Source organism: Pleurodeles waltl, chromosome 3_1 (assembly GCF_031143425.1).
Source record: "Pleurodeles waltl isolate 20211129_DDA chromosome 3_1, aPleWal1.hap1.20221129, whole genome shotgun sequence".
NCBI lineage: Eukaryota > Metazoa > Chordata > Amphibia > Caudata > Salamandridae > Pleurodeles > Pleurodeles waltl.
The window spans coordinates 18684626-18756714 of record NC_090440.1 but is presented as its reverse complement, the minus strand read 5'-3'; positions in this window follow the sequence as shown (position 1 = coordinate 18756714).

The following is a 72089-nucleotide window of genomic DNA, read 5'->3' as shown; positions in this document are numbered from 1 at the left end:
TCATCCATCCATCCTTTCTACTTATCCATCCACCTTTCCACTCATCCACTCATCCATTTACCCTTTAACTCATCCGTCCATCCTTTCACTCACTCACTCACTCATCCACACTTTCACTCATCTATCCATCCATTCACCCACCCTTTCACTCTTGATCCATTCTTTCACGCATCCATCCACACATTCATCCACCCTCCTTTCACACATTCATTCATCCATCCATCTACTCATCCACCTTTGACTCACCCATCCATCCACTCTTTCGCTGACTCGCCTTTGTCTGCCAAGTTGCAGACAGAAGTGGCCCATTAAGAACTCTACAACTTGCTGTAGCTGCTAAAGTTAGGGGTTCATGCCATCCATCCTTTCTTTCATCCGTCCATCCTTTCGCTCGTCCATCTATCCACCCTTTCACTCCGTTCATCCATCCACCTTTTAATCATCCAGCCATCCATCCTTTCATTCAGCCATCCATATTTTCAGTCACTCATCCAATCATACTTTCTCATCATCCATCCACCCTTTCATTTGTCCACCCTCCCTTTCATTCAATCATCCATTCTTTCAATTATCCATCCACCCATTCTTTCATCCATCCACCCTCCCTTTCACTCATCTAGCCTTACATCCATCCTTTCACTGATTTGTTTATCCATCCTACTTATCCACCCTTTCACTCACCCATCCATCCACCGTTTCACTCATACAGCCATCCATCCTTTCAGTCACTCACTCACTCAGTCACCTGCCCTCCCTTCACGTTATTTATGAGCCTTTGTCTGCTGAGCTGCGGACAGAAGATGCCCCTCAATAACTCCACCTCCGCCCGTAGCTGCTAAAGCAGGGGGCGGGGGTGTTGGTGACGCCCCTGGCCACAATGCAGCAAGTTTCAGTGCAGGTGTGAGTGCAAGAGTCAATGAACACAAAGACTGATACGGGTGCAACTATCAGTCTTGGTGTGCCAGTGCATGTGTTGTGCGTGAGGCTTCTGCTGCAAGCACTAATACAGCTATTATAAAAGGTGTGAGTGCAAGTGCCAGTGAAACTGTGAGTGCAAGTGCTACTGAAACTGTGAGTGCAAGTGCTAGGGTGGGTGCAAGCCAGTGTAGGTATGAATACATGTGCAACTGAAGTTACTGGTACTAGTGAAAAACTTGTAAACTTCGCACTTGTATAGCGCACTACTCACCCGTTAGGGTCTCATGGCGCTGTGCGCATACCGCTGTGGAACCCTTCCTGGCTTTTCCCTGTGAGGAGCCCACTCCTGGGCAACCCCCAGGGTGAAGCCAGGCATCGAAGCGCTGTCAGGGCTGTTGTGGAGATTAGGCAAGCTATTGCCCAGAGTTACAGAGTGGGACCCATTCATTAGATTGGGCACCGAGGCGAGAATTATCTGGTCCAAGGGAATTGAGCCCAAGACCCGCCGAGGCGGGAATTGAACCCTGGACCCGAGCCATATCTCTGCATCAGGGTCTGCTGCTCTAACCCTTGTGCCACACTTCTCCACTAGTGTCAGTGCATCTGTCAGCTAGGTGTGAGTGCAAGTGCCAGTGAAACTTTGAGTGCAAGTGCCAGTGAAATTGTGAGTGCAAGTGCTAGGGTGGGTGCAAGGCCAGTGGAGGTATGACTACATGTGCAACTGAAGTTACTGGTACTAGCACCAGTGCATCTGTCAGCTAGGTGTGAGTGCAAGTGCCAGTGAAACTGTGAGTGCAAGTGCCAGTGAAACTGTGAGAGCGAGTGTCAGTGAAACTGTGAATGCAAGTGCTAGGGTGGGTGCAAGGCCAGTGGAGGTATGACTACATGTGCAACTGAAGTTACTGGTACTAGCGCCAGTGCATCTGTCAGCTAGATGTGAGTGCAAGTGCCAGTGAAACTATGAGTGCAAGTGCCAGTGAAACTGTGAGTGCAAGTGCTAGGGTGGGGTGCAAGGCCAGTGGAGGTATGACTACATGTGCAACTGAAGTTACTGGTACTAGCGCCAGCGCATCTGTCAGCTAGGTGTGAGTGCAAGTGGCAGTGAAACTGTGAGTGCAAGTGCCAGTGAAACTGTGTGTGCAAGTGCCAGTGAAACAGTGAGTGCAAGTGCTAGGGTAGGTGCAAGACCAGTGGAGGTATGGGTACATGTGCAACTGAAGTTACTGGTACTAGTGCCAGTGCATGTGTTGTGCGTGAGGCTTCTGCTGCAAGCACTGATACAGGTATTTCTAAAAGGTGTGAGTGCAAGTGCCAGTGAAACTGTGAGTGCAAGTGCCAGGGTGGGTGCAAGGCCAGTGGAGGTATGAATATATGTGCAACTGAAGTTACTGGTACTAGCGCCAGTGCATCTGTCAGCTAGGTGTGAGTGCAAGTGCCAGTGAAACTGTGAGTGCAAGCGCCAGTGAAACTGTGAGTGCAAGTGCCAGTGAAACTGTGAGTGCAAGTGACAATGAAACTGTGAGTGCAAGTGCTAGTGAAACTTTGAGTGCAAGTGCCAGTGAAACTGTGAGTGCAAGTGCTAGGGTGGGTGCAAGGCCAGTGGAGGTATGACTACATGTGCAACTGAAGTTACTGGTACTAGCGCCAGTGCATCTGTCAGCTAGATGTGAGTGCAAGTGCCAATGAAACTGTGAGTGCAAGTGCTAGTGAAACTTTGAGTGCAAGTGCCAGTGAAACTGTGAGTGCAAGTGCTAGGCTGGGTGCAAGCCAGTGGAGGTATGAATACATGTGCAACTGAAGTTACTGGTACTAGTGCCCATGCATGTGTTGTGCGTGAGGCTTCCGCTGCAAGCTCTGATACAGGTATTTCTAAAAGGTGTGAGTGCAAGTGCCAATGAAACTGTGAGTGCAAGTGCCAGGGTGGGTGAAAGGCCAGTGGAGGTATGAATACACGTGCAACTGAAGTTACTGGTACTAGTGTCAGTGCATCAGTCAGCTCGATGTGAGTGCAAGTGCCAGTGAAACTATGAGTGCAAGTGCCAATGAAACTGTGAGTGCAAGTGAAACTGTGAGTGCAAGTGCCAGGGTGGGTGCAAGGCCAGTGGAGGTATGAATACATGTGCAACTGAAGTTACTGGTACTAGTGCCAGTGCATGTGTTGTGCGTGAGGCTTCTGCTGCAAGCACTGATACAGGTATTTCTAAAAAGGTGTGAGTGCAAGTGCCAGTGAAACTGTGAGTGCAAGTGCCAGGGTGGGTGCAAGGCCAGTGGAGGTATGAATATATGTGCAACTGAAGTTACTGGTACTAGCGCCAGTGCATCTGTCAGCTAGGTGTGAGTGCAAGTGCCAGTGAAACTGTGAGTGCCAGTGAAACTGTGAGTGCAAGTGCCAGTGAAACTGTGAGTGCAAGTGCTAGGGTGGGTGCAAGGCCAGTGGAGGTATGAATACATGTGCAACTGAAGTTACTGGTACTAGTGCCAGTGCATGTGTTGTGCGTGAGGCTTCTGCTGCAAGCTCTGATACAGGTATTTCTAAAAGGTGTGAGTGCAAGTGCCAGTGAAACTGTGAGTGCAAGTGCCAGGGTGGGTGCAAGGCCAGTGGAGGTATGAATATATGTGCAACTGAAGTTACTGGTACTAGCGCCAGTGCATCTGTCAGCTAGGTGTGAGTGCAAGTGCCAGTGAAACTGTGAGTGCAAGTGCCAGTGAAACTGTGAGTGCAAGTGCCAATGAAACTGTGAGTGCAAGTGCTAGTGAAACTTTGAGTGCAAGTGCCAGTGAAACTGTGAGTGCAAGTGCTAGGGTGGGTGCAAGGCCAGTGGAGGTATGACTACATGTGCAACTGAAGTTACTGGTACTAGCTCCAGTGCATCTGTCAGCTAGATGTGAGTACAAGTGCCAGTGAAACTATGAGTGCAAGTGCTAGTGAAACTGTGAGTGCAAGTGCTAGTGAAACTGTGAGTGCAAGTGCCAGTGAAACTGTGAGTGCAAGTGCTAGGCTGGGTGCAAGCCAGTGGAGTTATGAACACATGTGCAACTGAAGTTACTGGTACTAGTGCCCATGCATGTGTTGTGCGTGAGGCTTCCGCTGCAAGCTCTGATACAGGTATTTCTAAAAGGTGTGAGTGCAAGTGCCAATGAAACTGTGAGTGCAAGTGCCAGGGTGGGTGAAAGGCCAGTGGAGGTATGAATACACGTGCAACTGAAGTTACTGGTACTAGTGTCAGTGCATCAGTCAGCTCGATGTGAGTGCAAGTGCCAGTGAAACTGTGAGTGCAAGTGCCAATGAAACTGTGAGTGCAAGTGCCAGTGAAACTGTGAGTGCAAGTGCCAGGGTGGGTGCAATGCCAGTGGAGGTATGAATACATGTGCAACTGAAGTTACTGATACTAGTGTCAGTGCATCTGTCAGCTAGGTGTGAGTGCAAGTGCCAGTGAAACTGTGAGTGCAAGTACCAGTGAAACTGTGAGTGCAAGTGCTAGGGTGGGTGCAATGCCAGTGGAGGTATGAATACATGTGCAACTGAAGTTACTGGGACTAGCGCCAGTACATCTGTGAGCTAGCTGTGAGTGATGGCATTGGTGCATGGTCCAGTACATGTGTAAGTGTGCAGGGGTGAATTTGCTGATGCATGTAGCTGTGTGGGTGTGAATTAATTTACTGGTGCAAGTGCCCTTAGTGTGTGAGTGCAGGTGTAAGCGTGAGTGATTTCACTGGTGCTAGTGCTGGACGGCAAGAGCCTGTGGAAATCTGAGTTTCGTGGGTGTGAGTGCAGGGTCCAAAGCAGGTATGGTTTCTGGTGTGTGTGAGGCTACTGATGCAAAGTATTGCTGTAAATCCAAGTGAAGTTACTGGTGTACGTAGCAGCACGAGTGCAGAGATTACTGGTGCAAGTGCCACTATGAGTGCTGCTACTGAGTACTTGTGGGTGGGTTCACTGGTGCTACTCCAGGTGTGAGTTAGGTGAGCAAGGTTACTGGTGCAAGTTTTTATATGCAGTAGTGCACTCACCAGCGTAGGTGTGAGTGCAGGTGCAGTTTGAAGACTGGATTTGCTGCTGGTTAGGTTCAGTGCTCTGCGCTGCACCTCTCCATGCCTAGAGTATATGTTGCACGTTGGGCTGTGAGCTCCTGACGTTTGAGCCACAAAATGGCGTAAAGAACAGCACCTTCAAGACTCCCATGTTACTCCTTTGGGAACTTAGAAAACATGCAGAGGGTTGAACCAGAAGTGTAAAGCACACATTCATCCAATCCAAGTAACTGGAATATATGGTGATAAAAACTAAACAATTGCACATTTAGAATGCTTCTCATCATGCTCCCCATAATCACAAGGTATTGGTGCAAACAGAAAGCTGGACAGAACCACGACTGGATTATGAAACTTCTGCTGAAGTTGACATTGCTCAGTATTTTACCATATACTGCACCCTTCTCTATTTTGTTGCACAATTTTGTGAGAGACTGTTAGCACTAGACAGTCCTGGTTTCAGCCGTCAACGTTGTGTTTCTTCTTTTGTATATGACTTTTGTTTGCTAAACAGTTAAGGAGGCATTTACATTGTCTTTGGCTAAAGATCCTGTTTGAATATTTGCTCAATAATACTGAGTATTGGATAGGGGTGTGCGGGGATCTCCGCCCCGCTGGCACATCTAACAGAGCTTTTGGAACTCCGCCTTCTGCTTGGAGCGCAGAATTCATCCAAAACGTCTGCTAACCCCACCAGTGGAGCAGAGCTCACCCAGTGCGCACTGCAGCCCAGTGATGGGCTGCACAGCGCAAGTGTAGACACAACGGGGCTGCAGTGCACACCAGAGCCGAGACTAGAGGGGGGCAGCCGCTGTGGACTCGGAGAGGACCGTCGACGAGGAGAGAGAAGCACCCCCTGAAGGACCCAGGTAAGTCCTTGTCAATGGTGCACAAACAAGGACTGAAAACAAGGACTGAAAGGGCAGCTTTCCCTGCCTATGGCCCTGTCCTAAATTCAGGCCAGGGCCATAGGCAGTGAAAGAAAGCTGCCGTTTCATGTCTCTTGTGCTCCGGCCTGCCCCATGTGCACTACCCACAGGACAGGCTGGTGCACTAGAGGCCTAAAATGGCAGCTTTCGGTGTCTACGGCCCTCTCCTTATTGTGCCCGATCTCTGAAGCACTAAGCAGGGTCGTGCACTAGAGGCCTAAAATGGCAGCTTTCGGTGTCTACGGCCCTCTCCTTATTGTGCCCGATCTCTGAAGCACTAAGCAGGGTCGGGCCTGGCTAACCAGGCCCGACCCTGCTTAGTGCTTCCGAGATGTGGTGCTTTCCGTGGAGCATGGAGTTCCAACTCAGCGGAATTCCACTGAGTTTTTATTCATCTCTGTGGAATTCTGCAAGGTTGAACTCCGCCTAGGCCTAGTATTGGACTACTTGATTGTAAATCTCACTCATCACCATTCACTTGGAGAGCTTTGCCTTCCACCCTATGACGTACATGAAGCAAGGAAGATTGGGAGTCCTAAATTACCCAGCGGTGAACTGGAGGGTAAAGCAAAGTGGGACCTTCTAGGGGCACGGGTGCTGCAGGGTATGCACAGGCTGCCTGGGCCAGTTCTGACTCAGTGACTATCAATCTTGCAAAGTGTCCTAATATAATCACTCAACAACAACAAAACTGAGGTTTTACTATTCAGTAACACAGCCTCACTTTTGGACGAATCCAGGTGGCCAGCCAAGCTGGGACCCTCTCCCGCCCCCACGAACCACACCAGAAACCTAGGAATCATCATAGACAACAAACTCAACATGAATTGCCAGGTCAACATGATCTCCTCCACCTGTTTCCTCAACCTCTGCTTGTGGGGAAAAGATCTTCAAATGGCTCCCTCACAAAACCAGCCGCACCGTCACACAAGCCCTCATAACCAACTAGACTATGGCAAACACTCTACGCCGGACTCACCATTGCACTAACAAAAAACTACAAATCATTAAGAACACAGCCGCCAGACTCATCCTAGACCACCCGAAATGAACCCACATACCCCCACCAGAGAAGCCTCCACTGGCTCTCTGTACACAAACGATGCCAATTAAAGCTCCTGAAGTTCGCGTTCAAATCCCTGCATGACTTAGTTCCAGCTATCCGCAACCACTGCATGAACTTCTACCAGCCGTCTGGACTCCTTCGCTCTCCCTTGCAATCACCCATCAAATTCACCATAGCACCTACCGTGGTCGCTCTTTCTCATACCTAGCAGCAAAGGCCCCCACCGCCTAAGAACATCACCCTCCATTCAGGAGGTCAGAAGATATCTCAAGATGTGGCTGTTCAACTGAGACAGGCAGAGCTCAACAGTGCCTGGATACCCTCACCGGTGATTAGTACGCTTTATAAATTTGATGATTGATTTATAAACAAGAAAAGAAAGTTATTTGTAGCGCCTTTATGTAATATTATACTATCAAAATTGAAATGCAGAAGTTCTCTCATGCTTCTTAGTCCTTGTGCCACTATATCCGCAGCAAGACTAATAGCAACGCCCCTGGTTGGGGTGCACTGCAGAGATTATAAACAGCTCCTCTGTCTCGGCCTATGAAAAGTCTTATGCGGCTCACTCTCCACCTGCAAGAGCTGCTGCTGTAGTCTCTGTGGCTGAGCTGAGAGTTCCGCATCATCCAACAGAAAAAGATGACTCTACACATTCCGGCCCGTCCAGGGGCAAGTAACGGGCTGCTTGTGGCAGCAAAACTACTCCTGGGAGGAGCTCACAGAGTTCGACTCCGCAGAATTCCACAGAGTTGATTAAAAACTTTGTGGAATTCTGCAGAGGTGCAGTTCCGTGCCCCGTGGAGTCCTGAATGTGCCCGATCTCGGAAGCGCTAATCAGGGTCAGTCCTGGTTAGCCATGCCCTACCCTGCTTACCGCTACCAAGATCAGGCACGTTCAGGAACGGGGAGTAAGCAGTGAAGCCGTTTCAGGCCTCTTGTGCACCAGCCTTTTCCGTGTGCACTGCACATGGGGTAGGTAGGTGCACAAGAGGCCTGAAACGGCAGCTTTCTTTTGCTGCCTTCAGCCCTGCCAGGGCCGTAGGCAGAGAAAGCTGCCAGGCCTCTTGTTCACCGGCCTGCCCCATGTGCAGTGCACACAAGACAGACCGGTGAACAAGAGGCCTGAAAATGCAGATTTAGCTGCCTATGGCCCTGGCCTGAATTCAGGCATGGCCATAGGCAGTGAAAGCTGCTGATTCAGTCCTTGTTTGTGCACCAGTGTGCACAAACAACAACAACAAAAAAGGACTTAACTGGGTCCTCGTTGACCTTCCACCAGCAGCCTGGCTCTCTCTCTGCCTCCCTCTGTCCCCTGCTCCACTGGTGGCAGAGGGAGGCCTGACCCTCCCTGGATCCGTCACCAGTGTGCACTGCACCCCAGTTATGAGCTACACAGCGCAAGCACAGGCTGTCTGCACTGTGTAGGCCATAACTGGGCTGCAGTGCGCACCAGGTGAGCTCCGCTCCGCTGGCGGGGCTAGCGGAGTTTTTGGCGAACTTGAGTGCCAAAAACTCCATTATCTCCGCCAGCGGAGTCAAGCTCCTCGCCCACCTCTTGGCAAAACTCGGTAGCAGCTCATCTACCTGGACAATGTTTATTTGGATAGGTGAGAGGAGCCCCACACTCACCTCGACTTCTCCCGCTCAGAGCATGGAGGCAGGATATCAGCGGCACCTGTCCATGGGCCCTGCCACTCCCACTTAGCCCACAAATAACCCAGCGATGCTTCAAGACTGCCAATTTAAATGCACACCCTAGTTATATTATACTAAGTGTGTTTCCATAGTCCCAAAATGCTTTCACACATCCAAATAAGAAAAAAGAAAAACAAGCAACAGAACTGATGCATTTAATTTGGGGTGAGGGGAGCAGATACATCTACTGCCTAGCTGGGCCCTGCCCCCTTGCCTCGACCTCTCTCCCTGCCCTACTGTCTTCTTCTGCAGACAGCTTCAGGTACTTTCAGTTTCAGTATAATGAGGCAGGCAGCACTGAGGACAGGGATCATGTGCAGTCTCAGAGATTAAATTAAACTCATGTTTTTTAAATAATAAAAACTCAAAGTTTGCTTTCAATTAGGGGAGCCAGACCAAATTAAGGCCCGGTTGGGCCCCAATGGGCCCCCGTGGCTATGGCCTGCAGTGTCCAAAGACACAGCCATGATTGGCCATTCAAGACACTTAGGGCCGTATTTATACTCCGTTTGCGCCGAATTTGCGTCGTTTTTTTCGACGCAAATTCGACGCTAAACTAACGCCAACTAACGCCATATTTATACTATGGCGTTAGAGGCGAATAGCGCCAAAGTTCCCGGAATGTGCGTAATTTTTTAGCGTGAACCCCTTCCTTGCGTTAATGATATGCAAGGGAGGCGTTCCCGTCTAAAAAATGACTCCCAGGCCTTTACGTGGTATTTATACTCCCGGGCAAAAGAGACGCCCGGGAGTGGGCGTGGCTAAAAACGGCGCATTTGCGCCGCTTTTTAACGCCTGGGTCAGGCATGGCGTTAAGGGACAAGTGGGCTCAAAATGAGCCCAGAGTGCCCTCCCCTGCCCCCAGGGACCCCCCTGCCACCCTTGCCCACCCCAGGAGGACACCCAAGGCTGGAGGGACCCACCCCAGGGACATTCAGGTAAGTTCAGGTAAGTATTTTTTTTATTTTTTTTAATAATTTTTTTTGGCATAGGGGGGCCTGATTTGTGCCCCCCTACATGCCACTATGCCCAATGACCATGCCCAGGGGACAGAAGTCCCCTGGGCATGGCCATTGGGCAAGGGGGCATGACTCCTATCTTTACAATGATAGGAGTCATGTTGATGGGGGATGGGCGTCGTTAAAAAATGGCGCAAGTCGGGTTAAGACGATTTTTTCGACGTAACCTGACTTGCCCCATTTTAAGACGCCCATACGCCATTTTCCCCCTACGCCGGCGCTGTTTGGTCTACGTGGTTTTTTCCCACGCAAACCAGGCAGCGCCGGTCTGATTGCGCCGTCTAACGCCATTCCATAAATACGGCGCCCGCATGGCGCTTCAGAATGGCGTTAGACGGCGCAAAACTTTTTGACGCTAAACTGCGTTAGCGCAGTTTAGCGTCAAAAAGTATAAATATGGGCCTTAGGGCCGTATTTATACTCCGTTTGCGCCGAATTTGCGTCATTTTTTTCGACGCAAATTCGACGCTAAACTAACGCCAACTAACGCCATATTTATACTATGGCGTTAGAGGCGTATAGCGCCAAAGTTCCCGGAATGTGCGTCATTTTTTAGCGTGAACCCCTTCCTTGCGTTAATGATATGCAAGGGAGGCGTTCCCGTCTAAAAAATGACTCCCAGGCCTTTACGTGGTATTTATACTCCCGGGCAAAAGAGACGCCCGGGAGTGGGCGTGGCTAAAAACGGCGCATTTGCGCCGCTTTTTAACGCCTGGGTCAGGCATGGCGTTAAGGGACAAGTGGGCTCAAAATGAGCCCAGAGTGCCCTCCCCTGCCCCCAGGGACCCCCCCTGCCACCCTTGCCCACCCCAGGAGGACACCCAAGGCTGGAGGGACCCACCCCAGGGACATTCAGGTAAGTTCAGGTAAGTATTTTGTTTTTTTTTGTAATAATTTTTTTGGGCATAGGGGGGCCTGATTTGTGCCCCCCTACATGCCACTATGCCCAATGACCATGCCCAGGGGACATAAGTCCCCTGGGCATGGCCATTGGGCAAGGGGGCATGACTCCTATCTTTACAATGATAGGAGTCATGTTGATGGGGGATGGGCGTCGAAAATAAATGGCGCAAGTCGGGTTACGATGATTTTTTCGACGTAACCTGACTTGCCCCATTTTAAGACGCCCATGCGTCATTTTCCCCCTACGCCGGCGCTGCCTGGTGTACGTGGTTTTTCTCGCGCACACCAGGCAGCGCCGGTCTGCTTGCGCCGGCTAACGCCATTCAATAAATACGGCGCCCGCATGGCGCTTCAGAATGGCGTTAGCCGGCGCAAAACTTTTTGACGCTAAACTGCGTTAGCGCAGTTTAGCGTCAAAAAGTATAAATATGGGCCTTAGGGCCGTATTTATACTCCGTTTGCGCCGAATTTGCGTCGTTTTTTTCGACGCAAATTCGACGCTAAACTAACGCCAACTAACGCCATATTTATACTATGGCGTTAGAGGCGAATAGCGCCAAAGTTCCCGGAATGTGCGTCATTTTTTAGCGTGAACCCCTTCCTTGCGTTAATGATATGCAAGGGAGGCGTTCCCGTCTAAAAAATGACTCCCAGGCCTTTACGTGGTATTTATACTCCCGGGCAAAAGAGACGCCCAGGAGTGGGCGTGGCCAAAAACGGCGCATTTGCGCCGCTTTTTAACGCCTGGGTCAGGCATGGCGTTAAGGGACAAGTGGGCTCAAAATGAGCCCAGAGTGCCCTCCCCTGCCCCCAGGGACCCCCCCTGCCACCCTTGCCCACCCCAGGAGGACACCCAAGGCTGGAGGGACCCACCCCAGGGACATTCAGGTAAGTTCAGGTAAGTATTTTTTTTAATAATTTTTTTTGGCATAGGGGGGCCTGATTTGTGCCCCCCTACATGCCACTATGCCCAATGACCATGCCCAGGGGACAGAAGTCCCCTGGGCATGGCCATTGGGCAAGGGGGCATGACTCCTATCTTTACAATGATAGGAGTCATGTTGATGGGGGATGGGCGTCGTTAAAAAATGGCGCAAGTCGGGTTAAGACGATTTTTTCGACGTAACCTGACTTGCCCCATTTTAAGACGCCCATACGCCATTTTCCCCCTACGCCGGCGCTGTCTGGTCTACGTGGTTTTTTCCCACGCAAACCAGGCAGCGCCGGTCTGATTGCGCCGTCTAACGCCATTCCATAAATACGGCGCCCGCATGGCGCTTCAGAATGGCGTTAGACGGCGCAAAACTTTTTGACGCTAAACTGCGTTAGCGCAGTTTAGCGTCAAAAAGTATAAATATGGGCCTTAGGGCCGTATTTATACTCCGTTTGCGCCGAATTTGCGTCGTTTTTTTCGACGCAAATTCGACGCTAAACTAACGCCAACTAACGCCATATTTATACTATGGCGTTAGAGGCATATAGCGCCAAAGTTCCCGGAATGTGCGTCATTTTTTAGCGTGAACCCCTTCCTTGCGTTAATGATATGCAAGGGAGGCGTTCCCGTCTAAAAAATGACTCCCAGGCCTTTACGTGGTATTTATACTCCCGGGCAAAAGAGACGCCCGGGAGTGGGCGTGGCTAAAAACGGCGCATTTGCGCCGCTTTTTAACGCCTGGGTCAGGCATGGCGTTAAGGGACAAGTGGGCTCAAAATGAGCCCAGAGTGCCCTCCCCTGCCCCCAGGGACCCCCCCTGCCACCCTTGCCCACCCCAGGAGGACACCCAAGGCTGGAGGGACCCACCCCAGGGACATTCAGGTAAGTTCAGGTAAGTATTTTGTTTTTTTTTGTAATAATTTTTTTGGGCATAGGGGGGCCTGATTTGTGCCCCCCTACATGCCACTATGCCCAATGACCATGCCCAGGGGACATAAGTCCCCTGGGCATGGCCATTGGGCAAGGGGGCATGACTCCTATCTTTACAATGATAGGAGTCATGTTGATGGGGGATGGGCGTCGAAAATAAATGGCGCAAGTCGGGTTACGATGATTTTTTCGACGTAACCTGACTTGCCCCATTTTAAGACGCCCATGCGCCATTTTCCCCCTACGCCGGCGCTGCCTGGTGTACGTGGTTTTTCTCGCGCACACCAGGCAGCGCCGGTCTGCTTGCGCCGGCTAACGCCATTCAATAAATACGGCGCCCGCATGGCGCTTCAGAATGGCGTTAGCCGGCGCAAAACTTTTTGACGCTAAACTGCGTTAGCGCAGTTTAGCGTCAAAAAGTATAAATATGGGCCTTAGGGCCGTATTTATACTCCGTTTGCGCCGAATTTGCGTCGTTTTTTTCGACGCAAATTCGACGCTAAACTAACGCCAACTAACGCCATATTTATACTATGGCGTTAGAGGCGTATAGCGCCAAAGTTCCCGGAATGTGCGTCATTTTTTAGCGTGAACCCCTTCCTTGCGTTAATGATATGCAAGGGAGGCGTTCCCGTCTAAAAAATGACTCCCAGGCCTTTACGTGGTATTTATACTCCCGGGCAAAAGAGACGCCCGGGAGTGGGCGTGGCCAAAAACGGCGCATTTGCGCCGCTTTTTAACGCCTGGGTCAGGCATGGCGTTAAGGGACAAGTGGGCTCAAAATGAGCCCAGAGTGCCCTCCCCTGCCCCCAGGGACCCCCCCTGCCACCCTTGCCCACCCCAGGAGGACACCCAAGGCTGGAGGGACCCACCCCAGGGACATTCAGGTAAGTTCAGGTAAGTATTTATTTTTTTTTTTTAATAATTTTTTTGGGCATAGGGGGGCCTGATTTGTGCCCCCCTACATGCCACTATGCCCAATGACCATGCCCAGGGGACATAGGTCCCCTGGGCATGGCCATTGGGCAAGGGGGCATGACTCCTATCTTTACAATGATAGGAGTCATGTTGATGGGGGATGGGCGTCGAAAATAAATGGCGCAAGTCGGGTTACGATGATTTTTTCGACGTAACCTGACTTGCCCCATTTTAAGACGCCCATGCGCCATTTTCCCCCTACGCCGGCGCTGCCTGGTGTACGTGGTTTTTCTCGCGCACACCAGGCAGCGCCGGTCTGCTTGCGCCGGCTAACGCCATTCAATAAATACGGCGCCCGCATGGCGCTTCAGAATGGCGTTAGCCGGCGCAAAACTTTTTGACGCTAAACTGCGTTAGCGCAGTTTAGCGTCAAAAAGTATAAATATGGGCCTTAGGGCCGTATTTATACTCCGTTTGCGCCGAATTTGCGTCGTTTTTTTCGACGCAAATTCGACGCTAAACTAACGCCAACTAACGCCATATTTATACTATGGCGTTAGAGGCGAATAGCGCCAAAGTTCCCGGAATGTGCGTCATTTTTTAGCGTGAACCCCTTCCTTGCGTTAATGATATGCAAGGGAGGCGTTCCCGTCTAAAAAATGACTCCCAGGCCTTTACGTGGTATTTATACTCCCGGGCAAAAGAGACGCCCAGGAGTGGGCGTGGCCAAAAACGGCGCATTTGCGCCGCTTTTTAACGCCTGGGTCAGGCATGGCGTTAAGGGACAAGTGGGCTCAAAATGAGCCCAGAGTGCCCTCCCCTGCCCCCAGGGACCCCCCCTGCCACCCTTGCCCACCCCAGGAGGACACCCAAGGCTGGAGGGACCCACCCCAGGGACATTCAGGTAAGTTCAGGTAAGTATTTTTATTTTTTTTTTTAATAATTTTTTTTGGCATAGGGGGGCCTGATTTGTGCCCCCCTACATGCCACTATGCCCAATGACCATGCCCAGGGGACAGAAGTCCCCTGGGCATGGCCATTGGGCAAGGGGGCATGACTCCTATCTTTACAATGATAGGAGTCATGTTGATGGGGGATGGGCGTCGTTAAAAAATGGCGCAAGTCGGGTTAAGACGATTTTTTCGACGTAACCTGACTTGCCCCATTTTAAGACGCCCATACGCCATTTTCCCCCTACGCCGGCGCTGTCTGGTCTACGTGGTTTTTTCCCACGCAAACCAGGCAGCGCCGGTCTGATTGCGCCGTCTAACGCCATTCCATAAATACGGCGCCCGCATGGCGCTTCAGAATGGCGTTAGACGGCGCAAAACTTTTTGACGCTAAACTGCGTTAGCGCAGTTTAGCGTCAAAAAGTATAAATATGGGCCTTAGGCCCTCATTACGACCCTGGCGGTCCATGATAAAGTGGCAGTAATACCGCCAACAGGCCGGCAGTAACGACCACCAAATTATGACCATGGCGGAAAGATCTCCGAAAGACAGCCGATGTACCACACCGACCGCCAGTGCGGAAACAACAGGCACCACTGCGGTAGCCGCCTACAGCCAGGCGGAACTGGCCAGCATATTATGACCAGACAATCCACCACCTTTTCCGGGGCGGTACCAATGACATCAAAAGCCTGGCAGAAACACTGCACAGAAGTTAAAGGACTCACCATTGGAGGTATAGAGAAGAACCACAACGCCATGGAACCAGAACTGCAAATATTTCCAATGATATTCTACGTCATGCTCCCCCATGAACACCAACGCCTTCGAAGACGACGACGGTGAGTACAGCCGCCTAGCACACAAGGGATGGGGGAGGAAAACGACAGTGACACACACACGCACCATACACACCCCACACACACACCATACACACAACCAGCTGCCCAAGAAAACAAGCTAATCCCCCTAAATCGGCTGAATAATGCAAGGACAACAGGAATGTACTTGTAATAAGATCAACACAGTAAAAATAATAATTTAGCCAATGCTACAGATATGTACAAATGTACAGAAAAAGGCACATTGCCCAGTCCCCAGTTCGCGTGGGCCACATGGCCACAGAGCAAAATCCAAGGCCCCACTGCATCAATACGGACAGAACACTGCAGGGGCATCAGTTGGCAAATAGTGCCTCCCCCCCCCCTCTGATGGGGGGGGAGGCACCTCAGCCGGAAGCGGAAACAAGACCACTGGTTCTGGAGGGGGCAACATGCCCCGTGCTTGGTCCTGGGGAGTGATAGGCCACAGTCTCTCAAGTGGGTGTCTTCCCCACTGGTTCTGGAGGGGGCAATATGCCCTGTGTTTGGTCCTGGGGAGTGATAGGCCACAGTTTCGTGAGTGGGCGTCTTCCCCACTGGTTCTGGAGGGGGCAACATGCCCTGTGCTTGGTCCTAGGGAGTGATAGACCACAGTCTCTCGAGTGGGTGTCTTCCCCACTGGTTCTGGAGTAGACAGGCCGCACAGCAGCCCATGGAGGCAGGATCACATTGCGTCCGCCGGCGGTGACAGCTGCACTGTGATGGTGCTGATGGTAGTGGTGGAAGGCTCCTGCACATTCCCTGCACCCTCAGATGGATGCACTGTGTGGTGCTGGTGGTGGGAGGCTCCTGCACATCCCCTGCACCCTCGGATGGATGTACTGGTGTGGTGCTGGTGGTGGTGGTAGGAGGCTCTTCCACGCCCCTGCACCATCCAATGGCTGCACTGTGGTGGTGCTGGTGGTGGTGGTGGGAGGCTCCTGCATAGCCCCTGCACCCTGCGATGGCTGCACAACCACGGTTGGTGGTGGGGGCTCCATGACAGCTGCTGGTGCAGGCTCCTTCTCCTTCTTGCCTGCTGGTACAGGCTCCTTCCCCTTCTTGCCTGCTAGTGCAGGCTCCTTCCCCTTTTGGATGGCAGGTGCAGGCTCCTTCCCCTTTCGGCTGGCTGGTGCAGGCTCCTTCCCCTTCAGTATATTCAGTATATGTGGCCTGGAATCCTTTCCACCACGAGTAGGTGCGGATAGAACTGGACTCGTGGACTGTGTGGCTGAGGTGCTTGGCTGGGTTCTTGATACCCTGGCCATACGTGCAGGATAGGGGTGGAGGGTAGGGGGGAGGTCAATGGTGGAAAGGAAAAACCTTTTAGGAACATTGGGGTGGGAAGAGGGAGAAGTAATGGGAATGGAGGATGAGGGAGTGGTTGTGGGAGTTGTCTGTCTGCTGGATTTGGGTGCAGGTGCATGGGCTGTATGCTGTTGTGAGGTGGATGGCTGTTGGGTGTCTGAGTGCTTTCATTTGTGTACTTTAGGAGGGGAGCAGACAGTGGGAGAGGACACAGGGGATGTGTGCATGGCTGTTGTGGAGGTGTCTGTCAGTGAGGGGTTTGTTCTGCTTATGGTGATGTTGCAGGTAGTGGATGATGATGTAGTGCATGCAGGTGTGAGTGTGGACGTAACTGGGTGGGAGGTGGAGGAGGAGGAAGAGGGGGAGACAGTGGAAATAGTGGATGCTGTTGGGTCTGCAACTGGATGGTGTTTGTGTGAGTGCCTATGGGATGAAGTGTGGTGCTTATGTTTGCCTGTGACACTCTTGGGTGTTGTCCTGTGTGCATGCTCGTCTGCCTGTGTGCTTGGGATGGGTTGGGGTTGAGGGGAATGGGACTGGGAAGTGGAAGTTGGAGGGGGGACAGTAGAAACAGGGACAATGGCTGCCATCAGAGAAGAGGCCAGAGCCTGGATCGATCTCTGTTGGGCCGCCAGTCCAGTGTGAATGTCCTCCAGGAATGCATTAGATTGTTGCATCTGGGCTGCCAGCACCTGGATGGCATTCACAATGGTTGACTGCCCTACAGAGATGGATCTCAGGAGGTCAATAGCCTCCTCACTCAGGGCAGCAGGGCTCACTGCGGCAGGGCCTGAGGTGCCTGGAGCAAAGGAGATGCCCACCCGCCTGGGTGAGCGGGCACGGGCAACGTGCTGAGGGGCTGCTGGGAGGGTGGTGCTGGTACAGGGTTGGCAGCTGTACCTGTAGCTGGGGTGGTCACAGAAGTGTCCGCCACCACCAGGGAGCTTCCATCGGAGGAGATATCTGAGTCTGAATTGTCCCCACCAGTCTCCGTCGTGGTGCTCGCCCTCCGTCCCACTGGTGCCCTCAGCATCGGTGGACTCTGCCTCCTGGGTCCTGTGAGATGCAGGTCCCTCCGTCGCCGGTGTCTCTGCTCCTCCGCCAGATGATGCTAATGCACATAAGGACAGAATGACAAAACAAGAAAGGGGGAGAGAGAGACAAAGGATACACTGGGTTAATGGCTGTACCAACACCACCGCTGGCGTACACAGCACCCTCACACACAGGGAACAGGCCTACGCACTATGCATTGCACCACTACTGATATTGCTAGCCACCAAGGCATGAGGAGGGGCACACACCGCCAACTGCAGCACACCTGGGACCTACGCAGACCTGGGCAGTTGTGGATGCTAACAAGCTAGGTAGGCAGGATTATCCCTTCAGAACCCTAGCCACCAGAAGACCTATGCTGCTATGTCTGGCCTGACATAGGGGCACCCACCAACACACAACCACCACCCGGGTACCACCCCACCAGCCTTAAGTTGTAATGATAGCCACTGTACTCATCCCCTTGTGGTTGCTGTGATGCCCTCAATCGCCCATCCAGCTCTGGTTAGGCCACCGCCAGTATGCAGGCCATCAGGGGGGTTAGGGTCCGACGGGCAACCCTTCCTCGTTGGGCCTCCGCCGTCTTCTGTGCCCAGCGTCTCAGGTCCTCCCACCATTTGCGGCAGTGGGTGCTCCGCCTGCCATAGCCCCCCAGGGTCCGCACGTCCTTGGTGATGGCATGCCATATACCCTTCTGTTGATGGGCACTGACCTGCAGAGGCAATACACACAGGAAAACACCACTAGACAAACAGTCCAGCCAGTTACACATATGGCCCAACATACCCATTTCCATCACCATTGGCACACACATAGCCCAGCACACAACGTGTACACCGCAAAGAGGACATCCACCCACCCCCTTACACAAGGCCTTCACACACACAACTCCATGCATTCATGCCACATGCATTGTGCCCACTGTGTACTCACCTGTTGGTCTGGAGGCCCATACAGCAGTCCGTACTGGGGTAGGACCCCATCCACCAGTCTCTTCAACTCCTCCGAAGTGAAGGCTGGGGCCCTTTCCCGAGTCAGAAGGGCCATGGTAGGTTCCAGACACAGGTCACAGCAGCACATGCAGTGTAGGTCCTCTCCTATGGAAGGTCAGGTAGCAAGTGAGGAATCAGATAGAAAGTGTCAGTCACGTCCGTGGTGGTGCATACCGTCCCAGCCGGCGTAGATCACTATTGGACACTGTAACCCATAGGGCCCAATTATAACCAATGAGGAATTGCACGGCGGTTCCAGACCGCCTTCTGCCACGCTGCACAACATCAGCGGAATTACCTCACTACCACCTGTCCCCCCACACAGGACAGGCAGATGCCATTTCATGGGGGGGGCAGCCCTATGGAATCATGCTGTGTCACAGGAGAAATAGGCACATACTGGACAAATCACACTGACCCATTACATGTTTACAGAATGCAAACTACTGTTGTGGCTCCAATGTTCAGTTTGTGACAGCCTCCTCACTCTTGTGTCCCTTAGATACTTACCGAGCGGATGAATAGGAGATTGAGACATACCCCTGTGACCAGACCCCTGGTGGACTTGGCTACACTGGAGGACAGGCACATTATCCTCACCTATAGACTTGACAGGGCCACAATCACGGAGCTGTGTGCCCAATTGGAGCCTGACCTGATATCTGCTATCCGTCACCCCACTGGGATCCCCCCTCTTGTGAAAGTGCTATCTGTACTCCATTTCCTGGCAACTGGTTATTTCCAAGTGACAGTGGGCTTGGCAACAGGAATGTGACAACCAATGTTCTCAATAGTGCTGACAAGTGTGTTGTCTGCCCTGATAAAACACATGTGCAGCTACATTGCTTTCCCCCAGGTTGAGGATTTGGCCACAGTGAAGGCCGAGTTTTATGCAATGGGACAAATCCCCAACATAATTGGGGCGATTGACGGTACACATATTGCATTTGCCCCCCTGGCAGAATGATCAGGTGTTCAGGAACCGTAAGTTTCCACTCCATGAATGTTCAGATGGTGTGCTTGACGGACCAGTACATCTCCCATGTCAATGCTAAGTATCCTGGGTCGGTGCATGATGCCTTTTTCCTAAGGAATAGCAGCATCCCAAATGTGATGGGCCAACTACAGAGGCGCAGGGTGTGTCTAATAGGTGAGCCCTGGTTCCCACCCAGTATATTTTGGTGCATGCCTGTGGTGTTGGCCATATAGGAGTGTGTGGATAAATGTTGTCCCTCAATATTTGCATGTGACTCTGGTTACCCAAACCTATCATGGCTGCTGACCCCTTTGAGGAATGCCAGGACAAGGGCAGAGGAACGTTATAATGAGGCACATGGATGAACCAGAAGGATAATTGAGAGAACCTTTGGCCTCCTGAAGGCCAGGTTCTGGTGCCTCCATCTAACAGGTGGATCCCTGTGCTACTCACCCAAGAAGGTCTGCCAGATAGTAGTGGCATGCTGCATGTTGCACAACCTGGCCCTCAGATGCCATGTCCCATTCCTGCAGGAGGAGGAGACTGGAGATGCCCCTGTGGCAGCAGTAGACCCTGTGGACAGTGAGGATGAGGAGGCAGAGGATGAGGATGAGGACAACAGAACATCTGTGATCTGTCAATACTTCCAATGACACACAGGTAGGACAGTGCAACTTTACATTTCAATGACTTTGGTTGTAATCTGTGTGGCAACGGCATGCTGATATTTCCCACATATATGCCCACTTACTGTTCCCTCTGGCAATTCATTTTGCAGATGTAGGTGATTTGACAAATACTCCTGGTGTGATCACTGCACCCAGCTACAGGTCATTAATTCAATGCTCATTCTATGTACAGTTCATTTGCAATGTTTGTACCTGTTCCAAAAAATACATATTTGATATACATGACATACTCCAAATGGATTTTGCTTCAAAGGGTGTTTATTGAAGTGCTAACATATAGGGGGAAAGTGCAATAGTGCAATGGGATGGAGTGATGATGGAGGAAAGTCCAGGGTATTATTCCAGTCTCTTGCTATCACAGGTGCATTGTCCAAGGGGGCATAGGAAGGGGAGCAATGGCAGTTCAAGGTAGACAGGGTGACTGAGTGGGACACAAGGGGGACTATCAGGGGAGTCTCATTTCCTGTCAGGGGCCTTGGCATGTGTCTCTGGCTTCTGTCTGGATCACAGGGAATGTTTGCGGGGTGGTTCACCTTCTGAAGGGGAGGGGTGCTGGTGGCCTGTGAGTCCTGTGGCGGGGCCTCCTGGCTACTAGCGGCAGCCGAAGTGGAAGGCTGTTCAGATGTCTGGCTAGTGGCAGGGGCCAGCTGGTATGAGACTGCCTCCCTCATAATGTTGGCCATGTCTGCCAGCACCCCTGCTATGGAGACCAGCATGTAGTTGATGGCCTGCAAGTCCTCCCTGATCCCCTGGTACTGTCCCTCCTGCAGCCGCCTGTTCTCCTGCACGTTGTCCAGGATCTGGCCCATCGTGTCCTGGGAATGTTGGTAGGCTCCCAGGATCTCGAGTGTGCCTCCTGGAGAGTCGGTTCCCTGGGCCTGTCCTCCCCCTGGCGCACAGCACTCCTCCCAGTTTCCCTGTTGGCCAGTGACTCTGTCCCCTAAAACCGTGTGCCCACTGCCACTGCCACTGACCCCAGGTCCCTGATTGTTTTGTGTGCAAGGTGTGGCCTCTGGTCCCTGTAGAGGTGGACACACTGCTGATTGACGTGTCAAGGGGACAGAGGTGTGGGTACACTGGGTGGGTGCTGTGGTGTTGTTTCCTGATGGGGGAGGCTCTGTGGTGGTCGGCTTGGGTAACCGGCTGTCCAGTGGTCCCTGATGGGCCAGGTAGATCGTCCAGATCCTGAAGACCAGAGTTACTGTCATCACTGTAGGCCTCTTCTGTTGGGGGACTGGATAGTGCTGGCACCTTCTCTCCGGTGACATTGGCTGGGGTACCTGTGGGGATGTAAATGATGTGTTATGGTTGATGTGTATACCATATTGTATATCCCTGGCTTCCCCTGTATGGTTGGTATTGCCCTGCCAGCTTTTACTTGTGTATGTTGGTGTATGGTGGGATTGTTAGTTCTCGATGCTGTGCATGCTTTAGTGATGATTGTCCATGCAGGGCGGTGAGGGGTGTCCATGCATTGGTACAGCATGCAGGGCTTGGCATTGGGATAAGTGAGATGTGATGGTGGGGTGTGTGGGATGTAGTGGAGTGATGGGGTGAGGGTGGGGGTATGTGATGGCATGCAGGTAGGGGGGTGATAGTAGTAGAGAGTTGACTTACCAGAGTCCAGTTCTCCTCCGACTCGGGCCAGGCCCTCAGGATGCAATATTGCCAGTACCTGCTCATCCTATGCTGTGAGTTGTGGGGGATGAGGTGGGGGTCCACCACCAGTCCTCTGGATAGCGAACTGGTGTCTTGCTAATATAGAACGTACCTTCCCCGTAGGTCGTTCCACCTTTTACTGATGTCATCTCTAGTTCTGGGGTGCTGTCCCACGGCACGATCCTCCGCCATAGCTCCATCTTCCTTGCAATGGATGTCTGCTGCACCTGTGCTCCAAATGGCTGTGGCTCTACACTGAGAATTTCCTCCACCATGACCCTTAGCTCCTCCTCTGTGAAACGGGGATGTCTTTGTGGTGCCATGGGTGTTATGTGAGGTGTGTTGGTGAGGGTGTGTTGAGTAATATGTTGGGATGTGTGATGTGGAGTGCGTGAGTGGTGTATAGGTGTGAGTAGTGTGTGGCTCTAGTTGTCTCAGTGGTCTTGGGGCCAGATGTAGCAAGTCGGCAATATGTGACTTGCAAATTGCGAGTCCCTGCGACTCGCAATTTGCAAGTCGCAAATTGCTATGCAGTACGGTGTCTCAGACACCGACTGCGACTCGCAATGGGGTCGCAATGACCCACCTCATGAATATTCATGAGGTGGGTCGCAAATTGCGGCCCCATTGCGAGTATAGGCACTCGCTAACATGGAGGCCTGCTGTCGTCAGCAGACCTCCATGTTCGCGACCTGCTTTTCAATAAAGCAGTTTTTTTTTTTGAAGTGTAGCCCGTTTTCCTAACAGGAAATCGAGCTGCACTTCAAAAAAAACGAAACCTTTAGTTTCGTTTTTTTTTTCAGGGCAGGGAGTGGTCCCTTGGACCACTCCCTGCCCTGAAAAAATAATTTGGGGTCCAGTCACAAACTGGAAGGGGTCCCATGGGGACCCCTTCCAATTTGCGAGTGGGTTACCATCCACTTGAAGTGGATGGTAACTGCGAGTCCATTTGCGACCGCGTACGCGGTCGCAAATGGAATTGCATCCCACTGCGAGTCGCAAATAGGAAGGGAACACCCCTTCCTATTTGCGAGTCGGAAATGCATTTTGCGAGTCGGAGCCGACTCGCAAAATGCATTTCTGAATGGCAAAGTGGCTTTTGCGCCTCGCAAACGGCGATTTTCACCGTTTGCGAGGCGCAAACACTTTGCTACATCTGGCCCTTGGTGTCTCTCTGGTGGCAATGATTTGTAATTGTAAAGGGTTGTGGGTAATGTGTGTGTGTGTGTGTTTTATAGTGGTGTGGGTGTGGTGTGTGTATGGGTGTCAGGTGTGTTGTTTGAAGTGCCCAATGTGGTGTGGTTTTGTCTGTGGGTGTCCATTGTGAGCGCGGCGGTATGTACCGCCAATGGTTTACCGCTATTGAATGTACGCCGTGGTGATTCGTGGGTCATAATATGATGGGTGTTGTTCTGTTGGCGTAGCGGTGTGGGTTTGGATACCACCAGTATATCACTGACCTTTGGTGTGGCGGAATTGTGTTTGTGGCTGAATAGTGATGGATTGGTGTGTGTGTGTGTGTGTCATAATATGGTGAACGGATATCCGCCGCCGTGCGGTAAGTTGGTGGCCGTCAGCGTGGCGGTAGGCGGGATTTACCGCCAATGTCATAATGAGGGCCTAAACAGCACTCGAGCTCAAGATTGGTTCCACGGCCCAGGATGTGGGCATCCTTGGGGTGGACCACTGGAAACTGGTAGAGAGTGGGAGGTGGAGTCGCACTGGTGCCGATGAAACCCATGGTGATAGATGGGAACAACCACCTGCAAACCCCTCAAAAGGAGATCAATGTCCTAAGCGACAAACTCGATGATGCAGAGGGACCCTTAAGGCGCAATAATGTGCAGCTTTTGGTGCTTCATGGGAGAGCAGAGGGACAGATCATGGAGCTTTTCCTCTAGGAATGGCTGGGGTCAACTATCTTGAGAGGTAAGTCCTCAAAATTGTTCACAGTGGAACATACTGACAGAGTGCCAGAGAGACCCTAGCCGCCCCACCACAGGTCATAGTGGCAAGGCTGCTGAACTTCCATGATACAGTATTAAACATTCAAAACTGGATGTCCAACCACCATTTAAAAGTCAACCCAACTAAAACAGAATTTCTTTTGATCTCACCTCCGAAAGCAAAAACGCCTGCACAAGACTGAATGGACAACTTTCCCGCCTTCATAGGCTGGCCCCCTCCCCCATTATCACGAGTGCCAGATCACTCGGCCTCACCCTGGACAATTGTCTCAATGTTCACAGCCACATAGCAGCCATGACCAACACCTCACAACACCAACTTAGGCAGCTGTGGGGCATCAGACAACTGATTTCGGTAAAAGACCTCAGAACAGTGGTGTAGTCTCTCATTCTCGCTAGACTATTCTATCTCTCAGGCATTCCCAAAGTTCACCTAGGCCCCCTGAGAGCAACACTACATGCTGCAGCGTGCTTCGTCTTAGGTCTCCAGAAATTTGACCACATTTCCCCAACCCTGCTACCCCTCCAATCACTCCCCATTGAAGCGCGGGCCCATTTCAAAATGGCTTGCCTCACCAACAGAGCGCTGCACTCCTTCTCACCCTCCTATCTAAAGGAGAAACTGAAAATCTCCAGAGCAAATAGAGGTTCCAGAAATTCCCAGTCCCAGATCCTGGAGCCCCCCACCTCCAGGCGAGAATGGTACATGAATCAGTCCTTCTCTGGCAGCGACGCTAGGATCTGGAACTCTCTGCCTCCCTCTCTCCATCTAACCACCTGCCCAGCAACCTTCAAAGAGAACCTCAGGCCCCTTCTATGTGATAGACATCTTGGTTGACTCACCCTGGAACAGACTTGTTTACCTTCTCCAATGCATCCTTATCTGCTTGGTTTAGCTGTTCATGTCCTCTGCCCCAGTGTTGTAACTGTCCCTTGTGGTATCTCTTGTCCAAGTTCTCTGATGTAAATGCCTGAGCTCAACTAATATTATTGTAAACCGATGTAACCCTGTATCCTGTGTGTTGTAAAGCGCTCTGATTCCTTCCGCCCATGTCCGCACTATATAAAATTGCAAAAATAAATAATAAATCAATAAGAACACACCATTCAAGTGGTGTGCATGCATGGCCCCTGGAAACTGGAAGGAGCATCTGTGAACATTTATCTAGATTGTACCACAGCGGGAAACTTTCATCGTACACTTAAAACAGCTCAAGATGAGAAATGCTTTATTCATCAGGGGCACTGGAGAGAGACAAGGAGAACACTGGGGGGAGACCGTGAGCTCTGGGGGTGGGGGGGCAGAGATACAGCAGCATCAGGGGCACTGAAGAGAGACAAGGAGAACACTGGGGGGGAGACCGTAAGCTCTGGGAGGGCAGAGATACAGCAGCATCAAGCCTGAGCAACTGGGCCACCGGAGAGAGACCAGAACACTGGGGGGGAGACCGTGAGCTCTGGGGGGAGCAGAGATACAAGAGCATCAGGCCTGAGCAACAGGGGCACTGGAGAGAGACAAGGAGAACACTGGGGGGAGACCGTGAGCTCTAGGGGGGCAGAGATACAGCAGCATCAGGCCTGAGCATCAGGGGCACTGGAGAGAGACAAGGAGAACACTGGGGTGGGGGGGAAGACCGTGAGCTCTGGGGGGGGGGGGGGCAGGGATACAGAAGCATCAGGCCTGAGCAACAGGGGCACTGGAGAGAGACAAGGAGAACACTCGGGGGCGTGAGCTCTGAGGGGGGGCAGAGATACAGCAGCATCAGGCCTGAGCAACAGGGGCACTGGAGAGAGACAAGGAGAACACTGGGAGGGAGACCGTGATCTCTGGGGGGGGGCAGAGATACTGCAGCGTCAGGCCTGAGCATCAGGGGCACTGGAGAGAGACAAGGAGAACACTGGGAGGGAGACCGTGAGCTCTGGGGGGGACAGGGATACAGCAGCATCAGGCCTGAGCATCAGGGGTACTGGAGAGAGACAAGGATAACACTGGGGGGGAGACTGTGAGCTCCTGGGGGGGGGGGCAGAGATACAACAGCATCAGGCTTGAGCAACAGGGGCACTGGAGAGAGACAAGGAGAACACTGGGGGGGAGACCGTAAGCTCTGGGGGGGCAGAGATACAGCAGCATCAAGCCTGAGTATCAGGGGCAGTGGAGAGAGACAAGGAGAACACTGGGGGGGAGACCGTGAGCTCTGGGGGCAGAGATACAGCAGCATCAGGCCTGAGCCACAGGGGCACTGGAGAGAGACAAGGAGAAAACTGGTGGGGGCGAGACCATGAGATGTTGGGGGGGGGCGCAGAGATACAGCAGCATCAGGCCTGTGCATCAGGGGCACTGGAGAGAGACAAGGAGAACAATGGGGAGGGGAGACCGTGAGCTCTAGGGGGGCAGAGATACAGCAGCATCGGGCCTGGGCATCAGGGGCACTGGAGAGAGACAAGAAGAACACTGGGGGGGAGACTGTGAGCTCTGGGGGACAGAGATACAGCAGCATCAGGCCTGGGCAACAGGGGCACTGGAGAGAGACAAGGGGAACACTGGGGGGGAGACTGTGAGCTCTGGGGGACAGAGATACAGCAGCATCAGGCCTGAGCATCAGGGGCACTGGAGAGAGACAAGGGGAACACTGGGGGAGAGACCGTGAGCTCTGGGGGGAGCAGAGATACATCAGCATCAGGCCTGGGCAACAGGGGCACTGGAGAGAGACAAGAAGAACACTGGGGTGGAGACTGTGAGCTCTGGAGGGACAGGGATACAGCAGCATCAGGCCTGAGCATCAGGGGCACTGGAGAGAGACAAGGGGAACACTGGGGGGGAGACCGTGAGCTCTGGGGGGAGCAGAGATACATCAGCATCAGGCCTGGGCAACAGGGGCACTGGAGAGAGACAAGGAGAACACTGGGGTGGAGACTGTGAGCTCTGGGGGAGGGGGGGGAGAGATACAAGAGCATCAGGCCTGGGCATCAGGGGCACTGAAGAGAGACAAGGAGAACACTGGGGGGGGAGACCGTGAGCTCTGGGGGAGCAGAGATACAAGAGCATCAGGCCTGTGCATCAGGGGCACTGAAGAGAGACAAGAGGAACACTGGGGGGGAGCCCGTGAGCCTGTGAGCTCTGGGGGGAGCAGAGATACAAGAGCATCAGGCCTGTGCATCAGGGGCACTGGAGAGAGACAAGGAGAACAATGGGGAGGGGAGACCGTAAGCTCTAGGGGGGCAGAGATACAGCAGCATCAGGCCTGAGCAACAGGGGCACTGGAGAGAGACAAGGAGAACAATGGGGAGGGGAGACCGTGAGCTCTAGGGGGGCAGAGATACAGCAGCATCAGGCCTGGGCATCAGGGGCACTGGAGAGAGACAAGGAGAACACTGGGGGGGAGACTGTGAGCTCTGGGGGACAGAGATACAGCAGCATCAGGCCTGAGCATCAGGGGCACTGGAGAGAGACAAGGGGAACACTGGGGGGAGACCGTGAGCTCTGGGGGGGAGCAGAGATACATCAGCATCAGGCCTGGGCAACAGGGGCACTGGAGAGAGACAAGGAGAACACTGGGGTGGAGACTGTGAGCTCTGAGGAGGGGAGAGATACAAGAGCATCAGGCCTGGGTATTAGGGGCACTGGAGAGAGACAAGGAGGACACTGGGAAGAGACCATGAGCTCTGGGGGGGGGGGGGCAGAGATATAGCAGCATCAAGCCTGGGCATCAGGGGCACTGGAGAGAGACAAGGAGAACACTGGGGCGAGACCATGAGCTCTGGGGGACAGAGATACAGCAGCATCAGGCCTGAGCCAAAGGGGCACTGGAGAGAGACAAGGAGAACACTGGGGGGGGGGGAGGCCGTGAGCTCTGGTGGGGGCAGAGATACAGAAGCATCAGGCCTGAGCATCAGGGGCACTGGAGAGAGACAAGGGGAACACTGGGGGGGAGACCGTGAGCTCTGGGGGGAGCAGAGATACATCAGCATCAGGCCTGGGCAACAGGGGCACTGGAGAGAGACAAGGAGAACACTGGGGTGGAGACTGTGAGCTCTGAGGAGGGGAGAGATACAAGAGCATCAGGCCTGGGTATCAGGGGCACTGGAGAGAGACAAGGAGGACACGGGGGAGACCATGAGCTCTGGGGGGGGCAGAGATATAGCAGCATCAAGCCTGGGCATCAGGGGCACTGGAGAGAGATAAGGAGAACACTGGGGCGAGACCGTGAGCTCTGGGGGACAGAGATACAGCAGCATCAGGCCTGAGCCAAAGGGGCACTGGAGAGAGACTACAGTAGGAGAACACTGGGGGGGGGAGGCTGTGAGCTCTGGTGGGGGCAGATATACAGAAGCATCAGGGGCACTGGAGAGAGACAAGGGGAACACTGGGGGGGAGACCGTGAGCTCTGGGGGGAGCAGAGATACATCAGCATCAGGCCTGGGCAACAGGGGCACTGGAGAGAGACAAGGAGAACACTGGGGTGGAGACTGTGAGCTCTGAGGAGGGGAGAGATACAAGAGCATCAGGCCTGGGTATCAGGGGCACTGGAGAGAGACAAGGAGGACACGGGGGAGACCATGAGCTCTGGGGGGGGCAGAGATATAGCAGCATCAAGCCTGGGCATCAGGGGCACTGGAGAGAGACAAGGAGAACACTGGGGCGAGACCATGAGCTCTGGGGGACAGAGATACAGCAGCATCAGGCCTGAGCCAAAGGGGCACTGGAGAGAGACAAGGAGAACACTGGGGTGGGGGGAGGCCGTGAGCTCTGGTGGGGGCAGAGATACAGAAGCATCAGGCCTGAGCATCAGGGGCACTGGAGAGAGACAAGGGGAACACTGGGGGGAGACTGTGAGCTCGGGGGGCAGAGATACAGCAGCATCAGGCCTGAGCAACAGGGGCACCGGAGAGAGACAAGGAGTACACTGGGGGGCGGGGAGACCGTGAGCTCTGGGGGGGGGGGCAGAGATACAGCAGCATCAGGCCTCAGCATCAGGGGTACTGGAGAGAGACAAAGAGAACACTGAGGGGGAGACCGTGAGCTCTGGGGGGAGCAGAGATACATGAGCATCAGGCCTGAGCCATGGGGGCACTGGAGAGAGACAAGGAGAACACTGGGGGGGGAGACCGTGAGCTCTGGGGGGGGGCAGTGAAAGGACTTGGTTTCTGGTAAGTAATTGTTTATTTTAAGTGGAATAAACAATAATGCAGAACAGCAAATAACACCTCCGCCACAGTCGCCATCCCAACCGTTCCTCCAGTCTTATGTCGAGTCTCGAGACCAGGTTCCAGAATCCCTACAAGACTCGACATAAGAACTAAGAGAGAACCCAACATATCCTTCCCCTTAACACATACAAAGTTACACCCAACATAAACAAAAACACGCAACACATTTTGTTAAACTAAAAGTACAAAATCACGAAACTTCTTAGGAAGCCTCCTATTCCTAGTTGAGGACCTTCTTTTCATGTCCATTGTCTCACACTCCTTCTTAATAGGACCTTCCAAATCCTTGTCCTTCCGTGGGTCATTTCTTGCCTCTTGATTTACTTTGGTGGATTCCTTCAAAGATTTGCTCAAAAGTTCCACATCACGAGCCAAGGACAACCTCTCCTTATTCCACCAATTGCCATCTTCCAATTTAACAGCATTTTTACAAATTTTGATGACTTTCTTAGGATAAGAAAATTTAGATTCACCTTTCTGAACAATGCAGGCACTCTTGATTTTGACATAATCCCCCACCTTTACACAAATTGTTTTTCTAGAATCATCTTTGTATTTATTCTGAGCAGAAATCCTTTTTTCATTCACTTTCTCAATCAATCCCTCATCAACTCCATTTTCACCCATCCACTTCCTTTTCAACTTAGTTCCAGGAGCTCTTCCCTTCAATAATATAAAAGGAGACACACCAGTATCAGCATTGGGTGTGGTCCGCACTGCCCACAACAACTTTCTTAGCTCATCCTTACAATTTAACCCTCCAGCTTTGGCCAACTGCATATTCTCTTTAATCACTCTGTTAAAGCGCTCAACAAGACCATTACTCCTAGGATGATAAAGTGAAGTCTTAACATGTTTAATGCCCATGAGCACCAAAAAATCAGTAAATTGAGAAGATGTGAACTGACTACTGTTGTCCGTAAGTATCTCATCAGGAATTCCCTCTCTGAGAAAAACAGATTCCAAAAGTTCAATGACCTTATGAGAATTAGGTACCTTCACCAATTTAAACTCGGGCCAACGACTATAAAAGTCTATTAACACTATACCATACTCCACTTGCCCATTGAGCAAATTGACAGGTCCAATCAAATCCACTGCAATCTTACTCCAGGCTTTCCCAGGCACTTCAATAGCTTCAACAGGGGATGGCAGGACAACTTGAGATTTGTCACTGATAGCACAGGCCAAACAATCTCTCACGAAGAGTTCTACATCTCTGTCCAGTCCAGGCCACCAGAAATCCTCTCTTATTCTCCTTTTCATAGCTCGCATACCTATGTGTCCTTCATGTCCCAAGGACAATACTTTGTATCTTAAATCCTTAGGTACAACCATTACATCCGCTCGCATCAACACATTATTTACAATAGATAACTCCTCAAAAACATGTTTGTACACTTCACACTGTTCGGACTTGCATACAGACCATCCCTGCGCTATACCCTTCATGACCTCCTTCAATTGTTCATCACTTCCACACGCTTGCCTCCACTCATCTTCCGTCACCGCACCACCCAATTGAAACTCTATAGAGCATACCAGGACATAATCTTCTTCTGGTTCCTCCTCATCTGACTCATTCTTGCAAGGAAGACGGGAAAGAGAATCAGCAAGTGTATTCCTTGCACCCGGAACATATTCCACATGAAAGTTATACATTTGTAATCTGTACTGCCACTTAGCTATTCTAGGAGTGGCTCGATGCACACCAGAGGTAGAAAACAATTGCACTAAGGGTTTGTGATCCATCCTGACTGTAAAGTGCACACCCCACAAATACGGTTTGAAATGCACAATGCCCCACCAACATGCAAGGGCTTCCCTTTCAATAGTTGAGTACGTTTCTTCGGCACCTCTCAGACTACGCGAGGCAAAGGCTACCACTTCATCCCTACCATTTTTCTTCTGCATCAAAACAGCACCCAATCCAAGTTGACTGGCATCCGTCATTATTACTATTTCGTCCCTTGTGTTAAAAGACTTCAACGGAATTGCCATTGCTACTTCCTTTTTAATGGCTGTAAACTCCTGTTCACACTCCAGACACCAGTCAAATTTAACATTTTTCTTTAAAAGAGATCTGATTTTATGTGTTTTACTTGCACAATTAGGAACGAACCTTGAATAAAATTCAATCAGACCCATGAAGGATCTGATTTGATCTTTATTACTAGGAGACTGAAAATCTTCAATAGCTTCAACCAGCTTTTTCTTTGGTTCCACACCACGTTTAGAAATTTTATACCCTAGATAATCAATACTAGATACACCAAATGTACATTTGTTTGCCCCTAGAACAATCCCTTTTTTATTCAACAAAGATAATACCAGTTCCATTCTTTCATCATGCTGTGCTTGATCCTTGCCAAAGACTAGAATGTCATCCTGGAAAGCAATTACACCTTCCATACTTCCAAATAAACTATCCACCACCCTTTGGAATACCGCAGAAGCTGAAGCTAAACCAAATGGCATGCGTCTAAATTGGAACAAACCTTCCGGAGTAACAAAAGCTGTCAAATGCCTTGACTCAGGATGCAGATTAATTTGATGATAAGCCGATGTCATGTCCAACAAACTGAACACGCTGGCCTCATCTAGAATAGATAGTATTTCAACAATGTTAGGCAATGGATGGCAATCCACCCAAATTTGTGCATTGAGGTCATGTAAATCAATACACATGCGACTCGAGTTATTGGCCTTACGAGCAATCACTATGGGGGACACCCAATCTGATGCATCCACCCTCTCAATTATGCGTTGATCACACAATCTATCTCGCTCCTTTTTCAACTCTGCTCTCAACGCTAAAGGTACTCTACGCACTTTATGAACCTTGGGAAGTGCATTCTCCTTTAACTTTATCTCTTGTGCAAATCCCCTGAACATACCAATTCCTTCTTTAAAAACACCTGGAAATGCATCGACCCACATAGAACTAACAGATAACACCTGGTTATAATTCTTGCTCAGTATAACTTGTTCGGGGTTATTGGGATCTAACAAAATACGCAACTTTCTCTGGTCTTCCAAACCTAAAAGACATGTATCATCATTAGCTACATACACTACTCCCTTAGTCATATTACCTTGGAAACTCAACTCGACTTCACACTCCCCCAAAACTTCCACTGGTTTGCCACCATATCCCACAGGCTTGATACGCGACTTCCTGAGCCCGACATGGCTGAAATTTTCCTTCCACACCTTTTGACTCACAAGTGTATAAGGTGACCCAGAATCAGCCACCACAATTAATTCACGGCCATTAATTGACAATTTACAGGTAGGCCTCTTAATGTTGTTAAGCATAACAACATCGCTCTCATTAGAACAACATACATCAGTAAGAATTTCGTCATCCTCACTAGAGGAAGAATTACATCCATCCAAATTGTCATTGTGTAACTTAAAAACCTTGTCCCTTGAACTGGAACTTGATATGTTAATGGCCCTGCACACTCTGGCAAAATGCCCAACTTTGGAGCATTTTGAACATCTTTTACCTACAGCAGGGCAATTACTTGCATTACTTAAATGGGTGGAACTACCACACCTAAAACATTCCCTTTTCTTGTAATTTTCCTTCCTAACTGATGTTTCAGCTTTGACAATTGCTTGGGATTTGTTAAATTTCTGTTTGACTATAGCAACTTTCTGATGAGAATCCTTCTGACTAGTAATATTCATCTGTTGCATGAACGTTGTTGTATTCTCGATTCTAGTGGCTATCTCCACGGCCTTTTCTAATGTTAAATTTGGTGAAGACAATAGTGTTTCTTGAACTTTCTTATTATTAGTTTTCTCGACAAGTTGATCTCTAATCATTTCATCCTCACATGCCTTGTAATCACAGGAAACCGCTAGCATCCTCAAAGCCCCCACATAGTTAGCTACTGGTTCACCAGGAACTTGCACCCTTTTATAAAATTTGTGTCTTTCCATAATAACATTTTTACACGCTCTAAATCTATCATCAAGGGACTTAATGGCAGAAGCATATTCATCAATACCGCCATCACCTTCACCCACATCTAATGCAACAGACACCTGTGGAAAGTGTTTTAAAATTTTGCGGCCCTCTGGGCCTTAACAATGACGTAAAACAGCAAACTTTTTCCTCTGAGTAAAGGAGTCACCGTCTATGGCATCTAAATATGCTTCGAAACCTTCTTTCCAGGAATCCCAATCCGCTTCTGATGAAACAGGATCCGGAGAGAATACAGGAGGAGGAAGAATGGATTGCTGCATATTAAATGTAACCACAATAATGTTACTGAAAATTGAGCAATGAGGAATCGTGTAGAACACAAAGATATGCGTATCCCGTTAATTTTTCAAGACACACTGCGCAAGGTGTGCGTGTCACCGCTGACAACAGGTTGAAAGAGAACAAGTTAACTCTTCTATACTGCTTGGAATACTTGGAAACCAGTAACTTGAAGAAATGAAGGCACTTTCCACTTAGGAAACATCAACAATTGAAATGAAAAGCGAAGAGTTAGCCGGTTCATGCGTTTCCTTACGTCTCCGTTGCCAGGAAACGAAGTAGCTCATAAGACGTGTATCCAGCGTCTTCGTTGCGTAGCGTCAAGGTGCTGACGCGTGAAAGGACACGCGAGTAACGACAGAAGGACGCGTGCGCTGAGATCAAACGTGCGCAGAAGCTTTTCTGTGTCAAACCGCCCCAAAATCCAATGAAAATAGAAAACCAGGTTGCAGGCTCTTAGAAGAACGGAGACGTAAAGATTTCTTCCAGCAGGACAGAAACGCTGAAGGACGGTTGAAGGCGCTGCGCGTTGAATTCCCCAAGAAGTGCACACGTAGGTCCAGCTGTCCTGCAGTCACTCGTCGCCAATGAAAGGACTTGGTTTCTGGTAAGTAATTGTTTATTTTAAGTGGAATAAACAATAATGCAGAACAGCAAATAACACCTCCGCCACAGTCGCCATCCCAACCGTTCCTCCAGTCTTATGTCGAGTCTCGAGACCAGGTTCCAGAATCCCTACAAGACTCGACATAAGAACTAAGAGAGAACCCAACAGGCAGCGATACAGCAGCATCAGGCCTGAGCATCAGGGGCACTGGAGGGAGACAAGGGGAACACTGGGGGGAGCCTGTTAGCTCTGGGGGTGCAGAGATACAGCCGCATCAGGCCTGAGCATCAGGGGCACTGGAGAGAGACAAGTAGAACACTGGGTTGGGGGAGACCGTGAGCTCTGGGGGGGGGGGCAGAGATACAGCAGCATCAGGCCTGAGCATCAGGGGCACTGGAGAGAGACAAGGAGAACACTGGGGGAGGGGGAGATCCTGAGCTCTTGGGGGGCAGAGATACAGCAGCATCAGGCCTTGGCAAAGGGTAACAAGTGGGAGGCATTGGAGAGAGACAAGAACACGGGGGGGAGACCGTGAGCTTGGATGAACTATCCCTTCCTGTGGTCACTCTTATCTGACGTGAAACAGCCTGCCCGGCCCTGGAGAGTGCACTGGACCCACCGAGGCTCACGCGAGGGTGCGTGGTGCTGTGCGCATCTGTCCTCACCCTTTCTCCTTCTCATACAGGTGGCTCTTTTGGTCCTCAGTGGGACCGAGGCCCTCCCTCGCTGGGGAGGGAGTTTCTTTGGTTCCAACCCTCTTCAACAAAGTCTCACAATGGGGTGAAGGGGCAGATGTCTCTGGCATTGGGGAGTGGGTAGTTTTAAAATCGCTGCACGAGGTTGTAGGGCGGAGGAATTTTGTTCGAGGAACCTGAAAGTTGAGGCTTACATAGGCAGTGGTTCCCATGGGGGAGGCGGAAACAGACTTGAGTGTCACAACCATGGGGGACACTATTAATCTCTAATTAGCAGGAGTTGTGACCCTTCCAATGCTTTCATGGATCGTTAATGGCCTTGGCAATAGATTGAAATGGGGGACTGTGATGACGTTTCTGGCTGGACCCAATCCAGACATTGTCCTGCTACAGGAAACCCAGTTCCTCACCCAAGGCAGAAATCAGTTAATGGCACAGGCTGGGTTTCTGCGGGCTCCACAGGGTGAGGATTTTGGTCCGAAGATGCAGGTTCCGAAACCTGGTGGATGACTGATGGGTGTCTGGTGTCAGGAGGGGGATCTGACATGGGATACTGTTGATGATGGCTTCATGGCACCTAGCCCCGGCCTTCAGACCACTGGGCTTGTGTAGTTGGGGGCCTGCCTGCTGACAGTGCCAGAAGCTCTTATGATCATTGGGGGGATCTCAGCTTGAGAGCCCGGTTTTGCTGCAGTTTGAGTAGGTTTTCTAATGTGAACTGTTGCGACCGCGTTGGGAAGGTCTCACTAGGTGCCCGCCTAGCGCCTGAAAATCACGTCAGGAGACGCCAATACTGACTTGTGCTTGCCAACTTATTGTTGGTGAGCCGTGTGAGAGAAAAAACTTCACCACAAGTCAGAGTGTGGAATTTGGCTGAAACTCTGTATTACATGCATACCGCAGAGTGGCCAAAATTCTGCAAGCTCCGCCAGAGGAGTGCAATTTTTCACCCACCCCAACCCTAGAGCAGCTAGCTAAGCCACCTAGAGTGAGCCCTTGAGTATACGAAGCCTAGTGTTGCTAGACCTTGAGTATTCGAAGCCTAGTGTTACTAGACCTTGAGTATACGAAGCCTAGTGTTACTAGACCTTGAGTATATGAAGCCTAGTGTTACTAGACCTTGAGTATATGAAGCCTAGTGTTACTAGACCTTGAGTATTCGAAGCCTAGTGTTGCTAGACCTTGAGTATTCGAAGCCTAGTGTTACTAGACCTTGAGTATATGAAGCTTAGTGTTACTAGACCTTGAGTATTCGAAGCCTAGAGTTACTGGACCTTGAGTATATGAAGCCTAGATCGGCCACAGTAGGCCAGGTGAGCGCCAAGTGGGACTCCCTAGAACGGGCAGCTAGGGCACCTGTAGAGAAGAGACCTTGAGTATATGGGGCCTTGTTCAGCCTCACTAGACCAGGGGGGTCATTACAACCCTGGCGGACGGTGTTAAAGCGGCGGTGAGCATTATGATCATGGCGGTTACCGCCATGGTCATCCGCCGCTTCTCCGTTCCGCCCGCCAGGGCGGAGATGACCGCTGGGCTAGAGACCTGGGTCTCCAGCCCGGCGGCCGTCACAATACCGCCGCCGGTATTGTGACACGGCTTACCGCCGTGGATTTCCATGGGTAGGAACCGCCATGAAATCCATGGCGGTAAGCACTATCAGTGCCAGGGAATTCCTTCCCTGGCACTGATAGGGGTCTCCCCCACACCCCACCCCCACCCCAACTCCCTCCCCTACACCCCCCACCACCCCTGCGACCCCCCAAAGGTGGCAGGGCCCCCCTCCTCACCCCAACCCCCGACATTACCTTACACATACACACCCGACACGCACGCAGGCACCACCAACACACATACACGCACACACACCGACATACATGCCAACATCCACACACACAGTCAGACACGTACACAAACATTCACACATTCACGCACACATCCACACAGACATACCTACAGACATACACGCACTCTGTATGGGAGCCATGGGGGCAGCTCGGCCGACACCACACCGCCAACAGAACACCGACGCGCAGAATCACAGGACGTGATTACCTGGGCGGTGTTCTGTTGGCGTGGCGGTGGAGGTGGAGCAACCTCCACTTCCCCGCCGCCTGCAAGTATGGCTGTTGGCGGCTCTCCATCGGAAAAACGACGGAGGGCAGCCAACGGTCATAATACGCCGAGCGGCAAACCGCCACTACTGGCGGTCTTCTGCACGGCAGCTCTCGGCGGTCTTGTTAAAAGACCGCCGAGGTTGTAATGACCACCCAGGTGACTGACACGGGATCCCTAGAGCAGCCAGCTAGGGCACCTATAGAGAGAACTTGAGTATATGAAACCTAGGCTCCCTATGTACCTAGCAGGATTACTGCCAACATTTTTGTGTTAATCCTGCAATGTACTACAATAGCGTCACACATTTCTGCACCTTGGTGTACTGTATATTTAGTACGGCGCACACATGGTGGTGTTAGGGGGCACTGATGGGCGCAAGAAAGTTGCTATTGCATATAATGTAGCGTCACTTTCCTTAAATTTGGGCCCAAATTTGGCATCACTAGACCAGGTGACTGCCACAGGGTCCCTAGAGCAGCCAGCTAGGCAACTTAGCAAGACCTTGGGTATTTGAAGACTAGGGCAGGTGAGTACCACGGGGACCTCCCCAGAGCAGCCAACTAGGACACCTAGCGCAAGACCCCAAGTATATGAAGCCTGGATCAACCTCACTAGGCCAGGTGAGTGAGGCAGGAGCCTCCCTAGAGTGTCCAGCTAGGCCACTTAGAGCGAGACCTTGAGTATATGAAGTCTAGGCCAGGTGAGTGCCACAGGGGTCTCCCTAGAGCAGTAGCTAGGCCACCTCGAGTGAGACCTTCAGTATATAAAACCTAGGTCAGCCTCACTAGGCCAGAATAGTGCTAGGGGGTCTCCCTAGAAAATCCAGCAAGGCCACCTAGAGCAAGACCTTGAATATAGTTCAGTCACACTAGGCCAGGTGAGTGTCACGGGGGCCTCCATGAAGCATCCAGCTAGGACACCTCGACCCTGAGTATATACAAGTCTAGGGCAGGTGAGTGCTGCGGGGGTCTCCCTATAGCGGACAGCTAGGGCACCTTGAGCGAGACTTTGAGTATATGAAGCCTAGTTCAGCCTCATTAGGCCAGGTGAGTGCCACAAGGGTCTCTCTAGTGCTGCCAGTTAGCACACCTTGAGCGAGATCTTGAGTATAGTCCATCCTCACTAGGCCAGGTAAGTGCCATGAGCAGGCCTTCAGCATCCTGTGGGTAACTCGTCCTCCAATACTGATGTCTCTGTGCTCCAAGAGACAAGAAGCTCTTCGCCCTCCTCCCCCAGTTGTCCCTCCTCAAACTTTTGTTCAAGAGCAGGTCCAGCGACAACTGTATCTCTGAAAGTCAGTTCTGAAAGTTCTACAACTTATTGAGTTTTATATTCCTCTATGTAGATATTGATTCTACTTTACTATCAAGGTTAGTGTGTGGAGCCCACTAAAGACTCGCTCTTCTCAACCCAAGACTGGTAGGCACTCGCTCTTGGTACTTTGGCTCTGATTTACAGTTTGGCGGATGGGTTTACTCTGTCACAAATCTGGCGGATATCCCGTCCACCGTATTACGATTCCATTATATCTTATGGGACTTATATTTTGGTGGGGGGGAGATCTGTCACCGTTGTGACAGAATAACCCCTCCGCCGCACTCTAAATCAGGCCCTTTGTTACTGCACACAATGCACTGTAATAGTAACAGTGTAACTCTGCAACGAGGGCCAGAGGCGGGAGAAAGAGGAGGCTGCCAAGAGTTCACTTTCAGCTGTTAGAGGTGATAAAAACAAAAGGGTCACTCTGGAAAAAAGTAAAATTAATGGATTATTTTTGGATTTTAAATCATAGGCAGGGCCAGGGGAATTATGCAATTGTGCAGCCGTGGCAATTTTCCCAAAATTAGAGATTTGCCACATTTGCCACATGATCCATTTTCTGCAGCATAATCTGCAGACTTTGACCAAAAAGTTGTTTCGACCTCAAACGGTTCAAAAGTTTAAAAAAATGCAGCAACGCGTGTTGTCCCGTGGCGAAAGGCCCTTTGAAAGCTGAACTAATCACTTTTCTGTTGCTTGTTATTACATTTGTCTGTTAAGTTGGTACTAATGCGGTGCAACCAATGCCCAGACAGTGTTACCATATTTAAAAACGACAATACTATTGCAAAATGTGGCACATTATGCCACATAATTTGCCTTTTCTTGCCGCATAATTTACTCAATCCTGCCACATAATATGGCCCTCTTCTGGTCAGTCTTATGGTCAGTCAGCTTGGCTGATCTTCACTGCCTTTGGGTCCCTCAGTCCCTCAGGATCATCTGTAATTAAACCGAAGCCTGTGTTTACCAAACCTGTAAAACTCTATTTGACGTGAACACAAGGCGTGTGAGCTGTGCATGTGCATTGATCACCGATCGCTGCTATGGGACTAGATTACCATGGTAATCCGGCTCAGGTCAGCCGTGCCCCCCTTGGGTAGTAATAAGTGAAATATTCTCAGCTGCCCCTGTCTGCAGCCTGCCAGAGGTGAGTGACTGAGACCGGGCAAGCCAGGGTAAACCAGAGGTGGCCGATAAGGAAACGTATGGACAGGCTAGAAGGGACCAGTAGAGAATGGCACATGACTAGACCTGGCTGACAAGGACATCCAAGGACAGGCTAGAAGTGACCAGTGGAAAACAGAAGAGTCTGAGTGAGCCAGAACAGGCAGGTTAGAACAATCTGGCAGAGACCGGAACTGGCCATAGCGACTAGAAAGGCCAGGGACAGGCTAGAAGTGAACAGTAGAGAGCAGAGCAGACTGAGTGAGAAAGAACATGCACGCTGGAACAATCTGGAACAGACTAGAACAGGGTGAAATCAATCAATCAATCAGGAAGTTCTTGAGCATGCGCTTTTCACCCCGGGGGTCTCCAGGTGTTGGTGGGTTGTGGCGGTCCTTGTCCTGCTGTCGGGAGGTCGAAGAGCTAAGTCTTGAGCTGCTTTCTGAAGTCCTTCAGGGAAGGGGAGGTACGGAGGTGGGGCGTGAGGTCGCTCCAGGCTTTGGCAGCAATGTGGGAGAAGGGGCGCCCTCCAAGGTGCTTGCGGTGGATGCGGGGGACATGAGCCTGGGCGAGGGTGGCTGAACGTAGTTCCCTAGTCAGTCGGTGGAACATGAGGTGGTTGTTGATATAGGCGGGTCCGGTGTTGTGGAGGGCCTTGTAGGCATGTGTGAGGAGTTTGAAGAGGCATCTGTTGCAGACGGAGAGACAGTGGAGGGCCCTGAAGCAGGGAGTGATGCTGATTCTTCCAGGGAGGTTGAGGATGAGCCTTGCTGCAGCGTTCTGGATGTTTTGGAGGTAGTTCAGGACTTGCTTCGTGGATCCAGCATAGACTGCGTTGCCATAGTCGAGTCAGCTTAAGATGAGGGTCTCTTTGGCTGTTTTCCTGGTGGAGATGGGTATCTATCGAAAGCTCTTGCGGAGCATGCGGAGGATGTGGAAGCAGGTGGAGGAGACGGCGTTGATCTGCTGCTTCATGTTCAGTTGAGTGTCCAGGATGATCCCAAGGTTGCGTGCCTGGTTGGAGCGGCTGGGTGGGGGGCCGAGGGCAGCAGGCCACCACGAGTCGTCCCAGTGGGATGGCTTATTGGAGTTCAGCTTGAGGCAGTTTGTCTTCATCCAGGCAGCAATGTCGGTCATGGTGTTTTAGAAGATGGTCCGTGTGGTGGAGGAGTTGTCTGTGAGGGAGAGGACAAGCTGGGTGCTGTTGGCATAGGAATCTATGTTGAGTCCACGGGTACGTGCAATGTTGATTAGACGGGTTATGTAGGCATTAAAGAGGGTGGGGCTGAGGGAGGAGCCCTGCAGAACTCCACAGATTATGGGGGTCATTCCGACCCCGGCGGGCGGCGGGCACCGCCCGCCGGGCGGAGACCGCCAGAAGACCGCACCGCAGTCAAATGACCGCGGCGGTCATTCTGACTTTCCCGCTGGGCGGGCGGGCGACCGCCAAAAGGCCACCCGCCCGCCCAGCGGGAAAGCCCCAGCAACGATGAAGCCGGCTCCGAATGGAGCCGGCGGAGTTGCTGGTGTGCGACGGGTGCAGTGGCAGACACTGCTTTGCAGACACTGAAAATCTGAATGGGGCCCTGTTAGGGGGCCCCACGACACCCGTTCCCGCCATCCTGTTCCTGGCGGTTTTTGCCGCCAGGACCAGGATGGCGGGAAGGGGGTCGGAATCCCCATGGCGGTGCTGCGAGCAGCGCCGCCATGGAGGATTCTTTGGGGCAGGGGTAAACCGGCGGGAAACCGCCGGTTGCCCTTTTCTGACCGCGGCTTTACTGCTGCGGTCAGAATTGCCCATGAAGCACCGCCAGCCTGTTGGCGGTGCTTCCGCGGCACTCTGCCCTGGCGGTTTTCAACCGCCAGGGTCAGAATGAGGCCCTATGTCTTTTTGGGGAGGAGAGGTAGGGTGGGAGGGGGATCCTCTGTGTTCGGCCGGAGAGGAAGGAGGAGGTCCAATGGAGAGCCTTGTCTTTGATGTCAATGCTGCGGATATTGTTAAAGAGGGTGTGGTGGGAGACAGTGTCAAATCCTGCAGATAGGTCGAGGAGGATGAGGGATGCTGTTCCCCCGATGTCGAGGAGGCATCTGATGTTGTCTGTTGCTGAGATCAGGGCAGTCTCGGTGCTGTGGTTTGGCCGGAAGCCAGATTGGGGTGGGTCGAGCAGGTTGTTGTGTTCAAGGCAGTCCATGAGCTGGAGGTTGATGGCCTTTTCCAAGACTTTGGTGTGGAATGGGAGGACCGAGATGGGGCGGTAGTTTTTGAGTTTGCTGGGGTCTTCTGAGGGTTTCTTCAGAAGAGGTTTGAGCTTGTTGTGTTTCCAGTTGTTGGGGAAGGTGACTGTGACAATGGATTTGTTGAGGGTTTCTGTGAGGGGTGCTCCATGTTGTAGAGGTAGTGCAGACAGGGGTCAGCTGGGGATCCCGAGTGGATGGAGGTCGTTATGGTGATGGTGTTTTCAGAGTAGAGCTACTTCCTTTCGGTGATCTGGTGGGGGAGGGTGGAGTGGTTTGGGGTGTTGGGGGGACGAGGTTGGTGGGCTGTGGATGTCAGAGATCTTGACGTGGAAGTAGTTGGATAGTTTTTTGAAGAGGGCTTGGAAGGGGTAGATTGTGTTCTCAGTGGCGACGGGGCAGGAGAAAGCCTGAGACAAGCTAGACAAGAGTGGGGGACAACCTAAAGTGGACTGGTGAAGGCTGGATGTGCCGGGCACCTGTGCAAGGAGTGGCCAAACCTGCATATATTGCGGTAGATCAGCGCAGGCTGTGGGTGATGACGTCAGAGTTAGTCAGACTAAACATACTGGGACAGAGGGAGACAGCATTGTTCAGCTATGTGACATATTAGTGACCACAGGCTGACAGCTCAGTACAGCACCAGCTGCTTTAACTCCTGTCCTGGACAACTCCAGATTCACAATTCTTTTTCAAATCCTTGAAATGAGGAAACACAGCTGCTTTGCTTCAGCATAAAGGAAGGAGATACAGCCTGTTTAATTCCAATGCTGGACTCACCATTGTGTGATTCTAGGCTAATCACTTAATCTTCCTACGGAGAAAAATGTGTGGAAAATGTATTTGTGTAAACCCCACTTAATGTACACAGTCTTGTAGACTATCTCCCAGCGCTTCAGGTAAGGTACCGCTCTGTGTTATCCACATAATTGTGGATGTGCCACATAAAGCAAAAGCCACTAAAAATGTGGCTACGTTTCCGTGCAATAAATGGCCCTTCGTGAAGGTTGACAGGTCCTCTTTCGGTTGCTTATTGCTGGATTTGGGTTTCAAACTGGTGCTAAAGAGGTGAAACCTTTGCCCAGATAGTGTTAACTTGTGTAACGAGCATTTGCAATGCAATAAGTATCGCATTTGATTGAGTTAGAGCTATTGGCGTTGTAAATACATAACTGGACTTTTCTTGCCACATAATTTGGTCCTCTCTGCCACATAATTCTAGTGGTCCTTCCTGTAACTAAAGCACTTCTATTTACCTTCTCCCTCTATCTGTAACAAAAAATGAAAATATTGCTGTTATTTATTATATTTAATTATATTATTATTTTGCCCCCCCATCCTAATGTGGGATGCATAGATGACCTAGACAGAAAGAGTGCATTGTGCTGAACGTTTTGATGGTGGTCTCATTGTCCTAGGATCACAACATGGTGAGTTATGGGCAAAAATGTTTTGTAAAAAGAATGCCGCGCAAACCATTATGGGGCGAGTTTCCTAGTGCAGCGAATATTGTAGTATCTTGACTGTAAATGCACAGAACAGCCCCTAGAGGGCACCACAGTACAAATTGCATTTCTAAGAACATGGGGACTCATTTACAAGCCTCTTGCACTGTCATTTTTTTTATGCTACAGCAGCACAGAACAGTCCCCCACCCCCACGCCATGTTTGCAAACTGGCACAATGGTACAGTTGCACCAGTTTGTAAACCATTGTGCCACATTATACCTGCGCCAGCTATAATATATGTAAAGGAGGCGTACCCCACTAGGAGGCCCACAGGAATGGTGCAGTGAAATCTACAAGATTTCACTGCATCTTTCTAGCGTCATTTTTTAATGCCTGCTTTAACACGTTAAAGTGTCCTAGGACCACCACATGCTGGGTTATGGGCCAAAATGTTTTGTTAAAGAAATGACCCGCCAAGCATTATGGGGCGAGTTTCCCAAGTGCAGTGAATATTGTAGTATAGGCATCCCACTGTGTCAGGAGAGCCGTGTTGAGGATTTCTATGTTTTTTATGTTTAAAATGCTTCATCCTGCTAGACCTGTACGTAAGTGGTACTCATGTAACAATCTCCTCTGATCGAGTCCACACTATATGAAACTTCACGTACGTAAGTGGTACTTGTGTAAAGCGCTCCTCCGATGGAGTTCACGCTATATGAAACTTCACTTGCGTAAGTGGTACTCATGTAAAGTGCTCCTCCAATCGAGTTCACACTATCTGAAACTTCACGTACATAAGTGGCACTCATGTAAAGCGCTCCTCCGATTAAGTTCACACTATATGAAACTTCTCGTGCGTAAATGGTACTCATGTAAAGTGTTCCTCCGATGGAGTTCGCTCTATATGAAACTTCACGTACATAAGTGGTACTCATGTAAAGCGCTACTCCGATCGAGTTCGCACTATATGAAACTTCACATGCGTAAGTGGTACTCATGTAAAGCGCTCCTCTGATCGAGTTCACACTATATGAAACTTCACGTACATAAGTGGCACTCATGTAAAGTGCTCCTCCGATCGAGTTTGCGCTATATGAAACTTAAAATAAATAAATCAATAAAAATTAACTCCCCCCTCCCTCTAGCTGGCAGCCTTTGGGCACAGACACCACAAAGAAACAGCGACATGCCTAAAAAAAAAGAAGAGGAGGAAACAACATGCAGGCACACGAAGCAGCGAGGCAAAAGAAAGGAGCAGTGCACCACACTAAGTTATAAGGCCGATCGTGCAATAATCCATGTAACAGGGTCAGTCTCCAAGGCGGTAACAAAGCAGCCTCAAGGCAGGACAAACGTAAAGCATGTACCTATGGAATCAAGGGAGTTTTGAAAGGCAGGCCAAGGAACGAATTAAAGGGATGGGCGTGGTGAAAGCCCACAGAGGTAGATTAGCTGTCGAGAGACATTGCATGCTTGTTGCCTTGGCTCGACCTAAAAATGGGAAAATGAGGCAACGCTATCCTAAAATGTGCTGCATTATGCAGCATAATTTGGCTTTTCTAGTCACATAATTTAGTCAACCCTCCTACACAGTTTGGTCCTTGCCTGCCGCATAGTTTCAGTGACGCTGATTATGTCCTAATGCACTTGGACTAAGGCGAGCGGGATATCCGCCTTATTTGTGATGCGGTACCTGTTCTCCAAACTCTAATCTGACCCCAGGTTTTGTTAGAGTGACCTAGTGCATGCACTTCCAGTGGAATGAGACAGCAGAAGGTGGACATGTCAGGCTCACCAGAGATAAAAAATGGTATTGTATGAAGGGAGAGCTAGCATTTTGGAGTCAGAGAATTTTACTGTAGAAAAAATAATTCATTCTCGAAAGATCTGCCTAATTCTGTTGTTCTCTTGTATATAAATCAGCACCTGGCTATCGCGGGGGATAGCTTCCAACCTGCTAAGTAGGATGTTCACACTGGACTCGATAAAGCAGCCGTCTCTGCTGTGGCCCTAGTACTGGTGAGGTTTGCAATGCCAGTGTGTAACTTACAGGCACACTCTCACTTAAATCAGCGCCAAGAAGTACCCAGCTGGCACCTTGAAAGCACAAGAACAGCAGTGATTAGCTGGCACCTGATACCTTAGCCATCCCTCACAGGCACGTGCAGCTGGCATAGGGACTGGGGAGTTACCAGCTGCAAGGTGTCTCTGGCAGATGGGATCACGCTTAGCAGGGAACTAGCCAAGGAGGGTGGGTGCCTCCTATGTCTGAGGTCCGGTGGCGCAGGTCTGCATGGACAGAGCTGTGGGTATGAGTGCAAGAACACACACTTGTATAGCTGCAAGTTTCCCAGGTGATGTGCGGGTGCTGTTTTTCCCTTTGAATTCTGGGACTTTGAGTCTTCTTTTATAGCCCAATAAAGAAGACCACAAGTCCCAGAATTCAAAGAAAAACCTTGGACTGGAGCAACACGCATGGACCAGGGAAACTTGTCAGGGCTGCACTTATGATCAAGGAAGAGGCAGGAAAAGAGGTGTACAACCTGAGTCCTTCCACCCCCCCTTTCCCACGTATGGTGACTGATCACCCAATAATGCCCTGGAGCAAGCGGAGTGACCTCACGATCTGGGAGGAGTTGGCAGAGTAATAGGGCATTCTGGTCTACGTAGTTCTGCAGACAGTGATGAATGTAGTTAATAACATCCTAGCAGGGCCGGGGTCAGCGGGGACAGGAGTAATGCTGACAAGGTAATTCTCACTGATTGTGCTCATCCAGCAAGCCTGGGCCCCCCTCTGAGCCAGAGTGATGCTGCCAGTAGTGCGCATGAGCGGCTCTGATGCACAGATGCGCGCAGTGTCACATGGTTTGATGACATGTGCCACTTGCACCAGGAACGCGCATGACGCGATTAGCTCACATTCAACAGGATTTCTAAAGTGAGCCTGAGGGACATCTTGCCTCTATAATGATGTGGTTAGTTACTGGTAATCCTTGCTTCAAAAATACTTTTCTAGTATCATTACTTACTAAATGAGGTGTCTCACCTCCCCTCCAGGTGCCATGTGAACAATCAATCAAGGATTTATAAAGCGTGGCAGATCACCTGGGAGGGGCTCAAGGTGTGGAAAAAGCAATGAGAAGACACAGGCACAAATGGGGGGAAAACACGGAGAAGGCACCAAATAAACAGGGGTAAAGCCAGGAGAAGGCAGTGAGAGCGAGGGAAAAGCAAGGAGAAAGCAGTAGGAGCGAGGGAAAAGCCAGGAGAAAGCAGGGAGAGCGAGGGAAAAGCAGGGAAAAAGCAGTGAGAGCGAGGGAAAAGCAAGGAGAAAGCAGTGAGAGCGAGGGAAAAGCCAGGAGAAAGCAGTGAGAGCGAGGGAAAAGCAGGGAGAAAGCAGTGAGAGAGAGGGAAAAGCAAGGAGAAAGCAGGGAGAGCGAGGGAAAAGCAGGGAGAAAGCAGTGAGAGTGAGGGAAAAGCAAGGAGAAAGCAGTGAGAGCGAGGGAAAAGCCAGGAGAAAGCAGTGAGAGCAAGGGAAAATCAGGGAGAAAGCAGTGAGAGCGAGGGAAAAGCAAGGAGAAAGCAGTGAGAGCGAGGGAAAAGCCAGGAGAAAGCAGTGAGAGCAAGGGAAAAGCAGGGAGAAAGCAGTGATAGCGAGGGAAAAGCAAGAAGAAAGCAGGGAGAGCGAGGGAAAGCGGGGAGAAAGCAGTGAGAGAGAGGGAAAAGCCAGGAGAAAGCAGTGAGAGTGAGGGAAAAGCCAGGAGAAAGCAGTGAGAGTGAGGGAAAAGCCAGGAGAAAGCAGTGAGAGCGAGGGAAAAGCAAGGAGAAAGCAGTGAGAGGAGGGAAAAGCAAGGAGAGAGGAGTGACAGGAAGGAAAAGCAGGGAGAAGCCACTCAAAATACTGGGGGAAAAGCAAGGAGAAAGCAGTGAGAGCGAGGGAAAAGCCAGGAGAAAGCAGTGAGAGCGAGGGAAAAGCAGGGAGAAAGCAGTGAGAGCGAGGGAGAAGCCAGGAGAAAGCAGTGAGAGCGAGGGAAAAGCCAGGAGAAAGCAGTGAGAGCGAGGGAAAAGCAAGGAGAAAGCAGGGAGAGTGAGGAAAAAGCAGGGAGAAAGCAGTGAGAGAGAGGGAAAAGCAAGGAGAAAGCAGTGAGAGCGAGGGAAAAGCCAGGAGAAAGCAGTGAGAGCGAGGGAAAAGCAGGGAGAAAGCAGTGAGAGTGAGGGAAAAGCTGGGAGAAAGCAGTGAGAGTGAGGGAAAAGCCGGGAGAAAGCAGGTAGAGCGAGGGAAAAGCAAGGAGAAAGCAGTGAGAGGAGGGAAAAGCAAGGAGAGAGCAGTGAGAGGAAGGAAAAGCAGGGAGAAGCCACTCAAAATACTGGAGAAAAAGCAGGGAGAAAGCAGTGAGAGCGAGGGAAAAGCCAGGAGAAAGCAGTGAGAGCAAGGGAAAAGCCAGGAGAAAGCAGTGAGAGCGAGGGAAAAGCAAGGAGAAGGCACACAAAAAACTGGGGAAAAAGCAATGAGAAGACAGGAGCAAGAGCGATGGAGCATACGGGAGAGCTGGGCCCGGGACCTACTTAGACAATTAAACAAGCCTTACATGTCCCTCCTCTGCTCCTTCGATTCCTTGGGCAGTGAAGAGGTGAGGAGCCCCCCACACTTCCTGTGACATCAAAGACATAAAAGAAGTGAAGCTGTGGATAAGATAGGGAGGGACACCCTTAAGTAGTGGTGAGGGAAAAAGGTATTTGCAGTAATGATAACGTCCAGCAGGCAGACAAATCGTTACCTCCTCAACCCATTTCTCGTAGCACAACTTCATAAATGACCAATACATCACAACTTGAGTCATAAAACTACTCCCAAATCGATATAGACAATTCATTTTAATGAACTCTATCAAATTTCAGGGGGGAATTTGCTGTCTAGTTCATGGGATCCCCCAAAACTCTGCAGCCAAAGTCCAGTGACTCTCAGCATCCAACCTGTAGTGGGAGTGAAAAGTGGATGAAGTGGCCCTTGTGGCTGCCATACATATGTCCACTATTGAGACCTACCTTGCACTATGCCTGGAAAGATTGTGGGGCAAATATCTTACAGGTTTGCGCTGCTTTTGCACCATGCAACAGGGTGCAAAAATGTATCAAGCCACGTAAGGCCACCTTGCTTGGCCCAGAGTGGTTTGATAAATCCAGAGCAATGCAACGCAACGCTAATCGCTGCACGGTGTGATTCTTTCCCAGGGAGGCGTTCCGTGGATGGTTCATGGGTGCTCCCACGCAACACCCATGGATTTTGACACATTCCTAAATTTATCTTAAGTGGTAGACCTGAGAATGCGTCAAAACTGCTACGCCTCCCCAGGCGAGGCGTAACAAGGAGATAGAAAATAAATATGTTTATTTCACCTCGTTCTTTGCTCTTTCTATGTGTACTGCATTCTGCAGCACACATAGAAAGAGGAACCTGCGTCAGGGGGTTGGTTTCATACAGAAAAGTTTCCCTTCCTGCACAAAAACAATCCTGCTTACAACGGCAGCACCCTTGCACCATGGAGCAAGGGTGCCTGTGTTGCTGCTAGGCAGCATGTTGTGTGTCAGCACAGGGGGAAACATATGACAAAGTTATCAAATTAATAATCATAGTCATTTTTGACACTTTTTGCCCATGCCAGAAAGTGCTGAAATTAATAAATAGGTTTTCACACTGTCTATAATCCTGTGTTCTTGTCAAATACATTTCTACTGCCCTTAACGTGTCGCGTAGGCTCTCCTTATCTTAATGAGACTACTGGATTTTGAGCAGCGAGATCGTCCACAATGTGGGGGACTGAGTCTGACCCACGGTGGATGACACTTGTCGCTCCAAATCCGGGTTTTGCTCCGGCTAACTAGCAGTGCCTCATCTCTCCCAAATGGAAGAGATAATCGGGCAGCCGAGCGCATGACATATTAATACTTCTCAGGGAAGCCGTGGTCACTCAGGTCACATCCGGTTCTCTCATTCACAGTACAGTCTCATATATAAATGACGATATAGGCAGTGTAAGTTTTAAAGATTGGTTTAATAAAACGACTGCATTTTGGATAGCAAAGCGTGAGCTGCAATAACCAGAACTACACAACACATTAATATTAAAATAGTGACGATGAGAGTGACGCACAAGAATAAGGCTATCATAGTGCCACTAGATTATTCTCTCTCTAAGTTATATTTCGAGCACAGCATGTTAAGCTCTAAGCCTGCCTTTCAGGTTCCCCCGGGAGGACATCAACCCTCATACCTGAGCAAAGGCCTGTAATCTGCGTCAGCATCTGCAACGGGGCATTCAGCATGCAGTTGTGGTTTCCTGGCTGGAATCTCCCTCTTGACGTGTACTAGGACTAGAGAGTGTATTTATAACTAACACGCAGATGTTCTAAGAAAATGTCCCTACGTAAGGATGTGTATTTTCTACGAATACTGGAGACTAAACTTCTACCACGTTTGCCGGCAATGTACCTGACTGTAGCCTTGACTAAAGCACAGGGCGATCAAGAATGCATTATTTGAGAACACAGTGCCGAACTAAGCTAAACAGTTTGATAGAAGAAATTAAAACAAGACCGTAAAAACTGGTTATTGTAAAATAACAGTGCGAAGCTGAATAAAATATATCTAGGGCAAAGTGCACAGCGGCCTAGTATGTTAAACTAACGTGCATGGAGCTATACTTAAAATGGCTACACAACACCCTCCCCTTGGTAGAAAGTGGTTCAAGCCAAAGCTAAATATGCCCTAACCTAAAATATATTTAAAACCCTACTTAATTTTGACAAGTTAAGAATTCACAAAAGCATACTACTTCACAACTTATAAATGAGCATGCGGCTTAGGCCAAATTATAGGAAAACGTCAATTTGAAACAGTTCCAAATTAAGTGCTAGACATTGAACGTAGGAGATCATACACTTCAGCAGACGAAAAAAATGGTAAGTCCACGCCAAAAACGACCAAGGAGCACATGTGTTCCATAGCCCCGGGATCAACCAAGGCGGCATCCCGTGCAGTGCCCATTAACGAGTTGATGGTAACTTCCTCCAGGAAGGGTAGCTCGTAATCAGCTTCTCTTAGCAAACGCAGCCACAGCGCCCATGTCTGGTAAGGAACCCTCAACAATAACATCAACAGATCAGCATCAATCACTGAGGGGCGTTGCTATGAAAGACAAACTTCTAGTGCATGTTCAAAAGAGCACCAACGGCATCGGAACACGGGCTGCACACAATCCAAAACCGGTCTGAATGACAAAGACCAGTCACACCCCAAATGTTCCAGGAGAGTTGCTCCAAACTGCTGCATCATGCGTTCACGACACAGCTGCGCTGATTGGTGCGCCTTCACTTGTCCTTGTTGCAGCAGGACAGCCATTGCGGAAAAACAAAAGCAACAGTAAAATGTCGGCTAATAAAGCCAAAGTTATTGGAAATCCCCCAAAATACTTCCGAATGTTGAGTGAATAGCTGAAGGTATCAAACCGAATATAGAGGAAAAGGTGTGAACAAAACCAATACCGACAGCTTTAAAAAAATGTGCTATTCCAGCTGTGCTGGACGCATTAAATATACATCCCACGAGTTCACCAAAGTGTCTCGGAAAGTTTGTATTTAACAGGGACTGTATTTCTGCCAACGACCTTGCTACTTGAAGTGCGTAGGTCTTGCGTGCAGATGTAATCAATCAATCAATCAATCAATCTATTTATAAAGCACACTACATATCCTTGAGGGTTTCAAGGCGCTGGGGGGGGGAGGAGGTGCTGCTACTGCTCAAAGAGCCAGGCCTTGAGGTGTCTTCTGAAAGTGAGCAGGTCCTGCGTCTGTTCCAGGTTTTGGCGGCGAGGTAGGAAAAAGATCTGCCACCGGAGGATCTGCACCAGATGCAGGGGATGGAGGCGAGGGCGAGGTTGGCGGAGCCGAGTGGCCGGGCGGGGGTGTAGAAGCTGAGTCTGCTGTTCAGGTAGGATGGTCCGGTGTTGTGAAGTGCTTTGTGTGCGTGAGTGAGGATCTTGAAGGTGATCCTCTTGTCGACAGGGAGCCAATGTAGATCTCTAAGGTGGGGAGTGATGTGGCTGTGGCGGGAATGTTGAGGATGAGTCGGGCAGAGGCGTTTTGGATGCATTGGAGGAGCTGTAGGTGTTTGGATGGGATGCCTGCGTAGAGTGCGTTGCCGTAGTCGAGTCTGTTGCTGATGAGGGCCTGAGTTACTGTTTTCCTTGTTTCGGTTGGGATCCATTTGTAGATTCTGCGGAGCATGCGGAGGGTGTTGTAACAGGAGGAGGAGATGGCGTTGACTTGTTTTGACATGGAGAGGGATGAGTGGAGGATGAAGCTGAGGTTTCGTGCATGGTCGGTTGGTGTTGGCGGGGTGCCTAGCGAGGTGGGCCACCACGAGTTGTCCCAGGCGGAGGGGGTGGGCCCAAGGATGAGGACCTCCATTTTCTCCGAGTTAAGTTTCAGCCTGCTACTTCTCATACGGTCGGCGACGGCCTTCAAGCCCTCGTGGAGGTTGGTTTTGGCGGTGTGTGGGTCCTTGGTGAGGGAGAGAATGCGTTGGATGTCATCGGCGTAGGAGATGATGTTGAGGTTGTGTTGTCGGGCCACTTGTGCGAGGGGGGCCATGTAGATGTTGAACAGCGTCGGGCTGAGGGATGAGCCCTGGGGTACGCCGCAGATGATGTTGGTGGCTTCGGATAGGAACGGGGGGAGGCGGACTCTCTGGGTTCTTCCGGAGAGGAAGGATGTGGTCCAGTTGAGGGCCTGCTCTTGGATGTAAAGGTCACATGCTTCTGAAACAATAAACCCTTGAGTCTGCTCAACTTGTCAAAATTCACCTTGGAAGTAGCAATATGAGGCCAGATATCAGCTACCTCACTTAATTTAGTGGGGGGAAACAACACGTTCCCGCAGCATGTAACAACCTTCACTATTGAGAAGGACGTAGCTGCCGTTTGAAAGCACCTGGAACGTGTATTTAATCAAGGGGACTGGAACTCCCTTCAGATAGCATGCCAAGTTTGCAACCGAAGCATTACACGCCCCATGCAAGGACAGCTGCTTACAAATCATCGAATGGCTGACTGAAGTCTCGCATTCGCTAACGCTAAGAAAGCCCCCTTTCATGCCATTGAGGCATTTGTACGAGAAGGGAAGCTCCCACACCTCATGGATGTAACTATCTCCCAACTTTTCAAATCTGCCTACCGGAACGTGTTTCAAACAAGAAGTGAATTGTAATGTAGAAATAGGCAGATTAATAACCCCATGTATTAACCACTCTACCGAAGGAATCTTGGCCACGGTAAAAGGCAGTCTTACTATAGTCCTTCTTAGCCATTAGTTGTTGTTGCCGCGTCAAATTAAAGGAAAAAAATATTTCCCTGGCATTGATGTGCTGTCACGGAACGCGACCCTCCTTCAATGTCTGAAGTGTCTAACCCAACAGCAAAATGGACCTGGTCTGACTCTGTCCATGATATAAAGAAGACATATCAGATCGTATAATGTCTATAGCAGAAGAAACAATGTTGTTAATTGTATATATCCGGTCGGACAAGGTGTGAATCCCATTATCCACAACAGCTAATGCCTTTTTCAAATTGTCCTGATCTATTTGCTTCAACCGGGCTGCAGCCTGTTGTTGGGAAAGTTTCCATATTTCATTGTATACTTCATACAAGAAACGCTTCCTACGTGGTAACTTGGGTCCTGACAAGAAATCTTGTAAGTCAGTATTGTTAGACAGGAGATTGAGATGTACCGTAACCGCGTCTAGTGAGGATGATTTTAGCCACTGTTGGCACAATTTTCCTACACTGTATGTTGTAATTATGTCAGCATGTTCTGGTGATATATAGCGAGGGTCTGGCCTACTAGTTCGAAAACCCCCCTAGGAGGAGACAAAACGTTGATGACACCTGTTGGTATCTAGTGGCCACAATAACCACCCGCCTGGACGTGTCAGTGAAGCATTAAATGTACCATTCTGGACCCAATCATTGAGCTCAGTTATAGTCGCATTCGCGTACTTTTGCCAGTTATTAAATTTTGCAGGGGCAGGTATGCTGGGCATGTTTAATTCTCTGATTGTTGCTAATCCTAAACAACTTGTCTGTTGTACCGTTGCATTTAAAAATATCATTTGGACAGTGATGCGACATGCTCTAAACAATGTTTCTGTACCTTTGGTCTGCCAATTTTTTGTTCTCCAAACACTTTACAAATCAACATATTTTTAAAAATATTCATAACCTTCAATTGATAACCGGGAAACAAAGGAGTCCGAATACATAAATTTTGTGTTGGTCAATAACATATGTATATCCTTAGTAGGAGTTACCCTAAAATAATATGGCTCAGCATTTCTTTGACAATGCCCAGAAAAATACGCAAACTTTTCAGTATAAGTTTTTGAACTCCCTTGCGGGGGAGTTGGACAATGTTCCCATTGCGTGTAATTGAATATCGTTTTTGGACTGCTCACTCTATGTATGAAGTGGTGCCCATAATAATTATAGCAAAACATATCACCATAATTGTCCTTAAACTGGTAAACATCTTCGTTTTCATAGACAGTATAATATTGCAATTCTCTCATCATAGAATCAACTGTTTTCACATCCCAATTATCAGATACAATGCCTGGTATGACTATATCGTTCATGGATAATTTTAACACATACAGTACTTGAATAATTTCAGTGGGACCATATATATCAAACATTACTTTGTGCCACACAATCCCATCAGGAATTGGTACTGCAGAAATGTTCACAAACGACAAGTCTCTTAGAATCTTATGTGATGAAAAATGTTGTTTCAAAACCTCCTCCACCTGTGCAACCGCTGATCTCTCGGGAAGGAAATGACCATGTATTAACAAGAAAAAAGTAATAACAAAACCAATCCAAAGCAGAAAAGCTAGGACAGTCAAGGAAAGCCATACATAGTTCCATGGAAAAATGAAATATGCTTCTTTAAGTCAATGCATCAGCTTACGTGCACCTGACAGATCAGCTGTCGAAGAGGCAAATGAGTCCGATACACCGTTGTTGTAGTCGACAAAGTAACCAGAGGCTGTTCATGCAAATGGCGTAGCCGTGGCCAACGGTGGAGTTGGTGTTTCCTGTGCTGGTACGCCATAGAAAGCACCATCCGTCTGACTAGTAGTCGTAGTGACTTGATCAAATGTTTCTAAATTGCTTGTTGTTAGTGCAACCAATGAAAGATCATCATCCACCCTCCCCAAGCTCGGAGAGGTATCAGTGTTGGTATAAACAACTTGAAGCGGAACTTCTTCTCCAGTAGTGAGAGGGATTCAGGAACTACTGGATGTTCCTCTTGGTCGGCAGTGCAGAATCAGCCACATGCTGTAATTTGACATTGTCAATTGAAACAAAACGATTTTCTTTGGCACCTGGCAACGGTGGTAGTATAACAGTTCTGGTACCGTGTATTCCCAATACAGGGCCTGGTGCCCGATAAGAAGGGCCAAATTCTTTTTTCACTGCAACCTTTTCACATACAAGATCTCCAATCCCGGGAATCCAGCCGGTAGATGTGACAGGCACATCCTTAATTCCTGTGGAGGCAGCACCTTTAGAAGAGTTATCTTCACAGAACTGCTGTAATTCCCTTTAAAACAGTGACACGATCATTTATGTCAAAAGGTGTTTCTGCTGCCTCCACGCCAGGACCATCAAGATCCGGAACAAACATTTGTGTTCCGAACAGGCACTCATATGAAGTACGACCCCCCAGGGACCTTTTGGCAGGTTATTTATTGCTCTCTGAACTCCATACAGGTGGGTTAGCCAACTACGACCGGTACCTAAGACTCTGGCTTTTAAGGATTGCTTTAAATCGCGGTATAATCACTCCACAACAAAATTTCCCTCAGGATGAAATTGAGACGAGTACTGCAGTTGGACCCCCAATTAAGCCATGGTGTCCCTGAATGCCCTGGAGGCAAAAGCAGGGCCCTGGTCCAAATGGAACGCTGCAACTGCATATATACCGATAAAGATTCTCAAATCTTTAATAACAGTCCGAACGTCAGCCGAGCGTTGTGGCCACACCCACACAAACCTGGAGCATGAATCAACAGCGACTAATATGTATTTGTATGCACTATCAGGTGTCAGTGGACCGCAGTGGTCCAAGTACACACACTGTAATGGTCTGTTGGAAATTAACAGGGGTGTCTGCGGCGGGCGCTTGGCCATGGATCTTTAATTTGTTGACAGATGTCATAACAAAGGACATACTGCTTAGTCTCTTTATGGAGACCGGGCCACCAATAACGGGCCTGCAAGAGTGAAATTGTAGCCGCCACACCAGCATGTGCAGATGCCTCATGCGCTGCTTTAATCAATTGAGGTCTTACATCTTTATTGGGGATGTCGCGTACGCCTACGCCTGGGATTTTAACTTCAGCCTTCAGCATAGCTTCCATCAAGTATTGATATTTATTGGGAAATCCTTTAGGATAAGGCGTGCCATCAACCGTAGCTTTTATGGCAGCCATAATGTCTGTGTCTCGTTTGGAACTCGAACGAGTCACTGCAGCTACAGTGGCAACTGCCACTGCTGACTTTGCGGCTTCATCAGCCAAAGTATTTCCAGCAACATGTATTCCAACGCGCTAGTGTCCAAGTGTATGCACAACATGGACTTTTGGTAGCGTCTCTTTCAGGTTTGCTACCTTCCCCCACAGGAGTCTGTTTTATGGTGTTGCCTTTCGAATCTCTGAACCCATTCAAGCGCCAGTAATGCAGGTATTCATTAAAAGACTGGACGCAATAATAAGAATCACAAACAATCAGTGTGAACTATGTCGGATCCGTATGTTCTAGTGCCATCAGCAGAGCTTTTAGCTCAGCCAATTGTGCTGTACAATCCCCTAAGGTCTGTGCAAATGTATGTAGAGGACAAAACGTATTCCCTTCCATATAGCCACTTACGACTGCGCAAGCAGCAGAATACTGATGTTTAGTTCCAATCGCTGGTTGCGCAGCGCCATCGGTGTACATGACTCTGTGGTATTGATCAATAGGCAAAATATTTGCTGGAACTGGATATTCTACTTCATATTGTAGAAATTCTTGAGTTTGTAATTTTGGGTCAAAAATGTAGTCTACATCAGTGGCTGTTAGAGACATAGCCCATTGTATCCAACGTGGATGAAGTGCTTTTGCGTTCGGAACACTAGCTTTTGTAACAGCCTCTAAGGCTGGAATCGGAGAAACGACAATAATGCGTTTTCCTTGGGCAAGAGGTCTTTCTTTAATAACAGCCATCTGCACAGCAGTGAGAATTTTCTCCGTGGGTGCAAAGCGTTGTTCAGCAGCTGAATACAAATGTGATTTGTATGCAATCAGGACTGTCTCACCCTCATTAAATGTCACATAGGTGAAACCGATGGCCCCAGCTATTACCCTGATGACAAAATGTGTTTTGTTGTCCCTTGTGTGTAAGTGTTTTGCTGCTAGCATGTCTGTCTGCAAATCTCGAAGAGTGCGTGTGTGTTCTACTGTCCAGTATTTACCTGAAAAATCGGGACGCATTAAGTCATATAAAGGTTTTATGCGTGTTGCATAATCAGGAATGTATGTTCTGCCAAAATTTAGAAAACCCAACAACGATTGAAGTTTTTTTATCGTATTTGGTGGTTGTAATTGTGCACATTTTTCAAAAAATTGTGGCGCTAGGCTCTTTCCTTCACTCAACAGCTCATATCCCAGGAACAGGATGCTGAGGAAGGCAATTTTTGATTTTTTAAAGTTACATTTGTATCCGAGTTCAGCAAACCCTACAACAATGCGGGATACCTGTCTTAAATGTTGTAGTAACTCGTCATCCGTGAGATATATATCATCCACATATGACAATGCTTCAGTGTCTATCACGTGTAAAATAGCAGTCACACGAGCCGCAAGCAGTACTGGGCTGTTCTTATACCCTGGAGGTAAACAACAGAATTTTTTCTGAGAGCGTAATGCGCTAAAGCTTGTTAAGTCCCTGCTTTCAGGCGCTATATTCTGGCAGAAGAATGCATTCGAGATATCTAAAGTTGTTTTGTATTTTTTCCGCACTATTTTGCTCATTAGTGCAGTGCTATGTGAGTTGTCCGTTTAAATGTCTGTAGTCTACGACTATTCTGTATGAATGGTCCGGTTTTGCTACAGGAAATAAAGAGTTATTCATCGGTGAGACACAGGGCTCAATCACACCCTGGTATTCTAATTGCGTAAGTATCTCTCTCACCGGTGCCCTTGCTTCATGTTTTATTGAATACTGCGGTTGTGGCTGAGGTTCACCTTTAATGGGAATGACATGATATGGAGAGTCCCTATCCCACCCAACGTGATTTCTATATAACGCAGGTGCTTGTGCGAGAGACCATTTTATAGAATAGGACTCAGCGAGTTCCTCTGGAACAAGGGGCGAGAAGGAAGGTTTAATGACCTCTTCTCCATATGGGCAGGTGCGGACAAAATCAGGTGGCCAATCTTGTTCAGCCAACAAGATTTCATATACTTTGACTACACGGTCCCAAAAGATTGCGTGTATAGTGCGTTCAATGTCTCCTTCCAGTTGTAGTGTTACTTTATACACCCTATCAGGTTCGGAGACACGCATGTCCGCTGTTTCTACTTGTATAAAGTCATCATTTGCTTTCACCTCCAGATGCTCTAAAATATTCCGGCGAACTATTGTGACCTCTGCTGGGCTGTCTAGCAATGCTAGAGCCCAATTCTTGTTCTTCAAGAGAACCCTCTTCCTGAGTGGCATGTCAAAATGAGACTGCTGCCACTTTTTTCTTTCTAAATTGTTGTTTTTGCTATACAAGTTTCTCTTCCTTTTTTACAGAAACCTCCTATGAGCGTTGTGATTCCTGTCTCGGTTTCACGTACTCTGTTCTCCGCTCTGACCACCCACCTCTCTCATTTCTCTTTTCCGATGAGTCCTGAAAGGAACGAGATTGGCGTGTATCAGTATATTGATATCTATCAGGCTTTTTTATATTATCTCTATTCCTGAGATTATATCTATTCTGTGGGATCTCCGTACATGGAGATTCTCCCCTTTCTTTTTTAGGTGTTTGTGGTTTTTTCTCCCAGCATTTCTTAGTGCCCTCAGGTTGTTGTGTAGCATTCTCTTTGTTAATTTTACCCTGAAATTGAGGTTTTTGCGGTCTATCCCCCAGGCTATCTCGACCGATACTTGTAAATGTTTCCGCTATTATTTTAGGCAGCTCTCGCTCCTGATCTTGTTGCGGAACGTCACGGAGGTGCACGCGCACTGCAAGTGCAACTGCTTCCCCTTTAAGGTTACTTAGGATGATTGAAGAAACTGTGGCAAAGTTGCCCATCAGTTGCATTCCCAAGTCTAGGGCCGGGGCAGTCCTGTATTCATCTTGAATTTGTTTAAGCACTTCCGGTAGGTTGGCTAGCGTCGGTGTACCGTGTGCCGTTGTATAGAGCGCGGCAAATACTGTGCCCCATATATTACAGTGTTCAACTGTAGGTACCATCCCAAAGGGCAAGCACATAGTCAATATTCTATGTTTATCCTGAGGTCCCGTATGGGGAAATACTGCTTCCAGCGTATTCATTTTTTGTGGGAGCCAAAACAGAGTCTCCTCTCGTTTGGCTGGGACTTTACCCATAATTGAATGTACAGTCACCGGATTTATACCTGGTGTTACTGCATGTGGTTGTGCTGGAGCAGCACGCGCTGGGTTTGTATTTAAAGTTTGAATCACACATTGCACTAATCGTCTGTATATTGCTATTAACTCAATGTATAAGTGTCTAACCTCAGCTACTGCCAAATTTGCAACCACAGGATGCGGTTTATATGTGGCCAATAAAGGCCAGGTAGGACCATCATTACTTAGAGGACCTAATCTTACTGGTAATATTGTATGGGGTAGGGCGCCATCAAGCCAATTATTATGTTCTTGATAAGATAGAGGTATCTCTAAATATGCATAATCCCTGTATTGTCCAGGCGCGTTCGCAACTGTATATGTGTGAAATGTATGTGAGTTTCCATCTACTGCTGGAAATGTGACCCAAGAGTAAAAAAGCTCTGTTCTATAAGCTGCTTGGGCGTTCACCACAAATGTTACTGGACTTCCCTGGGCCATGAGGCTATTTGCTAGTAAGTGTGCTGTAAGAGGTTGTCGCATGTTAACGGCTATTTGTACAACCTGGGGATTCTCCATCATAAAAGCACTAAGAGTTCAGAGGAGGCACACCACGATGTGGTTTTTCCTTTTAAAGTTCAAGCTTGAACAACCGCCAGCTGAAATTGGGTTACCTATACGGCTGTGGTGGAAATCCTCAGTACCACGGACGTCTCTGTATACGGGACTGAGGTGTCATTATATAAAATGAGACTGAGATATTCCGGTTGACCCGAAAATTAGAGCCTGACCAAACGTTGGCGGCGCCATGTCGTGTAGGCTCTCATTATCTTAATGAGACTACTGGATTTTGAGCAGCGAGATCGTCCACAGTGTGGGGGACTGAGTCTGACCCACGGTGGATGACACTTGTCGCTCCAAATCCGGGTTTTGCTCCGGCTAACTAGCAGTGCCTCATCTCCCCCAAATGGCAGAGACAATCGGGCAGCCGAGCGCATGACATATCAATACTTCTCAGGGAAGCCGTGGTCACTCAGGTCACATCCGGTTCTCTCATTCACAGTACAGTCTCATATATAAATGACGATATAGGCAGTGTAAGTTTTAAAGATTGGTTTAATAAAACGACTGCATTTTGGATAGCAAAGCGTGAGCTGCAATAACCAGAATTACACAGGACATTAATATTAAAATAGTGACGATGAGAGTGAAGCACAAGAATAAGGCTATCATAGTGCCACTAGATTATTCTCTCTCTAAGTTATATTTTGAGCACAGCATGTTAAGCTCTAAGCCTGCCTTTCAGGTTCTCTCGGAAGGACATCAACTCTCATACCTGAGCAAAGGCCTGTGATCTGCGTCAGCATCTGCAACGGGGCATTCAGCATACAGTTGTGGTTCCCTGGCTGGAATCTCCCTCTTGACATGTACTAGGACTAGAGAGTGTTTTTATAACTACCACGCAGATGTTCTAAGAAAATGTTCCTACGTAAGGATGTGTATTTTCTATGAATATTGGAGACTAAACTTCTACCACGTTTACCGGCAATGTACCAGACTATAGCCTTGACTGAAGCACAGGGCGATCAAGAATGCATTATTTGAGAACCCGGTGCCGAACTAAGCTAAACAGTGTGATAGAAGAAATTAAAACAAGACCGTAAAAACTGGTTATTGTAAAATAACAGTGCGAAGCTGAATTAAATATATCTAGGGCAAAGTGCACAGCGGCCTAGTATGTTATACTAACGTGTATGGAGCTATACTTAAAAGGGCTACACAACAAACGAATCCAATGCACGTAAGGACTCGTTCTCGAGCGCAGAGGGCAGAGGGCAGTGAAAACAAGAAGCAAGTGGTATTTATTGGTCCTGAGTAAAAGATGAGAGGCTTGGCCTCGTGATGCCCGGAAGACACCTCATTTAGTAAGAAGTGCTACAAGAAAGGGGTTGAGGAGGTAGTGAATAGTTGCTGGATACCAGGGGGCATGTTTAGGGGAGGCTTTCAGCGCCGTTGCATCATGTTTAGTGATGCAACGGAGACGCAAACTTTTCAACGATGTCTCTGAGACCACATACAGCCGCTTTGCATGGCTTTGAATAGATATGGAGTAAGGCAAAGCAGCCCAAATTATGGTGTTGCCTTTCAGTGAGCCAGCCACGTTCCATGGGTGTTGTGGTGGATGTTCCCATGCAACACCCATGGATTTTGCTACTGTCTTCGATTTACAAGACCTTGTGAACCTGGGGATGCGCCAAACCCTCGCCTCCCCAGTGGAGGCACTACGAGGAGAAATATCTTTATTTCTACTAGTTTTTCCCTCTTTCTATGTGCTTGGCATTCTGCAGCACACATAGAAATAGGAAAATGCCTCCCAGGATTGTTTTTCTGCAGGAAGGTTGCCCTTCCTGCAGAAAAACAATTCTGCATGCAATGCAGACACCCTTGCACCATGGTACAAAGGTGCCCACGTTGGTGCTAGGCAGCCGAAATGGCGCCAGTGCAGTGGAAAAAGACAGGAATGCACCATAGGGCATAGAAACAGCCCATTCCTGCCTTTCCCTTTCACGCAGGGCAGAACAGCAAGGTGATTTGCTGTGCTGCCCTGTGCCAAAAGCCCGCAAATCTGACCACAGGTCTTTAGGAGCTTGCAGAACATTTGATGGTTGGATTATTTTGCAGCAGGATCTTCACGAGAGCATCCAGATGCCCTTGTCGAAAGCATGGGTGGACCAGGACAGTTCTCTGGGGTCTGTGTGACTACACTGGCAGATACACAGGATTATTATCTGAGACAGAGTGTGTAGCTCAGTGCATCAACCTGCGGCATGCAGGAAGAGAGGTGAGGCATTGCATTGTTGGTTGGCATCTTATGCGCCATTGGTAACACTTGCCAGGAGGGGAATAGGCTGAGTGGACTTAGGCGAGGCAAGGGTCTGTTGCCGGGTGGAATTGGACCATGTGGAGATTGAGAAGCAGCTGAAAGATCTACCGGATGTATCACAATCAACAGAGAGAAGGTTCAAGAGGCAGCAATGCAGGTGAGAGAGAAGAGACTCTCTTCTTTGGGGGTTGATTGATGATGGAAGATCAGTTGTGGTTTGGGGTGTGTGAGGTCACTCTGGGGGACATTTCCTGGGGACAAGCAGGATAGAGACATGGAAACAGGGTTGGATCTTTGACTTATTTTGCCTCCAGATACTATTTGTTTTCTTGAGAGGTATTTTTGGGGTGTTAACATTTGAAGCCTTGAAGATGCCACTAGCCCTTTTCTATATCACCTCAAATTCAGGGGAGCCATGGAGGTGCTTTAAAGACGGGTGTGAGGTGTTGACGTTTCTGGTGCTGGTGATCAGTCTGGCTGATGCATGTAGTACAGCCTCGTGAGGTACCCTGTGTGTCAGCGGGAGACCCCCTAGAAGCCAGTTCCCATATTTTAGATGCAGTATGGCTATTTCAAGGATTGTTGCAGCCTTGGGAAAAGGGAAATGTTTTACTTTCCCTTACGGCAGGTTTTTGATGGCGGTGTGTGAAAGTAAAAACTAGCCATTACTTCACCCACTTTATATCAGGAGGACCAACAAATGTGCAGACCTCCATGGCCCTTGCTCCATCAGGCTGTCGGAGGAGTATGTCAGCGGCAGAGACAAAGTAATCTACATAGTAAAGTTCCGCCTGTTTCTAAATGAGGTGGGGGTAACTTCAGTTTGGTGGTGAGGGTCCTCAGTTAATGGAGTGCCCGCTCTGCAAGCTCTAAATCAGTCCCTTGCTTACTGCTCCCAGTGAGAAGCAGGAGGGCACGCGTGCAGGAAACCTGGGTTACAGTGACAGAAGTTAACCTAGGAGAGCCATGTGCAAGGTCTGTCGAGGGAGCACAAAGTGTGCACATCTTACTTTTGGATGGCTGTCCAAGTCTTCTGGGTCTCCCAGTGAGAGCTGAGGGTTTCTGCAATGATAGGTCAGGATATCTGAAATGAGAGTGCCCAGTTTGGGAGGAGCTAAGGAGACTTTGTAAAAAAGAGGTGCACAAAAGGCCCTTCCAATTTCAGGGCATCCTTCGAGTAGTAGAAGCTGTATGAGCATTGTTGTTGCTTAGGAGCAGATCACCCGTCACTCATAGTTGCAGAGAGCATTTTTGCTGCAGCTCCTTAGACACAGTGGCACTCAGTACGACCCTGGCGGTCAGTGGACCGCCAGGGTCACGGTTTCGGTCGGACCGCTGTCAGAGTGGCGGTCCGGCTGTGCCATTATGACCGTGGCGGAGCCGCCACAGTCATACCGCTGATACAGCCAGGCTACCGCCAGCCTGCAACCTGGCGGTTCCGGCGATTGTAATCCACAAGGGCAGCGCTGTGCCCTGGGGAGTACGAGCCTTCATACACCAGCAGCCATGGAAAGGCTGGCAGTATGGGGGACTCGGGGGCCCCTGGGGGGCCCTGCACTGCCCATGCACTTAGCATGGGCAGTGCAGGGGCCCTCATGCACAGCCCCATCATGCTTTTCACTGCCCGAATTACGGGCAGTGAAATGCGTGACGGGTGCTGCTGCACCCGACACACCTCAACATTGCCGCCAGCTCGATTACGACCTGTCTTCAATGTTGTGGTAAGTTTTCCGCTGGCCCAGCAGAAAACTCATAATAGGGCGCCAAGCATACCACCAGCACTGGCGGTATGTTGGCGCCCTCTGCTTCGGCGGTCTCGTGAACAGACTGCTGCAGTCGTAAGGAGGGCCAGTGTCTTCTCTGCAGTTCATTGTTATCTGGTTTGGCTAAGTAGTGCAAGGATCTCATGGATCGTCCGCTATCACAATGTAATTCAGTCTTCCTCCTTCTTAGCAGATGTCAGCAGCATGTTTCTTCTACTCGGTCCTAGGGATATAGGCCCTCATTCTGACCTTGGCGGGCGGCGGAGGCCGACCGCCAAAGTCCCGCCGTCAGGTTACCGTTCCGCGGTCGAAAGACCGCGGCGGTAATTCTGACTTTCCCGCTGGGCTGGCGGGCGGTCGCCTTCAGACCGCCAGCCAGCCCAGCGGGAAAGAGGCTTCCACGATGAAGCCGGCTCGGAATCGAGCCGGCGGAGTGGAAGCTGTGCGACGGGTGCAGTTGCACCCGTCGCGTATTTCACTGTCTGCGCAGCAGACAGTGAAATACATTTAGGGGCCCTCTTACGGGGGCCCCGCGACCCCCCCCTACCGCCATCCGGATCTCGGCGGTCCGACCGCCGGGATCTGGATGGCGGTAGGGGGGGTCGGAATCCCCGCGGCGGTGCAGCAAGCTGCGCCGCCGCGGAGGATTCAATGGGGCCGCGGTACACTGGCGGGACCCCGCCAGTGGTGCCGGTCCGACCGCGGCTTTACCGCCGCGGTCGGAATCCCCATTGGAGCACCGCCGGCCTGTCGGCGGTGCTCCCGCGGTCCTCCGCCCTGGCGGTCAAAGACCGCCAGGGTCAGAATGAGGGCCATAGTCATGTTCCCTGGAAAGGAGAGAGCCATGGTTTTAGCTGCCGATCTGCTGTATCTACACATCAGGAGGTACAAAATGTCACCACCCATTTTGTACATTCAAGGTAGACAGTTTCTCATCTTAGCACAAGACAAAGGGGATAGCAAGCATTCCATGCCTTTCTCTAAGGGTGTGCTATTGTTGAAAGAATGCCCTGTGGTAGGAAGCACACTTGGCCATCCGGAACTGGTTCAGTTTCAACAAAAGGTCCTTCCTCTCGTGGGTGGTGGGTGGTTTGTGAAAAAGTGGGAGCCACGAGTACAATTGAAGAGAAGATTTATTCAAGTACATTGGTACAATAGAAACGTCTCATCCATGTCAGCTGCTGGGGACAAACTGACTGGCATCATTCCACTTTTGCCTAGATTCTATATTCCACATTCTACGTTCCCTACTATCTACCTCATCACATTATACCATGGCTCTGACATTCTTGTCTAAACTGGCAGGCAAGAAACAGGCAATATAGCACATGGTTCAAATCGGACACCACGTTTGGAAGCTGTTAAGACAGAAAGGTCCCCTGCATGGCAATGGAGAGCACACTCCCTTGCTTTAAGTTCCAGTCAATAATAAAGGTCTGATTTCAAGATCAGAAATTTAGCAAAATCCATGAAGGTTTATGAAGATTAAAGGTGCAATACAGTAGATAGAAAACTGCAAATTCAGGAGTAATCTCATTGAATCAGAGTAAGTACATAGACGTCAATTGCCATGAAGGCTCAGAAATAATTCAATACTGCAATGATAAGCAAAAGAAGGCAAATAGATCAAGTCTAAAATGTACAGCAAATCCAAAGGAAATTGAGTAGGATCCCTAGAGGCTCAGGAAGGAAACCTCCCCAAATTCAAGGGTTTATATAGCCATATTTAGCATAGGAAAGCATTGAACCTGCAAAGTCAGCATGGTACGAGCATTATTACAACAAATCACAATTCATATTTTTAAAAAAGTCACATCAACGTTTCATTGAAGCACCAACCCACTGCATGAATATTGATGCGCCCCTTCTGACCTACTGTCATCCGGAGGTGTCAGAGCAAACTAGGTACATAAACAACAGAAAACAGTGAGAATGAATGCATTAGCGTCCTAGCTTCCCCTTTCATGCAATGAAATGCAATGAAAGTAACAACTGGCTTCCTCGAGCTCTGCGTCACATAAATTAAACAGTGCACATCTTGCTGTATGTGGTGAAGAGCTGGAAAAAATAGACAGAGAATGAACATTGCGGCTCAGCAACAATTGTAATAATGATGGAAATGAGACCTAATGTTGGCCTAGTTAGCCTAACCCAGAAAAACTCTAAAACACGCCATAATGATTTAGTTTCAATTGGAATAGCTCTATGTCAGTACACATGTGTGAATTTAATGTATAAACTCAAAATATAATTTAATGTGAAAAACATCTTCAAAATAAAGACAAGAAATGTCTAAAACCCGTCACAGAATACCTGAAACTGGTCCCAGGGCTAGATTAGTGGAATACACAAACTTTATCCAAAACCAGTCCCACGGCTGGACCAGTTGGATACGCAAACTCTGTCCACAACCTTAAAATAAAGATGGGACAGATGTAAGTCTGTTTGCCAATATTTCTGTATGAGAATCATGAGGCTCCAAATCATTGGTCCAAGAATCTTTTTTGTGTGCCAGGGTTGGGGTCTCCGACTACCAACTACCCTTCACCACGGGCAAGGACAGCAACCACGGAGGTCTGCAAGTCTGCCAGGAGCAAGTGCCTGAAGCCTGACTTGAGGGGAGGAGCTGACTGACATCTGAGGAACGGTGCTAGAGGTGCCCTTGCATGAAGTAAATGCTGCCTTGAAAAGATGGTCTACAAGAAACAGAGGCAGGAGGTACGAGACATAGCCAGCGGCATCCGGGAAGGACCTGCAGCACCAGGCTGGGTGGTGTGGTGAGACTTTGAGCCCCTGTGGTCACTTCAGGAGTGCCTGATGAACTGATGCTGCACACCAGCAGTCACCTCAACCAAAACCCAGCATCTCAAGATACTGCAAGATGCTATACCTCAATTGGCAGTTTTCCTCTGACCTCAGTTGGGGTATTGTTACGACTGGTTTGAGCTCCTCATGTTGTTCGAGTGGGTGGAGTGTGGGACCGAGGAAGACCCAGAGGACCAGTGAGGACCCAGAGTACAGCCTTCATCTTGACTGGGCACTTGCCACCATGCCTTCTCCCCTGGAGCATGTGCCTGCACGCTTGACCAGTGTCATCTGGGCTGGGACTGAGCCCGCACATCTGCTTGAAAAACTTCAGAGTAGACTGAGCTACTTGGAATGGAAAAAATACTTAGGGCCTGATTGAGAACTTGGTGGACAAGTTACCCCGTCACAGCGATGATGGATAATCCGTCCACCAAAATATAAATCCCATGGGATATAATGGGATTTACATTTCGGTGGACAGGATATCCACCATCGTTGTGACGGAGTAACTCGTCCACCAAAATCTCAACCAGGCCCTTAGATACAATGCAAGGGAGCAACTTCAGAGGAACTGTGACAATTTCTTTGCAAGACCAACACTTACCATATCTTTTTGTGGGAGGAATAGACGCATCTAGGAAAATCCAGGAAAAGGCGACCAGAAGTCCTAACCTGCACAGGGCAGAGGCTCATGTTTGCAATTCAAAAATCGTATATTACCTTAGCACCAGTGAAGAGCAATTGCTAATAATATCTCTAAAGTTTATGCAATAATTGCCACATTGTTAAATTTGTGCTGCATTTTCTTGCCTGTAAAAGTGTATGTACAGTATTGTGTCTGTGACTGAAACTAAAGGACCTTTTCTCTGTGAGTGAAAGCACTCCTGGAAATTGATGTATTCACTGCTCATGGATGTTTCAGGGAGCTCTGAGTATCTACCCCACACCACCTCCATAAGCAAGCCTTGGACTGCTCAACTTCTCCACCCTTAGGGTCAAGTGCTAAAGTGGATTTGGTGCTGGACTTTGAACTCAACAGTGAGGCAAAGACCCAGGATACCAGGGGTAAAAGGCTCAGAATGTCAAAATCCAACCCAGTAAACCAACCCAAGACTCCAGAAAAAGTTCACACCGCTCTGCAAGGAATTCCAGAGGGAGGAAAAATCAAACAAGAAGCTAGGGTAGGGGGAGGCTGCAGGGAGAGTGGGAGCAGCTATCTCCTGCTAACATTAACTCCAGAATCTACAAATGTTGGGGTTGTAGGCACCGAGTAGGAGTTACCAAATGGGTACCTTCCTCACGTCTACGCAAGCATGCTCACATATAGTCCAAGCACAATCAGAAGGACCAACAGAAGCTGGCAACCACTCTTTATTGCAAGGAGCATCTAATTACACTGCCTCTTCTTGCAATAAACAGTGGTTGGGGCCTATTAATTGGAATATGTTTTAGATACTTCTGCGCAAATTGTTGCCCTGTATTTATGTCTCGCATATAATCCCTGATTTTCACCAGCAGATGAATCCTTGATAATGTGCTCTGATTTTCCTTGCTGATCAATGTCTAGCACCACATAGAGCATCCACATTTATGTTGCCACTTGGCCCTGATGAAGGCCTTTTAAACTATGTTTTGAGGTTGAAACACCATTGACACACATACAACCAGATCAGAGGAGGCGTGCTTTGTAATAATTACAGAACTGTGGTTTCCAGCCTTTATGTGCCTGCTTCTAATGTCACTCATCGAACAGCTGATTTTGCATGCATACACACATTTTCTGACATTTTCACATTTCCACTGCGATCACTTTTTGAGCACTTTCAGTACTTGATTAAAATGCATTAATGTTGTTGATAAAAACCTTTTGATTACTCATTCAGGGCTATTATGATGGTATCTAACTAAATGACAGCGTGGCAATTCGGTGATCCTAAAAATGAAACAAGTCATACGAAGGTGCCCTTTTGAACCACCGTTTTCATATATTTTATTCATTCTGGCATATTAAGGCACCCTTATTTTGTATAATCAGAGTTGTCACACAGACACAGCACCTGGGATGCTTGACCTCAGAGTCTACCGCAGAGAGCATCAGTGCCCTTGGCCAGTATAATACATTAGGAGGCCAGTATTCACTCCTGTCAAGAGCAGGTCTCTTGGGCAATGGCTTGAGTGTCTTCTTGCTTCAGAGATGTGACCTTCATCTCCACAAGGCAGTGTCAGGCTCCAGAATGAACAGAAAGCCAGACACTGCCCAAAGAGCAACTCATCCAAGAAGAAAAACAACAGAGAACCTTCTGGATGCTGGACAAAGGGCATGGCCTGCAAGCAGCGGAGACAGGAAGAGGCTTCCCAAATAGCAGCAGAACTGAAGAAATCCCTCAGGGAAATCAGCAGGTCCTCGAAAGAGCATCAAATGAAGGAGGCGAACTTGTGACGCACAGAGTTGGAGCTGACTCCCTTTATATAGGGTGGAGGCAGGAAATAGTCATCAGTTCACCCGGAAATTGTTGCTACTTCCAGGATCAATTGAGAATATCTAGATAAACAAGCATTGGCATAGCCAATAGGCCTCGCCCTTGGGACCTTATGGGTGTTTCGCCTTACAGCACATTATCCTGGGTGAAGTGCTACCTGAGATTGAAGAGCTATACAATTACTACACACTGGGCCATGCAGTCTGATTGAGGAACACATGCAACATTTATTGACACATTCCAAGGCTTTTTAATACGCAGACAGAGAGACCAGTGTTACCCTTAGGGAGGATATTTGGCTGTGATTTTTGCTTCTGGTGGATTGAGTACCATTACTCAAAAAGGTGTGCGGGGTATGTTTGTGTGTTGTTGCTTGAGACAGATGCTTGGTGGTGGCCTGGAAAGTTTTGCATGAGTTTACTGAAGTTTGTTTGGCATTGCCAATTAGTGAACCACTTAGAAAGAGAGGGTAGGCAGAAGGCTCAACTTAGGTTGAGGACGTTTGGTTGCTTAGAGGTTGTTTTATGCAGTTATAGGTTGTAGGGGAAAGTTAAAGTTCAAAACTGCTGAAATAGATTACAACGCAAAATAAGATAATTGTGGGGTGGGGTATGTGGGTGGGACCATAGCAGAAGGGGGAGGAGATTGGGTAGTTCATGTGATGTATAGAGCGGTTTGTAGTTTTGAAATACGATTTGCCCAGGTAAGGTTGTGATATGCACCTGTTTCAATAAAGCGGTCTTTTTCACACAATAACAAATGATCAGTGGTCTGTGCTACACCCCTCCCTCCCAAACATCAGCACGTGCTCCATTTCCCAAAAAAGTAAGCATTGCATTATTTATACAAATAGAAAATATTGCTGGAGTCCAAAATAAAGGAACAGAATGGCGGGTCCCACAGGTGCCAGATTCAGAGCATAAATCGCCCAAGAATGCTGCGTGGACTTTAGCAACTGCGATCAATCACCCCGGGCGCCTACGCAGCACACGGAAGGGTGGTGCAGGGAAACCAGATGCTGGAGTCCGGAAGACCACAACTCATTACAGAGGCGCATCACAGAATTTGAAATTTTATGACAAAACTAGCCTTACTAATCTGAAACAAAAGAAAGAATGTGTGCCCTGCAAGGTCAAAGGGCAATGATAGGGATTTATTTTCTGCAAGGTAAACATGCCAATAATGAGCATGTTGTTGTAGTGTAGAAAAGGTGTGATATTGTCAAGCATAGGTCAGTATTCACCCGCTCACTCACACTACCTTGCATTAAAAGCTTATCAACATTTCATATAACGCAACATGTTTCGACTGACTAATGACTTTTTCAGCCTTCATCAGGCAATGAAATGCTTAAATATCTAGGGCCAGATGTAGTAACCATTTTGCATGGCGCAAACTGCGAAAATTGTAGTTTGCGCTATGCAAAACGGCCATCGCTATGCACATTCCCATTTTGCGAGTCGGTACCGACCTGCAAAATGGGAATGCGACTCGCAAATAGGAAGGGGTGTTCCCTTCCTATTTGCGAGCCGCACCGCAATGCAGAATTGCTTTGTGACCGCGAAAGCGGTTGCAAAGCAATTCGCAGTTAGCACCCACTTGAAGTGGGTGCTAACTCATTCGCAAAATGGAAGGGGTCCCCAGGGGACCCCTTCCCCTTTGTGATTGTCGCTATAAATGTTTTTTCAGAGCAGGCAGTGGGCCTGTGGACTACTGCCTACTCTGAAAAAACGAAACCAAATTTCTTTTTTTTTTTTTTTTTCCTTTATGGAAAACGGTCTGCAATACAAAAAAAAGAACCTGCTTTATTGAAAAAGCAGTCACAGACATGGAGGTGTGCTGTCTCCAGCAGGCCACCATCCCTGTGCGTGCAGGGAATCTCAAGGGGGTCGCAAATTGCGACCCACCTCATTAATATTAATGAGGTGGGATTTTGCGCCCCCCTTGAGATTCGCAGAAGGTGTCTGAGACACCATTCTGCATACGATTTTGCGAATCGGAAATTGCGAGTCGCACCGACTCACAATTTCCGATTCGCAAAATCACATTTTGCTACATCTGGCCCCTAGTTCTAAATTGTAGCAAATGGCAGAGTGTTATGAGAAGTAATTATTTTACTTGCTGCTACACTGAGCATTAGTACAAATATGTAACTGAGGAACAATAATCATGCCCCTTTTGTCTAAAATGGAATTTATCATTGTGATTCCTGTAATATCCTCAGCACCCAACATCCAAGCCCTTGCATATCATCAGCAGTGCCAGAAGTTTTAATATAAATGGTAGTCATCCTGTCCCTTGTTACACACAACACACACACGTTTCCTGTTTCAACATGTTTTGACAAATTTGTGCTCCACTTCTCAAACTCTTTCCTTAAACCCATCATGACAACTGGCAAGAAGGTGCCACTAATGGCAGCCTATGTTGGGAGGCCCAGATGTGAATGGGCACAGAGAGTAATTTCAACTCTCTTCAATGTGAGCTGGTTTGATGTTCACATTTGGGCACGTGGGGAGATGGCACTGGTGGTCCCTGAGACGCTTTAACTCGTGAGCTGTGTAAGAGGGTGGAACTGGTGTGGAGTGTTGTGAGAAAGTAGCCTCTTTCTAGCCTTGTTACCCCCACTTTGGGCCTGTTTGTGAGTGTATGTCAGGGTGTTTTCACTGTCTCACTGGTATCCTGCTTGCCAGGGCCCAGTGCTCATAGTGAAAACCCTATGTTTTCAGTATGTTTGATATGTGTCACTAGGACCCTGCTAGTCAGGACCCCAGTGCTCATAAGTTTGTGACCTATAGGTATGTGTTCCCTGTGTGATGCCTAACTGTCTCACTGAGGCTCTGCTAACCAGAACCTCAGTGGTTATGCTCTCTCTTTACAATTTGTCACTAACAAGCTAGTGACCAATTTTACCAATTTACATTGGCTTACTGGAACACCCTTATAATTCCCTAGTATATGGTGCTGAGGTACCCAGGATATTGGGGTTCCAGGAGATCCCTATGGGCTGCAGCATTTATTTTGCCACCCATAGGGAGCTCTGACAATTCTTACACAGGCCTGCCACTGCAGCCTGAGTGAAATAACGTCCACGTTATTCCACAGCCATTTTACACTGCACTTAAGTAACTTATAAGTCACCTATATGTCTAACCTTTACCTGGTAAAGGTTGGGTGCTAAGTTACTTAGTGTGAGGGCACCCTGGCACTAGCCAAGGTGCCCCCACATTGTTCAGGGCCAATTTCCAGGACTTTGTGAGTGCAGGGACACCATTACACGCGTGCACTACATATAGGTCACTACCTATATGTGGCTTCACAATGGTAACTCCGAATATGGCCATGTAATATGTCTATGATCATGGAATTGCCCCCTCTATACCATCCTGGCATAGTTGGCACAATCCCATGATCCCAGTGGTCTGTAGCACAGACCCTGGTACTGCCAAACTGCCTTTCCCGGGGTTTCACTGCAGCTGCTGCTGCTGCCAACCCCTCAGACAGGCATCTGCCCTCCTGGGGTCCAGCCAGGCCTGGCCCAGGATGGCAGAACAAAGGACTTCCTCTGAGAGAGGGTGTTACACCCTCTCCCTTTGGA